The sequence below is a fragment of the Quercus robur genome, chromosome 9 (assembly GCF_932294415.1).
Source record: "Quercus robur chromosome 9, dhQueRobu3.1, whole genome shotgun sequence".
NCBI lineage: Eukaryota > Viridiplantae > Streptophyta > Magnoliopsida > Fagales > Fagaceae > Quercus > Quercus robur.
In genome coordinates this window covers 2,962,940-3,035,028 of record NC_065542.1, presented here as the reverse complement: position 1 = coordinate 3,035,028, position 72,089 = coordinate 2,962,940, and the positions used below count along the sequence as shown (strand labels likewise).

Sequence of the window (72,089 nt, the reverse complement as noted above, 5' to 3'; positions counted from 1 at the left end):
ATTAAACACAAATATGTTAAATTAGTTACAAACAAAGAAATACCCATTACTAGTTTTGAATAATGGAATAATAAAGTATGAATAGATTAAAGTTTTAAATGGAATTAAGCTTACCCAAGATGCAATCCAATGAAAGCTCCATCTATTTGGTTTTTTTAAGACAAGCCAAATGATACAAGGGGTCTGCATTGAGAAGTTACAAAAGTTACTATCAGTATATAATTTTGGTTTCAATTTTTTTTTTTTTCCTTTTTTCAAAGTTGAAAAAGGATATATAGTGTATTATAAACTTACAAAGTATGAGGTTGAGGCAAACACTAGTCCTCCAAAGAACCCCAACAATCCTCCAAAGAATGGAATACACAATGCAATGAAGCCTGTTATGGCTGTTATAAAATTCACAATATGAATCAGTCATCAATAGTGATATATAAAGAAAGAAAATCTCTACAAAGTTTTTATTCATTTATTTTTTTGGTACCAAAATGCAAAATCATAAAGAACAACATTAATTAACCATACTTACCTACGTATGTGCTACGACCAGCGAGGCGTAGGGCTCGTCCAGGAGTGAAATGTAACTTTTGCACCAAACATGACTCAAGCATGTCGAATACAGGCATAGCAAAAACCTGAAAAAGGTAAGGGAAACAACAATATTTACTACATCTTTGTTTATCATTTTAAAGGGCCATTTTGGTATATGTGTTTAAACATATGTTTTTAGTTTTTAAATAATATTACACGCATTTTCACACACTTTTTTACCTACACGTATTTCCAAAAAATATAAATAACGTTATTAGAACAACGGTACCAAACGGCCCCTAAATCATTCTTAACCACCTTTTTTTAGCTTTTCCTTTTCTTTCTATAATGGGAAAAGTAATAGCATTTGGGCAGATACAAAATTTATGATAACCCTCCCCCCCCCCCTTTTTTTTTGGTTGAGATGATATGTTTTGATTGAAACAATTTCACTTTTAGATAAACATATTATTGGTACTGCTTTTATATAATATATATATATATATATATATATATATCAATTGTTAAAAAAAAAAAAAAATTGTCGAGTTTTATTATTTTGGAAAAATACTAAAACCAATACCAATTTTAGAGTACCACTTTATCAACATAATAAATATAAATGTTTTATAATTATTAATTAGTAACACATCAATTTATAAGACATACCTGATAGCTTCCTATAACATGTAAAAACACCATAAAGTTTGCAATGGCAATAAGCCAACGGGGTTGTTCAAGTGAAATGAGAATATCATCTTCAACAACGTTGCCAAAAGCCCAGAACCCAGAGATAGAGACTGCTAAATAGCAAAGGGCTACAATGATATAAGCCACCACGCAACCTTTCCACATGGGCTTCTTGGATGTGTTCTTTTGAGTTGAAGGGATTGTAGCCTGAATCTCTAAAACCACACTGTGACCAGCATATGCAAATGCTATGGTTCCAATACCATTTAGAACATCAAAGATTTGGCCAGCAGTTGTGTGAGATCGAACTCCATATGTTGCTGGATGGTGATGACTACCCCTAATGGTTGATGCTATAAAAGCCACCATTGAATAACTGCAACAATTTACACAATCTCTTTTAAAACTTTTGTTTTGTGTAAGTAAACACAATCTGATTTACATTTTGTTTAGTAAGTTAAATACAAAAAGAAAATTAATCATTCAATTAAGTATTAAGCTATAAATTATATTGTACATGTGCACATGCCTTGTCAAAAAGCTATTTCAAATAGATCTATTCTGTAATTTATATTAAATATTATAAATCTGATGTGTATCTAATGTCGTATTATTCAAAATTTTAAATAATATAAAACTATGTATATTATTAAATACAAAATATAAAATATAAAATGAAATCCTAATCTTAAAATAGACTCTTTCCACATGATCATATTCTTTTCACATGGCTATACTTGTGTGGCCATTGGCAAGTAGATATTCATCTTTGTGTTGTGCATATGAGTAGATTTGTGTGAAAGCTTTTCATTCACGTAAGGTTTTTACCAAGAGGAACCCACCAACGTGGTTCATCATCCACTAGATATATACCAAAAAAAAAATGTAGCATGCATATTGATTTAACATATAAAAAAAAAATTACTATTTTATATATCTAATATATACATCATTTCTCTCACATTTTGTGACTTCCACTACTGTATGAAATCTACACATTGTGAGATGATTAATACATATGTCAAATACATGAGTTATCTTATACAAAAGAGGAGGACGAAAAGTACCAGAATGACATCACTGCAGCAAGTAGGGAAATTCCTTTCAAGGAATTAAAATTAGGGGTTTGGGAGATGAAGACTTGCAGGAACGAAAAGAAGAGGATGAAATATGTTAGTCTAACATCAGCCACGCTTGGAATCAGCAGATCAAAGAACTTCTTCAATGACTTCCCACCCGTGACCGAATACACTATGGTTGAAGCCACTTGAACACACGTTTGCTGAGGCATAACAATCCAGTACCCTAATTTAGGACCAAAAGCATGCTCTCCCAATTCAGGGTACCTATCAAACCTCTTTCCAGGCACCGCTTCATGCAGTTCAACAAGTTGCCACAACGTATAAAAAGTGATCAACCATGAACCAAGAATCGCTACAATTCCAGGGATCCTACAAATTAATTAACCAAAGAACATATAAGTTCAAGTAAATGTAACACAATACAACAATAACGACAATAACAACCAAGTCTTACTCTTAAAATTTTGAGATCGGACTAATCAAGATCAATCACATATATAAAAATAACACAATATTCAATTAGGTTTTGTTTTGTAAATGCTAATAAGTACGTACCAGCCAAGTTGGGATAGTGCAAAGGGTAAGCCAAGAACCCCAGCACCCACCATAGCCGTAACATTGTGGAAAGCTGAGTACCACCACTTTGCTTTTCTAGATGCAGTTACAGGCAGCCAACTATTAAGGTCTACCACTTGCTCGGTTCCCCTAGACTGAGGAGCCATTTGATCGCTTGCATTCCCATTGTTTTCCTGAAATTAGATTGTATAGCATTACATGAACGTAACAATATATGCTTTAAGGAAGAGACAAAGTTTAGTTACAAAATTGGTTATAGCTCAATACTATAATTTTACTTAATAAAATAAATATTATTACATATTTTGAAAATCTAACAATTGAATTGCATGTTTTTTACACTCTTAATACACATATCAAATTTTATGTCAATCGGATATTATTTACTATATGATCTATAAGTTTATATTTTATGTATAATTTTAAACTGCAAAAATTTACAATTTAAACAATTTATTGATGATATAACTTTTAATCTTTAATTTTTTAGAAATTTTACAAATATAGAGGATATATGAAAAAAATGTTATCTAATGGTGGATTTGTTAAAATTCACCTTCGTAAAATGATATTGAGTAAAATTGTAACCTTACACTACAACTAATTTTGTAACAACAAAACCAAATATTCATAGTACCTAGTTTGTGTATGTGTTTTTAGTGCATGGATATTAAGACATACCATTGAAGTCTCGTGGTTGCACATTCTCCTTTTGCACTTACTCTTTGCTGAGAGAGTAATAAGTTGAGTGTTTCTGAAACTATGATCTGCAGTGGTTTTAAAAACGAAAAGTTTGAGTTAATTAGATCTTAGGGGTATCCAATTAATAGATCCTAATGTTGTGGGTCTTGAATCAGTCATGGAATCTCAACCACAATAAAAAGACAAATCAGATAAGCTTATCCTTCCTGCAAAAGTGTACCGAAAAAAGCTCAGTCGGAGCAAAGATTTAGAGTAAGGTGAGAAAAAAAATATTTGTCACGTGTAAGTTTCAATATCAGAAAGTTTAAGAACTCGACAAAATCTCACAATATTTTCATAATATTCTTGTTTTGAGTTGTGATAAGTCCAAATATAATTTTATTTTGCCTTCTAATGATATAGCAACTCAACTTGTGAAAAAATTAGGAGATTTTGTAGAAGAGCTCAACATCCAAGATATCCTAAAGACATGGGCTTACTCTATAAATTAACAGGTGGCTCTTGATGAAGAACTTGAACTAGTCGTGGATACTCAGCAATAACTAAACTAATAGTTAAAAAAAATTATTTCTCTTTTCTTTCTAATTTCTTTTCTTGATAAATTGATTTATCGATCCATATGTATAATATCATTATGTACTACGGCATAAAAAATAAATAAAATTGACTCGTAGAATGTACCTCTTCTACTTCCTCTTCTTTCAGAGAGTCTATACGATATTCACAGCCTCTTCTTCTTCTTTCAGAGAGTCTATATTCACAGCCAAAAGCTTCTTCTTCTTTCGTAGAGTCTATACTCACAGCCAAAAGCTAGGAGAAAGTAATCACGAGCAATCCTAGCTCGTGAATGTAAAGGGTCTTTTATAAGAATCTTAAACGTCTCACTCCATTAAATAAATATAAAAGAGGAAGATGAATATTAAGGTATATATAAACACGGATTGGTTATTTATATAGTTTTATTCGGAATATAACACTAATTAGTGTTATATATATTCACCAGCAGTATCCTATTCCTATCCAAAATCTTTTATTGGGTTTATGACCTTTTTTATTTGTTTTAATTTATTTTAAGGGAGAATTTCAATTTATGGGGTCTACTCCTGATGATACCAAGACAATACTCAGTTTTTGGTGTAAATAAGGATTGAACCCCAGATCTCTTATTCAACTGTAAGAAACTTTATCAATTGAGTTAGTTAAAACCCATGGTTTATTACCTTTTATATATATAGGATCACTGTACATCTAATTTGTTACTAGAAAATTAAATAACATCTTTCCTCACTTCCCATAAATAAATAAATAACCATCTTTTCTCACCAGGATTATATCATCTTGACTTTTTTTGTTCATTTTTCGTGTTTTTCTGTTTTTGGTAATATAAAAAAAATAGGTGAAAATTATCATTTAATTTCCCTTATCTATTCTATATTATATATAAAATCAAAACCTTTGGAACTCTTACAATTTTCCATGTTAGCATAATATTTAAATAAAATTATTTTTATTTAGTCCAAACATAATAAGAAGTGAAACTCTATCTCTCTAACAAGTTCAACTTAAACTCAAACTCATCATTATTTTTTTTAAACAAAATTATTTTTATTTAATCCAAACTTAGCAAGGAATGAAACTTTATCTCTTTAACATGTCCAACTTAAACTCAAACTCAAACATTGATAATTTATATCCAAATTTGCGAGGTTAATTATGAACATTATAAAAACAAAGCAAACCCCAATATTTTTTTTAAAAGCCAAATAGAGGTATGAGCTCCTCTTATGTTATTTTCTTCTCCTCTACTTTATTAAAAATATATATATATATATATATATATATATATATATATATATATTATGGTTTTTAATGTATTTTTTTAAAAATAATTTTCGTACATGAACCACCAAACTCTCTTTAGCCGTTTTTTACAACATAAAAAAGCTTACAATAATTGAAATTATTCTTTCGAATATAACTCATCTTTTTCTTATATTTCTCTATCATTTAGTTATATATATATATATATATATTTTGTTTTATCTCAATAATTTCTAAGTAATCAGTCATCTGATTCTTTAATATTTTTTGGTCTTTCAGAAGTTTTAATATCTGAATTTTTGAGTTTTTTTTTTTTGCAGTATCTAAGTCTGTCTGACAAATTTTTTGTAAGCCATTGCATGTTCAAGCAACGGTATGTTCAAGCAACGGCATCTTCATCAAATTGTAACAAAAATTAAAATCATACAAGAACAAATCATGCAATGATGTAGTTTCTTAAATTTTTCATAAAATTATTTTAGTCTACCTCACAAATAAGAATAAGTAAGTTTCTGTGCATAGCATGGGTTAGTAGCTAGTTTAACTTAGCATGAAACATAATTTTTTTTTTTTACAAATTTTTTTTAGAAAATAACTTTATTTCATGTCAAACTAAATGGTGAAAGTCAAAAGATAGTTATCAAATCCATTTTTAAGATTGCTATCAAACATGAAAAAATAAAATAATTATCTAGAAAATACTTTTTGAAAAATAATTTATTAATTTTTCAGAAAATGTTATAATGTCGAAATAAACGGACTCTTAGCCAATTGTTTTTAAAATTTGCATTTTGATGTATTATTTAATGGCGACGTTGCCGATTTCAAATATCATTTATGTAATGACTTTAAAATATTTGTTATGATCTGCCTTTGTTGAAGCGAACAAAATCATTGTAATGGCCACCTCAACAAGTTTCAAAATAATTTTAGAAACAATTTATTTTTCCCTCGCAGAATTTGTATATATTTTCCTTCTTGGATTATTGAAATGAATTATATTACACGACTGTTGAACTACATGATATATTTATATTTCTAACCATCTAAAAAAAAAAAAAAAAAAATTTGTAATTTAATTGGTTGGTACCTTCTAACATTTTTAAAAACATCTAAGTTTCAAATTGTCTTACTCCATTATAACTTTCAACTTATTCACACAAAAAAAAAAAATGGTATCTAATTCATAAATTCAAAGGAAGAAAAAAAAAATTCAAATGCTTAAATTAAAACAATGCTGCTTGTGGGGCCAGAGAACTTATGATCCGGCCCACGCTCTACTGGGGCCCAGGGCCCGTGCCGAGGAGGGTATTTGCCGAGGACGAATAGGGAAAGGTCGAATAGCCTGGGGGCACAGCCGAGGATGACCCTGTCCTCGACATTCCAAGACTTCAAAGGGAAGAGCGACATCTCGTTGAAGGCTGCCCCCAAAAAACCCCCTGAAGAAGAGGCGAGTAGAATGGACCCACGTGGGGGTACGGTGTGGAGCTGGTTCAAAGTAAATACGTCCCCTCCGCATTAAATGCGCCCGCAAACGTCCTAACCATATTAATGAGAAAAGACGCCTGAACAGGGTGGCTTCGGTTATCGCAACTAACAAAAAGCAAGGGGAGGCAGTCGATGGGACGGGTACTTAAGTAGGCACCTGCCTGATCAACAAGTGGAGGGCTAGGATCAACCAAGAAGGGTTATATAATGTGAAGGTTGATGCGCCAAAGAGGAGGCTGGGAAAAAAGGCCAAAAACCAGAGCCTCCCAGACCGTTTCGAGGAGAAAGACTCCTCGAGGCGAACATGGCTCACTTTTGTATAAACACCTTGGTTATCCACCGACCAGTGACTAAGGCCTAGCCTTTCAAACCCACGCTCTACAAATGATATTGTTTGGGCCCTCTCTACGTACAAGCCCAGTATCATCTTGGAGTCGTCACGAATTGAGTCCTTACACTGCTAATTAAAGCTTTTGTTGTTTTGGCTAAGTTATTATTATTATTATTATTATTATTATTATAGCTAAAAATTGTTGAGATAAGTAATGTTAAGAACATAAATATTTTCACATCCTTTTTTTAAAACTTGTTAAAAGGTATTAAACAATGTCACAGCTTTCATTATACACCAATAACAAATCGTCATACCAACAATTAAAAAAAATTGTAAATATATCTTGTGCAATAACATATATATAAAATAGGGCATTGTACGTTCATTAAGGTACATTATTTGTACGTGTCATATATTTCATGTGTTAAGTATGAACATATTTCAAAAATATGAACAACACATGTAAATTATGAACACTGTGTCCATAGTATGCATAGTGTACTTTTTTAGGGAGTATGTGAGAATATTTTCCCCTGAATTCTTTTTTTATTTTTCTAAACAAAAAAAAAAAAAAAAAAATGTAAACAGCCCAGTAGTACACCATCTAATTTGTCCATATGTGTACAATAATTGGGCCACCATTTCATTAAATGTGAGCGAATTATATCATCTTATGACTATTCATTCAATTGCAACTGGACGCATTATGTTTTGCGATATAAGCGACAAATTCAATTTTTTTTTCATGCTTAATTAGATGATTGGTAGTATGATTCTCTTAAAAACAATTATGTAAAAAAAAAAATTATTATCTAATAATAAGTGTATATTATATGTATTTATCAGGCTGATTTGGCCAATATTTCATTATTAATCAAAAGTTTCTTCTTCTCAAATTTTTTTTTTTTCAAATAATAGGTTGGTCTTTATTTTTTTACTTTTTATTTATAAAGTTTGTTTCTATCTTTTAATCAATAATAATTATAGGTTGCGGTTTCATATTGATCATTAAGCAAGCTCAATACCACCCACACCCCACCCCCCTCCCCCCCCCCCCCCCCCCCCCCCCCACACACACATATTATATGTTCCCTATTTAATTTCACTTTGAAGAGAAACAGATTCCCACGAATATTAACAACCATTATTTTTTTCATTAGACACGAGCTCATTTTTGTCTTTTATTTTTTTTTATTTTTATTTTAAAGAGTAGGTGTTGAGTATTGACCAACACGTAAAAATAAACGATTTATAATTCTTACGTGTTCATCTATATAACCGTAAAAGTCAAGGCATGATTTTATTTTATTTAAAAAAAAAAAATCCTCAAGGCATCACTCTTCTCTCTAGAACCTTTAAACACTCATGTTTTAAGTTATTGTTTTAAAAAATGAAGTAAATCACTAATGAGTTTCTTAGTATATGGTAAATCTATTAAATTTCAAATAAGAATGGTTTCTGTAAGGACTCAATTTGTAACGATCCCGAATTGAGTATTAGGTTCGAACGTTAAAGGCCTAAACAATAAATTTGTAGAGAGTGGCTAAAAGGCTAGGTCTTGGTGAACAGACAGTCATTGGTCATCGTGTTTCAGATGCTTACACAGAAGTGAGCTAAATTTATTCAAGAAGACTTTCTCTTTAACACGGCCTGCGTAGCTCCGTTTGTTGGCCACCTCTTCCTCCCTCCAAGGAGAGATTCTTACATTATATAGCCCTTCTCATTTGATCCTGACTTTCCATCTGTTGGTCAGGCAGGTAACTACTTGAGTGCGTGTCCCATCAGCCGCCTTCCCCCACCTTCTGTTAGTTGCAGTAATCGAAACCATACTATTCAGGGGTCCTTTCCCCATTAATACAGCCAGGACGTTTGTTGGCGCATTCAATGCGAAAGTGACAGCTTTTCCTTGAACCGATCCTACACTGTACTCCCGTGCACGTTCTACTGTACTCGCCCTTTCTTCTGGGAAGGCTTTGGGGGCTATTTTTGATGACGTGCCGTTCTTCCCTTCTAGGTTTTGGGATGCCGAGGACGATTACATTTCTAGGCCATTTGGACTTTCGTTGCATGTCCTCGGCAACATTTCTCCTCGGCGCGGGCCTTGGGCCCTAATGTAAAGTGGGCCAGGGTCACAAATTCTCTGGCCCCACAATTTCTTTTTTAATAAAATTTCAATCTATGACAGATATTTTTGATGATTGCGCTTTTTATAATCTGAGCAATACATCAATTGGTTTTTGTGTAAGCGGTGATTGAATCCATATCCTTTATTCCACGTTCATACCCATCATTAAGAAAAGTACAGAAGTTAAAAAAAAAAAAAAATTATGGAAACATCTCTATATGTGTTGCTATCGTTTTCAGCCTTATCCAATTTTATAATTTAAACTTACATTTTAAAATGGTTATTGGTGTGGCCAATCTGTTAAATTTTAAAATGTAGTATAATACCCAATACCACTTTGTTTTTATATTCTTATTTAAAAAATGAAAAATAACCAAAGACATAATTTTAGTATTTTTTTTTAAACAAGATAGAAATTATATTTTAACCCAATTTAAGTGTATATGTATATGAAACTTTCTCTTGGAGACTTAAACTCCAATCCTTACCTCCCACACCTCACAAATACTTATACTGGTGGAGTGACTATCGCGTCAAAAGTGCACGGTGGTTTTTGGTGCATTTTTATTCACACTTGTAGGATACAATAATTATAGGCTATTTAATTGTTCAAGGGTGATTATATATATATATATATATATATATATATATATATATATATATATATTTATTCAAAGTAATAAAGAGATTAGGAGGATTCAACCCAAACTTTATGGGAGGAAGAGGTTCCAAGTGACCTACAAATTAATAGCAATTACAAATTTTGGAAAAAAGGCAAAGTTATTATTATTATTATTTTTTTTTGGCAAAAGTTTTACAAACTAAAGTGATATTGATAATACACATGATTAGTGACACATCAACATAATAAATAATTTTTTGAATTTTTTTTGTGTGTTTAAAATTTGACACATCAATCTTTTAGGCTTATATGTAAATTTTGTTGTTACATCACTCACAAATTCTTATGTTTAAAACAACCCGAATTATTACAACGAGATTAGTTGAGCAATAAATAATTTAGCCATAAAACTAAGAATTTGAAACTAGAAATAATTACAACTAGTCTCAAAATTAAAAAGAGTTGATTATAAATATCAAAAAACTAGTTAGGATTAAATGTATATATTCTTTTTAGTTGTTCCATACTACATGAAGCAAGGAAGTCAATACCGTACTGGAAGCTGTATCGGTTTGACCACCGGTACTATATATTTCGAGTACTGGTCAATACCGGTGTACCGTTTCAAGTTTACCGTTATTATATATATATACACACACACCAATATTAAGTGACTCCACCAATATTCAATATTATGGGACTCCACCAACATATATATATATATATATATATATATATATATTAAATAATTTTGGAGCATATATTAAGTGACTCCACCAACATAGATTCTAATTGCAACATGGAAAGAGAAATTTCAAACACTCGGGCAGCAAACTTATATTTTGATTAAAACAAAGGTAGCAAACTTATATACATGAATGTGTGAATGAAGTAATGGCGTGAGAGTACTGATGAGAGAGCTGAGATTTTTTGTTGCAAAACAGAGAGAGTGAGGGAGAAGAGAGAATGAGGGCTGCTGCTTGGGTAGTGTTTAGGGTTAGAATTAGGATTTAAAAATTACCATGTTGCCCTTAAAAAACTACCACAATTACCAAAAAAAAATACACACACAGCATTTCGTGTTTCGGCCCAATATCTATTTACCGGCCAAAACAGCCAGAATTCGCCGATACGGTCGAGATTTTTTCTAGTACAAAATAGGGGGTGTACCTGTATTGGTGCACTAGCTGGTACGGTACGGTATCGGTAACACTGACATAAAGTCATACTCATTAGTCATTATCACTTAATCGGTATGTCCTTTTTTCACTACTATTTTTTGTCTTCCATTATCTTTTTTATTTTTTCCATCAATTTAAACCAACTCACTTTTTTTCATTGGTGTATTAATATTTATTCTTTAAACATGGCCAAACAATCTAAAATACTATTTTATCATTTTTTGCAACAATAAATGTTACCCTTATCTTCAAACAAATTCTCTCAATGGAGGGTAGTGGAGTTTATAGAAGAATATAAGGAGGCGCAATAGCACCTGGCTGTCTAATCGACGGCCGCAAGAGGTGCTACCTAGAGTCCACCACCAAAGAATTGCTTCAAACTCAACTTCGATGCAGCTATCCTCAATGACATAAACGCCTCGGGCTTCTGCGCAGTAATTCGCAATGAGTTGGGGGAAGTGATGGTTGCCATGACGACGAAGGGTCCATCGGTTTCTAACAGCGAGGGGGCTGAGGTGCTAGCGTGCCGCAAAGAATTGGAGTTTGGCATAGACTCGGGTTTTGTGGAGTTGATTATGGAGGGTGATAATGCAATAGTTATGCAGACAATAACATGTTCACGGGCTACTATATCACGTTTGGGTCACTTGTATGGAGATATCCAATGTATCAGTTCAGGCTTACGAGCTGTGTCAGTAAGTTGTGTGTGTCATTTTGCCAATTCTGTGGCTCACTCTTTGGCTAAATTTACTAGAGGAATTGTGGATGAGATTGTTTGGTTGTAGGAATCCCCCCTACCTGCGTTAGAAGCATTGTATCTTGATTCATTTTAATTGAATGAAGTTGGTTCTACTTTCCAAAAAAAATAACAAATTCCCTTATTCGAATCCCATCTTTCTTTGTATGTTCACTCATGTGTCTTAACATTCTCCTTTACCTACACTCTTTTTTATGAATATGTTGTTTTTTTAACAACCTAACATTCAATATCATAGAGCATAATTGATCTTATAGTCGTCTTTATAAAAAAAAAAAAAAAAATCGTTTAACTTAACAGGTATTCTATAATATACAATACTCATGTTGTGCTTCTCCTCTTTATCCACCATACTCTTATCCTATGATTTACATCATCTCTGTTATCTCAATCTCTTTGAATTATTGATCCAATATATCAAAAACTCCTATTGTTTGATATCTCTTAATCATAAAGTCTTAGAGCCCTTTAATCCTTGTTAGTACCTTGACTAAACTTACATTTCATCTACTATGTTTTGGTCTTTCTTAAAAAAAACCCCTTCACATTCTTCTCAAATCAATGTAATGAGCTTATTTATCACTGTCATAGTTCCAAACAAATATATATATATATATATATATATATATATATATATATATATGAACTTAATGTTGATCCTTGATTCAAACTTATAGTTATATATAGGAAACTTGTATTGTCTTAAATTGTTCTCACACTAATTACAACTCCACCAGACCACCATACCTATTTTAATCAATTGAATAATAAATATATTTCGGAGTTTTTTTTTCTTACAAAATCCATTCACATAACCTCTTTAAGGACCCTATAAATTGAAAAGGGTACTATTAACATGATAATTATTCAAGAAAATCTATAGACACAAAATTTGACACTCACTAGTGCCGTAGATTGTTAGTAATAAGTAAAAAATAATGTCTATATTGACCCGAAATAAAAACCAATACATGCTTGTCAACTCAACTGTTGTCAATTTTTTATATATGTACCATTATTCTAATCATTCATATCTCTCGCAGAAACACGACATCTCTAGAAACCCTATTAACATACTTGGTTTTTAGTCAAAGTAACGTTGCATACACACAAAAAAATTGAAAACTTTTTTCATGAGTTGACAAAATTTTTATTTCAATTCACACATATATCACTTCTTAACTTATCAATGATAAATTTTTTTTTTTTAGAATTTATCAATGATAATTTTGACACATCAACAGTGTCAATTTTTTTGGCGTACTTAGATTTTCTCTTTTAGCCATGAGAGAGAGAGAGAGAGAGAGAGACCAATGATAGTTGTAAAGTGGGGCCTTAAATTACCCGCCGGCGCACATTAATGCAAGATGCACTCAAAGTAGCACTAACGTGAGCTTACAATGCGCACAACAAACAAAATCCTCCACACTCATCACCAGTGCCAACCCATGAACCATGACCCATCCACACACACAAACACAGTCACTCTCTCTCTCTCTCTCTCAAATACACAATTCGGTTATAATAAGGCATATTCTCTTTCTCTATTTCGCTTTCAATTTCTTTCTCTCTCTCTCTTTCTCTGTTTTTTTTTTTTTTTTTTTTTTAGTATAAAAAAAAATATATTTTTTATATATATCCGTTACTGATTATCTCTCCCTTCCTTTACTTTCTCATCGTTTCCAACGTCATACAGTGAAAGAGAAAAAGAAACATACACACAGAGATTGAGATAAAATCGGAATTTGGTTTTCAGGGAAAACAAAATCTTTTGGTGGTAGTGGTGGAGGAAGAAGAGGGATGGATCTGTGGGCTGTGCATCATGTAAAGAACACGACCCGGACCCCTGTCTTTCTCAGGAACTCGTTTTCTGAGAAACCCAATTCCTGGCACTTGGGAAAACCCAATTCTTGTAGCGGAGCTGACTGTAAAGGCAAGGTCTTTGAGATCAGGGTTTTGAGGAGACGCAGGATTTCCACTTCTTCTTCTTCGTCCTTTGCTGTTAGAGCTATGGCAAAGAAGAATCATGAAAATTCCGGTATTGGGTTTTCTTCTTCTTCTTCTTTTTCTTTTTTACTTTGCTTGAAATTTTGTTGGATTTTTGGTTCCTGGGATTCTTCGAATTGGTTTCGTTTCTGGGTTTGTTTTGGTTTGATTGATGTATGTGTTTTTTTATTGGGTCTTATGGTGTTTGATTTTTGTTTAAGGTTGACTTTTTTAGTTCTGTTTGCTAGCTGACATGTTGGAGGGTTTTTGAAAGGAATGGTTTTTATGTTCAAAAACTCATAAACTAAAGGACTTGAAAAAAAAAAATGAAAGTTAGAATTTTTATGTTCGAAAATGCCCATCAACAAAAACTAGAAACTTTATTTTTATTTTTAGTTTTAAGGCTTTTTGGGTGTCAGAGAGTGTGTCAATTAAGATTATTAGCTAGAAGCAAATGGGACTGGAATTGTTTGAACATGTGAGAGTATTCACAGAAGGTTCAATTTTTATTAGAGGCCGTGGGAAGAGATGGTAAACAGAATTGTTATTGTGGGTTGTTAAATATGTTGGTGCTTGATGTGAGAGAGTGACTGTTGGTTTGAGACCGTTTAGATATTGGGCAGGCAAGTTAGTTGGTTAATTACTGAGATATTACGTTATTATATTAGGTATCTATATAGCATTGAGGACTGATTTGAAAGATTTCTGATTACATAAAAAAAAAAAAAAAAAAATCTCCTTAAGGTCTGTAAAGTTAGTTAATCTATAGCGGAAAAATAAGGGCTGGATCTACTAGAGGTTTCAAATTGCTTGGAATAAACTTGCTCAGGTTGGTTTTTTAGCTAAATGGACTAGTTTAATCTGAGATTTTAATATTTTGTTACATGGTTGAGGCGGCCAAAAATGGTAGTGCTGTTGAATTATAGGCCTTAAGAGTCGTCTATTTAAAAGGAAAAAAGAAAAAAGAAAGAGGCTATAGAGTCTTAGACATGGTAATTCAATAATCACACACTTCTTGTCCTTTCTTCTTTTTTTATATTTGTTTCTATTTAGTTGATTTAGTAGCATCAATGTGGAGACATGATGTTTTCTATGGGAAAAAATGAATTGAGTGGTGATGTTCTGTTGTCTGGAAGCAGAATGGGTAGCTGTTGATGTTTGGCTGAATCACTGAAAGAACCTGACCCGATAGCATTAGGACATTTGAAAGCTATGGATTTTATTTTGCCCCATGTGGATGATATGAGTTGCAGAACCAAAGCTCATTCAGGGTTGTTTTTATGTGATTAATATATATTGTTTGATCTTTAAATCTGTAGAGGATCACATTCTGGGAGTTCTTATATTTTGAAGCTTGTCTATCTGGTTGTTAGAGATTTCTTCAATCTCATACCCAAATGTCTAGAAGACTAGAGTTAAGAGTTTCTATACTTTGAAGAGCAAACTCATATTCTATGTGTGATCTCTCAATGCACAAGGTTTTGCCTTTGTAGCTTGTTGATCTATACAAAAGCACATTTCGTGGCATCTGACCAGTGCCACTTTCTTGCACCGGATTCTAGATAGTTAGCTGATCATACTTCATACGGCTTATAACTTGGCTCTACCTAAATTTTTTTTGTCTCCTAGATCTAGTTTAATAAAGCAATAGTTAATGCTTCCATATCCTAGAATTCTCTTCATCCCTAATATGGTAGGTGATTCACCAGATTGTAAAAGCTGGTCTCTAAAGGCGTTCTGGATTACAAAAGAATGCATGGGCAAATTTAATCAATCCCATTCAGGAGATGCAGCTAGTGATTTTTTATTAAGATTTTGAGTGATGATTTGGAATGAGGGACCAGAAACTACCTCTTTTGCTTGAGAAGAAAGGATTTAGAAATGAAATGAGGAAAAATGTTATGCCTCTTTATTTTTAGCTTACTTGACGATACTCTGTAAAACAAAACTAATAGTTTTTATAGTTTGGTGCTACGAATCTTTTAAGCAGGGACAATTATGAAAGCATCTTTGATATACTTGACATTGAAAATACGTTGTTTATATATATATATATATATATACATACAAATTGTGGGAACATGTGCATGTGGATAATGCCGACATGAAAGAAAAGATGTTTGCGCGTTATCAAAACATGTAGTTGTCATAATTGATGCCTTGCCTTCCAAAAATTCTGCAAGGTGATGTTGTGTGTGCGCATGTGTACACGTGCATTTATGTGCATGCATGTGTGCTTGTAGCTTTGTTAAACTAATGCCGTAAAATAAGTATACATATGGCCGTATGGATTGCCAGTTTACTGTCTTGCATAATATTTTATTCTATTGCACATCTTTACTTACCACTGCATCCTTTGTTTTTAGGGTCTTCTTCTTGCCTCTGGCACCTTGTTTGTGAATCATATTACAAGTAATAGTTTTGATTCTAGCATATGACTAAACAATCTAAGCCATCTTTCTCAGAGCTTTGCTTTTAAGCTGATGCTACTTCTCTTCTTGTCAATGCGTTCATATTTTAAAATCCTCTTCTTAAAATCTTTTTACCCGAGTTGCACTTATCGATCTTTCTTTTCCCATTGACTTTGGTTAATATTATTAATCATAAAGCATGTTCTGCTTTACAGATTCTTTTTTTTCTTCTTTCAATTTCTTTTAATAGGTATAATGCAATCACACTATTTAGACACACTTCTCTGCCTGCTTTGGTGGGATTCTGACCATATCCCCTTCTCATGAATAGTTTATTCAAGCTCGCCGTCATCTTTTATTACTATTCCCTTGTTTTTTCTCCCAGTTTTGTGATGTTTTTTTTAGTCTTGTTACAAGTTTAGCTTAAAATTTAACAGTAATTTAGACAATTAAAATATTGTATGACTGTATGATCAGCAAACAGATAGGGCCTTGGTGTAATCTTTGGCATAAGCTTATTTTGATTAGAAATTTATCTTCTCTCTTCTATTTCTTCACATGTTAGTAATAGTCTATTATACTTGTCTCTGATTATATTGATATATTTGGCTGATACTTCTTTAAGGCTTTATATCATTGTTCCCTTAAATGTTTCTCTTTCCCCCATAAAAAGAATCGTTGGCTTCTTATAAATTCCACCATTACTTATTTTTGTTGTGAAAATGTTAAATGATCAACTGACGCATGTGCAAATGATTTTTTCATGAAATTTTTTGAGTCTTTAATTTCATTTTTAATATTTTTCTTAATTAAATATACACTTGCTTCCTGAAAGATAATGTGTTCCACCACTTTGGATAGAAGACATGTTTTGGTCACCATGTCAGAATCTGACATGTTGGTGCGTAGTTGCTGTCTATGTATGCTAGGTAACAACTCCACTAGAATTGTATGCCTAGACCTTGCTTAAGTTATTGTCTACTCTTTGGGAAAAATAGCGTCCTACCATTATAAAGACAATACATCCAGTTTTGTGGGTAGAATTTAGGGTAGCACTGGAGGATTTATGATGTTTTCTCATTAGTCACAAATTCCATGCGCAAAGATGATTGAGGGACCTTGAATATTGATCGAGGATTATGATTCATGAAAGTGTGGATTTTTTTTTCTAGTCATTCTTACGAATTGGTTCTAGGTGTATCAACTATGGAAATCAGAATGTGTTCTTCTTCAATGCAAAATGGAATGTTATTGCAAAATAGTTGATGTAGGACAACCTAGGCTTCCCACCTAGATTAGTCCTACCATAGAACCTTAGGCTTCCCACCTAAGGTGTTTGGAATCACCACCAAACAAATACTATGCAATCTCTACAAATAATCTCAATAATAATAATAGTCTATAAAATACAAAAGGAACCATCTAGAGCTTTATATACAGCTTCCAGGAATTACAATGATAAAAATAAACTCTCTTAAACAAATCCTTAACCATCTCAAATACTAATACGATTATCCTAACAATCTCAAATACTAATCCAATACTAAAGATAAACCTAAATAAAGATAACATAAATGATAAAGATAATCTCCACAGATGTGTTATCATGTGGTGTCCGCACCAATAGTGCAGATGTTAACGTTCATATGGTACTAATTCTCATTGAGCATGGAGTAGGATCTGATCTATTTTTGTCATTTTATAACTTAAAAATTGAATACTTAAATGTGACCGAATAAGAAATATTTTGTTGTTAATGAAATACAGGAAATGGTGATCGTTCTATTCCAGAAGGAGATGGGAAGAAAAAGAACAATTCTTCTGATGGAAACAAATCCAATGACACTGCTTCCAATAAATCTGAGCGTACAAGCTTGGACTGGAGAGAGTTCAGAGCGAACCTATTTGCTCGGGAGCAGGTGATATATTTCTCTCTTAGCATAGCTGTTATCTTCCTGAAATTGAACGGTACTATTTGTAAAGTCCCAAATGTATCATGTGTTTCACTCAATGTGATGTACAACATTAAGGCACTGAGATAAGAGCTTTTTAGAAGTGCTAATGTTTGTATTAGATTGACCCCATCCGTTATGGGCTTGTCTGGTTTGTTGTTTTTAATTATCTAGCCTTCCATGGGAGGGTAAGGCTATTAATTTGGATAGTTTGTGAAAAATTTCCTTACATGCCTTAAGAGCTGGCACAGTGCTGGTTTGTTGGGTCAAATAGTCACCTGCTTATAATCTGATTCCTCTGGGGTTCATTAGGTTTTGATGCCTGGCACAAATCTACCAGTTTGCAATTGTGGTGGATATTGGTTTGAGAGTTAAATTAGATGAGATTAACCTCCATCTATAAGGTTTTTGGAAATTTAGGCCCCCCTTTTTGGTTATGCGAACCACTTGTAAATGTTGAATGCTTGTGTGATTTAACAAAGTAGACAAGATGGTTCAAAATCATGCTTCATAAACTGTAAAAATCACTTTTATTCTTTTGTAGAATTAAAATTCATACTCAAAAATGATTATTTTGCAGGCGGAAAAGGTTGAGACTGATACTCACAACCAGGATGTGAAGCCCCATGAGTCCAAACCTCTTGGCCTTAAATGGGCCCATCCCATTCCAGTACCTGAGACTGGCTGTGTCCTTGTTGCCACAGAAAAACTTGATGGAGTGCGAACTTTCGAGAGAACTGTTGTTCTCCTTCTTAGATCTGGAACCAGACACCCACAAGAAGGCCCGTTTGGGATTGTCATCAACCGTCCACTTCACAAAAAGATCAAACACATGAAACCCACTAATCTTGATCTAGCAACCACCTTTTCTGATTGTTCCTTGCATTTTGGGGGACCTCTTGAGGCAAGCATGTTTTTGTTAAAAACTGGGGAAAAATCAAAGCTTCCTGGATTTGAAGAGGTGATCCCAGGCCTGTGCTTTGGTGCTCGAAACAGTTTGGATGAAGCTGCAGTGTTGGTAAAGAAGGGTATTCTTAAGCCTCAGGATTTCAGATTCTTTGTTGGTTATGCTGGGTGGCAGCTGGACCAATTGAGAGAGGAGATTGAATCTGATTATTGGTATGTGGCTGCTTGCAGCTCAAATTTGATTTGTGGGGCTTCATCAGATTCATCATCAGAAGGTTTGTGGGAGGAGATATTGCAACTAATGGGTGGTCACTATTCAGAATTGAGCCGGAAGCCTAAGCAAGATATGTAGTTATTGGATGAGCCTATGCTTGTTTACTAAATAAAAACCAATCGAAGAGTTGAAGGGAGACATGTAATCAAATTATTAGTAAAGCCAATTGTACAGAAAGTTCTCTGGCTTTTCAAATCAGTAGATCTTCTTTCTGTTTCTTAAGCCTTTTGTTTTCCTTTTTCCCCCGGTTCTATTTTATTTTATTTATAATTAGAGAACCTTATATGTTTTTGTATGTAATGATACTCTTTAGGTTACCTCATTGATAAGAAGTTAAGCAATTACAAATAGCTTTGTAACAGTGATGCAGTTTATTTCTGTAATTGGCTAATTGATCTAGTGGTACAAGCTTTAGACATCATCAGAAATACTTGTGGGGAAGTTTGAGTCTAATGATGATAGTGATTTCCTTTGTTTTGAAATAAACTTCCACAGAGAGTAGTCATGATTCAATAGGTTAGGTGCAAGGGATACCCAAATGGATCCAGCACCTCTTGTGGTTCCTGGGCACTGAGGTTTGAATTCCACCAGCTTCTCTCCCTATTTTATTGGCAATACACACACACACACACACACACACACACACACGCACAATGTTAGAATATTTGCAAGAGGATTTATTGCTGTCTTTCCAAGGATCAGACTGAAATAAGGAAAATAGTTGTCCTCCACTAAACTTGAACAATTTGAGCACCTCTTAGCTGGATCATGTACGTATGCACTTTAGTTATTCATGAAGGAGGTGAGAATGTTTCTAATGCTATCAACATTATTTTAGCAAGAGTTGACACCATCAGAGAGAACAGGTCAGTAGGATGCAGGAGATGCCAAAAATATTAAATCCCTGAATCCAAATGACAATGATTATGTACACTGATCAAACTGCATTAGCATTCACTAATTTCTGCAGCCATTTGATGATCCATCAACAGAAGCAGTGCAGGTTTATACTTGTGGTAACATTTTTGTGGAAAATATGACCAGGCTAGGAAAGTATCTAGCTCCTCTCCCAAGACTCAGCAAGACCAGAACTGAGTAATTGTCAGATTCTGTATTTCTTTTTCCCAGCTTCCCTGTAAGATGTCTTTACATTGTTTGCAAAATTTGTGTAGGCTACTACAGAAAATGTAACAAATCATTTCAGAATCTATTAAGAAATTGGGGCTCCCAAAAAGTGCTTTTCTCAATGTTCCCCCCCACCACCCCCTCTCCTCTTTATCCCTCATTCTTTTAACCAGTAATTAGTAATTAGTAATTAATGTTGATCAAAAAATAAAATTTAAGATCTAAGATTTATTACTCATCAAAAGCTGGTAACTAATGCCCAAAACTGTTAACAGATTAGCACACGTGACTAAAATTCTGTATATTCCTTTCTCGTAAGTACAAGTAAAATACATGAAAAGAAAATGAATATTTATACATTGCATGTATATAGTGGCTTCAATTGAACAAACCCTTTCTACTATACAAAGCAAAAACCTGCACATAATGTCTAAGCAACCAAAGAAATAATCACAGATCCTTCTAACTTGACAATTTCAAAGCAACCCCGCAGCACATACAACCGTCTGAATGCCTTGTTTTCTTCTCGTCTTTTTCTTTTCTTCTTTAGGGGAGGAAGGGGGGGCAGAACTATAATCACCTTATTCTTGGTTTAAACCTTAGTGGCATATTATCTCTATTCAGTATGTGGTGATCACGAAAGAAGCTTCCGGCTGGCATGCACGATAAATTCACTGGTCAGAACAGCCAGGTCATAGAAAATCCATTCCTACCAAGGAAGAGAAGTTTCAAATTTTGAGAATCATGAAACATTTCTTTAATGGTAACCATCGTAGTTTTTATTGGTTCTGGTCTTGTCAAGTCGTGCTTTACGAACAGCTTGTTGGATTTGTCTCTCATGCTCTTTGAGCATATCTTCAATGTTTCCTCCTGGTGGCATCAACGGTCCAGAGTAGTGGATTCTGTTCTTCTTTGGTACATATCCCTGTAATCAAACGAGAAGAGTCAGTAATCTTAAATACTTGGTGATAACTCAATATCAGGAAATAAATGTACAAAAAGTGTATATTTTGCATTGGAAAACATTGTAAAAATTCTTGGCTAAATAAAAAGTAAACTTACAAATTCGTCAAAATATTATTATATAAATTGAGTGCTGTCACAAGTAGCTTATGTTATGACAGCCCAAAAGTTCATGTATTAGTTTTCAGGTCCACAGTTTTGACTTGTGAAAGAAAAGTACATAGTTAAGGAAGGATTATGAGCAGAAAAAGTTAGTTATTACCATTCCAGGTTCTTTTCTAGCTACTCTTTCATCTTTATGCGGAGAATTGGACGGGTCTGCAGCTGCCGGAGGCATGTGAGACTTCTGTGCCTTTGACTCACCATTGTATCTTGCAGGGGCTCCCGGCCTGTTCAATGATGATCCTACTAAACTAGTGTGTGCCACTGAACTAGAATGAGTGTAGCCATTCTTCCTAGCTCCTCTAGGTGGCTCCATCCGGAAACCAGACCCACTTTCCTCCGTGGGATCGTACTTGTGACTGGAGGTTTTGGGATTAGTCTGCCCCTGTCATGTTTAAGTTAGCCAGATGAGTGAAATGAAAATTACACTAATAATAATTATTAGTTGTCATTCAAGCCTTAAAATACCTTCAAAGAAACATCTCCCTGGGCGTTGAATTCTGGTGTTGGCACTGCCTTGGCATCTCTTAAACCCCTTCTGACAGAATCAGCACCACGTCCTTTTACATTTTCAGCTTTTCTCCTGAAATAAAAAAGACTGCGTTTATTGCAACATCCCAATAAAATTTCAAGGCATCACCACCTAGAAATTTCAACAAAATCTAAAAAAAAAAGGGACTCTAATTTCAAGCTCTGCAAAATGTTACATTTGAGGCTTCCACACAAATCAATCAATATCAATATATACATAAAAGTAGAGATCTCATGTTGGACAACATGGGATTGTGCCAAGTGGCACATTCTTTGAAGTTCTTTTTATTTAGGCTTCTTCTTCACAGAGTTTGCATTTATATTAAATTAGTAGTTCATTGAATCAGCTAATAGAGTAAATGTATATACTAATTATCTATAGTTGTGCATTAGTTATTTATATTAAATGAATTTATAAGATTATTTTAATAAACTTTATTTAAGAAATAATTTTTAGTTGGAATAATAATATTAGATTTACAATATGACATTATTCCTTATGTTTAGTTGCCTTGACAAAAATTGACACAAAAACTAAAAAAAAAAAAAATTGTGAATTCACTAAAAATTAATCTTAACCCTTTAAATTTCCTGATTCCTTTTAGTGACATGTGATATATATATATATATATATATATATGTATGTATGTATGTATGTGGAACTAACATTGTGTTATTTATTTTAGGGTAAAATATTATTTTGGTCCCTAAACTTTACCAAAAATTTGTTTTTCATCCCTAAACTTTAAGAAGTTAATTTTTCGTTTCTAAACTATTGAAAAGTTCATATTTCGTCCATAAACTATTGAAAATATTTTATTTATGTCCTTAAATTTTACTAAAAGTTTGTTTTTCGTCCCTAAACTATTGAAAGAACTTTTTAAAGTTTAGAGACGAAAAACAAACTTTTAGTAAAGTTTAGAGATCAAAATAGTATTTTACCCTTTATTTTATGTAATTAGAAAGATAACTAATAGAATGAATATATTTATTTTGTTATATTAATTATTTTAAGTATAATGAAATTTTAATATCATTTTTTTAAGATTTATATGAGAAACAATTGATATATTTTTTTTTAATGTGAGGAACAATTGATTTGAAATATGGTATTCTTACTAAAATTTTAGTTGTCTTTGCAACTATTGAAACAATGTCCAACAAAGCATACCTTCTTTCTTCCTCATCTCGAAGCTTGGCATCAATCTCCTTGCTTGGAGGATATTTTGGTAAACTTGATGGCTCACAAGGTAGGGGCTTTGTTGTGAAGAACTGAAATGGAAAAGTCCAAATTATAAATCCAATAATTGAAACACACATAAATGAGGTTAATTACCTCAAGTTAGGCGTAAGGTCCAAAGGATACAAAGGAAAACTCAAAGTTACCTCACTTCTAAGTGCAGATGCTGCTGATCCTCGTTTCTCTGGTTCTATTGAAAGGAGTTTATCAACAAGAGCCAAAGCAGAAGAGGGAAAGTCTTTGAATGTGTCAGCAACAAAACGCCTGTATCGATGTTGAGGTTTGAAACTAGTTGCATGAGGCAATTTTGATTTTTGCCAGTAGTCCTCAGAGGGTGACCCACAAAGCTTAAAAATCTTATGCATTTGTTCCACCTAGTAATAGTTGGGATGTTATTGACCACCATTAAAAAATATTTGAAGGAGTAAATGATATGTTTTTATGTTACTACTATATTAAAATAAATTCAAAACCAGGATCAGCTCTGAGTTCTCAGTGCTGATTAGCATAGATGATGATGTTCCTTACACCTTACAAAGTATGCATACAATCCAAGCAATTTAATCCTATAAGGGGATTACCTCTGTTCTTCCAGGCATAATAGGCTTCCCAGCAAACAGTTCTGCTAGGATGCAACCCGAGCTCCACATATCAATAGCAGCCCCATACTCTGTAGCCCCAAGCAAGAGCTCAGGTGCTCTATACCACAGAGTTACAACACGGCTTGTCAACGGCTGCTCTTGATCAGGCTCATAAAAGGTGGCCAAACCAAAGTCTCCAATCTTAAGAACTCCATTATTGTCAATCAGAAGATTTGAACCCTTGATGTCTCGGTGAAGAATACCACGACTATGGCAGTGCTCAAGGCCACAAAACAACTGTTGCATGTAACATTTAATCTGCAAGCACATCGTATAAATATCAATTTTAGACTAGCATCATTTCGAGCAAAGAAATCTGTTAAATGGAACAAGTAAAAAAGGAAAATTTCATGTCAATCTTTTCCCCATATGAAAATTACAGAACATGAAGAATGTGGGCACTGGGCAGAAGAGATGCCAAGTGCATATAAAATTCAAACTTCTGGTATTTGTTGAAAAAGTGAATCCCCTCATTTCTTTTGGCTGCCAAATTGCCAGAAATGATTTATTTCCATGAATTATAAAAAGAAGAAATTAATGAACAAGAAAAAAAGACAAGGCAGAAGCTTAGTATCTTGATCATAGTGAAAAAATGCCCAAGGCAAAATAAATTTAATCAAAACCTCCATATAGCTTTGAATATTCTTCTTTTTGTCTATTTCAACTGGCTAGGTGTATCTCTCTTTTTAAAATAAAATAAATTAAATTCATCAAAATATTTGTAATTGTTGAAAAAGAGATTAGGAAAGCTCTTAATGAACCATGAAATGTCTACCATTAACTGCTTAGTATATTACAGTCCAAATATAAATCTGGTAGGTCCACCATGTACTTTTTCTTTTTGGGCCTGAACACCCTTTGCATTAAGAAACCATGCTCAAAATCAAAATGGATACCTTCAAATTTTTAAGAGTAAGTGATAGAAGAGAAGGTACCTGTGGTTCGGTAAACTTGATACTACGTGTTGCTGCAAGCCCAGCAAGGTCATGGTCCATGTACTCAAAGACAAGGTACAAGCTGCTTGACATCCTTGATGTAACTATTCCCTCAAGCTTCATAACATTTGGATGGTCAAGTTTACGCAGAATATGGATTTCCCTAGCCATAAATCGTACACTTTCTGGATCCATATTTAGAAATCGAACTTTCTTCAATGCAACAATTTTGCCAGTGTCAAGGTCACGAGCCTTATATACACTGCTGTAAGTTCCTTGTCCAATCTGCATTAATAGCATCCCATCTGGACATCAATATATAAGATATTGAACGAGCCTATAACTACAAATCAAAATCCTATACCACAAGAAGAAAAACGATACCTCTATCTAGTAAAGAGAATAATTTTAGTTCCTGATAACACTGCCATGCTCAAATTTCACTTAGAACTTAAAAAAGGAAGAAAAAACTTCAAAGTTTTTGAATATTTATCACTATGTTGAGATATCTTACTTTGATTGAAACTACAATTGCTAACCCCTCATTTTTTTTTTCTCCCCCAAACTACTCAATTTTCACTTAAGCAACGTGTAAGCAACATATGTATATTGAACTTAGCATTTTCAAGGAAATAACAATTAAAGTCAATATATTCTAACTATAAATCTTAAGGAGTTGCAATACTTTCACATCCTGTTTTGTATTAATAAATTTTGATATGTTATTTTAGTTATTAAAATGGGATGAACCTCATATTTCTATCAAGTTAAGATATATAAGCTTGTCCCACTCCACCAATTTTGTTTCCTTTCATCAGTATCTCATTTTAAGAAATATTTATTCCTGAAAAGAAAAAAAAATCTCATGCAGTTTAAAGAAAATGATATAGAAATATCATTTATACGTAGGATTTTTGTTGGTTCCTAGTTTATGGTTCATATGATTCTCATGCTAAAATCCATGTACTTATCAGTATCACAAGATCGCATACAAGTCTCAAACATGATGACAAAACTATTCTTTCAAAACGGCCACTGACATCAACAAACAAGGACAGTGTTTCAATAGTAGAGGCCTATCTCAAAAAGAGATACAATCAAAACATTATCAACATGATAAAACAAGGCATGCATTGCACTCAGTAAGAGACATTGAAAGAAGTGATCAATTAGAAAACTAACTTTGTCTAACTTCTCAAACGATTCTGCCCGTCGAGGCACCCAACCTTTGATGGCTTCTCCTGCAACTGCAGTTAACCAAGACGGCCACCCAGCCGCACTTTGCTCCCCTTTACCACCTTGGGGCGTGCTAATTATCTTAGACACCTCAGAATGTCTTCCACTTGATCCTAAATCCATTGTTGCCCATCTTTGGTGATGGCCATTGGTTGGTCTTTCCACAATCCTTTTTTTCTTCTCTTCAGTGTCCTTTGCTGACGTGATAGACCCCGAATTCACTGTTGAGGATGCCTTAGATTTCGGACGAAATGAACCATCAACTCCTCCACCACCTATTACCTCTACTACCACCTCCTGTCTCTTAGAGGGAGCTGGAGCTATCACTTGAACTGACTTACTAAGCTCCTGCGCTCTCTCCCAATCAGCAATCTTTTCAGCGTCTGAGGCTCCTTTGGAGCAAATGCACCCCATATTCTCACCTCAGAATGTTCTAAACATATACAGCAGCAACAACAACAACAACAACAATCCCTTTTGCAATGTTATAACCAATAATCAAATGGGTAGACCTGCATTTTTTTTCCTCAAAAGCCAAAGCTTCCAGTGTCAGCAAATCATATTTCCTCAAATTCTCAATCTGGGTGCTCTCAAATTCAATTTGAAACCAGTAAAAGAATCAAGATTCTGATTCTTTTTGAACAAAGAAAGCCTACCCCTATTTATAATTGCAATGCAATATGATTGGCCTTAGGTTCCCAGACCCTTCAGAATAAAGAAGTTGCAGCCTCAGAATTTTCTTCCAGCAGATCAATGCTCCAAAACTTTAGAGAACCCAATTGTAAGGTTTCAATCTTTAATCACAATGAGGGTGGGAAGGAAATCAATGAATCCAAGAATTGTAGAACAAAAGAAAAAGAAATGTGACAAAGAATGTTATATACTGTAAAATTTCAAAAGTTAAATTGTACAATAAAAATCAACAAACAACAATACAATTTCAAAGGTTCAAAATTGATCTTGAAAAACCCAGACCAGAAAATCCTGCTTTGAACATAAAAGAAATTAAAATGTGAAAAAAAAAAAATGAAAAAGAAGAACAAAAAACAAATATGTTCTTGATGCAGGAGTTTCTGGGTTGCAGGCTTTTTCTGCTTTTGTTTTCAATTAAAGAAACAATCAAAAGAGTTCAAATTAATGTATTTTTCCTTTAGTATATGCAAAGATTAGAGATTGAAGAAATGCAGAGGACATTAATGGAAAATCTCAAAAAAAAATTGTATAAAAGTGAAAAAAGAATTGAAAAAAAAATTAAGGGTCTTGTAGATTGCCCTGAGTTGGAATGTGGGTCATGTGTGAGAGAGAGAGAGAGAGAGAGAGATTTGCGGAAGTGGGTTAGTCCTAGAAATGCGAAAAACCAAAGGTTTTTGGGACATGACAGAGTGGTGCTTGTTTGAGCTGACCTAGCTTAACTCTCTCTATCTCTCTTGAGAGAGAGAGAATCTCCAAGGAAAATGAACATGTATCTAGATAGATAGATACATGTATAATGTATGAAACAGAAATGGGAATGTTAGGAATCTGTGTCCTTCTGGCAGAGACACGTAGAGATTGTAACTTGTAAGAGCGAGAGAGAGAGTTTGTGACTGTTTGCAAAAAAAGAAAAGAAAACAATGCAGACGTGCACTGCAGTATGTAGTAGAGAATCCACGTGTATCCATGTCAACTTAGGACTACTTGGCTCCACCTCACAAAATCTTTTCCTTTAATTTGTTTTTAATTTTATCCAAAGAAGATCATTTTTTTTTCCACTCATCTTAATGATTATGTCCAATTGTTAGGTTTATATTTTTGTCACGTGGCTTTTGAGGCAAATCACCTCATATTTCTAGTGATGGCAGGCCCTCTTCTTCTCAATAAGGAAATCCATCACCTAAAAATATCATCTCCAAAACACTTGTTTTTTTGTTTTTGTTTTTGTTTTTTTTAGTATTATAGTCACTTTTCCTTTGTTAATACGGCTAATGTGTTTAAAATTTGGGTATTATTTTATTACTTTCTTTCTACTCTATTTATAAAGAAATAATTAAAAAAATAAGGGTAAATTATGTATTTGGTCTCTATCCTATACATCATATTTCAATTTGGTCCATAACTTTTCAATTGTGACAATTTGCTCCGTAACATCTCAGAACTGTGTCAACTTAGTTTCTACAATTATTTTTTGTATGAAAATTGATAACGCGTTTAATGGCTAAAATAAAAAATTAGCTTTCATTGATTTGAAAACACACTAAAATTTTATTTTAGCCATTTACTATGTCATCAACTTTCATCCAAAAGATAACGACATGAACTAAATTGACACGATACTAAAATGTTAGAGATCAAATTGAAATATGGTGTATAAAATAGGAACCAAATATATAGTTTACCCAAAAATAAAAATAAAAAAATATTTAAATAAGGTGATGAAAGAATAGAAGATATGACATAAGGTATATTATTAAATGATGTGTTAAAATAGATAAAGTAATTTTTTGATGTGTCAAAATAGCATTTTTTTTAACACAATTGATAATAATGCTCTTAGAGTCATTTCATTAAAGATGGCAAAATACATTCCTTGAGAGAAGAAAATGATATATATATATATATAGGAAAATTTTATAATATTACTATGTTTTTTTAGGGTATGACCATTATAGGTAAGTATTATGATCTTAATAATGTGTATTAAAGTATTTTAATGTCTATCATTCCCTCATGAGTATAAATAAAATGATACGATTAATACGGTTGAAAACTTGAAATAAACCATTTTCATCACAGTGGATATCATATCCTAGGTATACCATATAAGACAAATAATTTGGTTCACTTTACCCTTTGGGAATAGGTGAAAGAAATATCTTTCCATCAATGATAAGTGGGAAAAAAAAACAATTTAGTCATAGTTTTGTAGTCATGGTTTTGGTTGTAAATTAGTTGTTATGGAAAAGCTGGAAAATATGAGTAAAATGGAAGTTTTCTTCTTTTTTTTCGAAATATATAAGTTTTAAAAGTTGTTACCCCAAATAAGAGATAGTTATTGTTTTCAACCAAAAAAAAAAAAAGGTTATTACAATCATTTTAGATAGAAATAGATTAATTATTTTTTTAACAAATTTTGCAAATTATTTTATAACAAATTAACCAATTTGAAAGCGAGGAATAAATTTTGATTTTAAATTTAATGAAAAAAAAAATTCTTAAGGAAATATCTTATTCAGAAAATAAATTTCAAAATTAAATTTTTTTAAAGAGATTAAAACTATTGAATATTGATGAATCATGAATCTAAATTCCCAAATGGGCCTGTTTTAACCCATATTAGATTTATTGTCAGGCGCATAAGGTTGGGGTCACATAGCCCATACGATTATTACAAAAAAGAAAGAGGAGAAAGAGGAGAATACGGCCCATAATGCTGGGAACTATTTTTTTTTTTTACAGTACTTGATTTCAAGGATATAAAGTCTCCGTCTAAAACTATCACAACCTCGTTTCGCTTATTCATCACTCTCATCAGTCTCTCGTCTCTCTCACTCTCACACTAGATTCATTTTTATTTGGGAAAAATGATGATTATTTTCTGGTTTTACATAAATTTTTTGAAAGTCTGAGGATAATCATAGCAGCAAGCTCCATCATAAGCAGGGGTGCTTTTGCTCGTGTATTTCATATTTGTTACTTTGTTTTACCCAAGTTTTGAGTTATGTCCATATCAGAACTGCTACTTTCTTTTTCTTTTTCTTTTTTGTGGTGACAGTGTTTCTTAATGGATGCAGGCAAATCCTTATTTTTGACTATGTAATTGTGATTGACTCTGATGAAGAATTGGACCTGGCATCAACGGTAACTACTCCGGAAGGTTCATAATCACTAGTTGCTGCATATGAAATACATTATTCTGAATTGTGCATGTATTTTCTCCATGGTTTTGTTTGCTATTCATGTAAGAGGTTTCTTTCCCTTGCTAGCTGCGCTTTTCAAATCTCAAATTATGTCTTGAGCTCGGACGGAGTAGTTTTGGTAGAAGAAGAGAGCGAAATTCCTTTTTGTTGTTGTTGTTGTTGTGGAAAAGCTAGGGAGAAATACTTGCTTTTAAGATAATAATTGTCCCTATTTTTTTCCCTCTTGATACATGTTTTGTTTTCGGCCAACCCCAAAATTGTGCATGCATTTTTAAACTGTACTTGATATCGTGTAAACAAAACCAACATCATATCACTTCTATTTATAATTTATTCAAACATTACTGGAGAATCAATCTCATATGTCTCTTTTATCAAGTTATTGGGATTGAAACAACTCCATTAGAGTTTAATTATCATTGCATAATATGCTTATTCATTGAGCTAACTAATTTGTGCTCTCAGCCTACGCAATTTATTTTCGACATATTGCTGATGTTGTGAGCTGAATTTAGTGCTCTTAGCCTATATATATATATATATATATATATATATATATATATATAAATTTTTTTTTTTAATTTTTTCAATGACTGGTTTTGTGAGCTCAAGTGTGAACTCCTAGCCTTGGTCTTTTTTTATTTTTTTTTGGTAATTGATGGTTGTTTTTGTGAATCTTAGACATGTATTCCCAACCACAGCTATTTTGTTAAGGACAAAACTTAGGTACAGTACCTTAGGTGTTGTTCCTTAAGTTTTCCTCTTAAGATTCAGTCTTGTGGCTATTTAACTAAAAAATACACTTTTATTCAATGAGCAAAAATCCACATGGCATAATCTTAAAAGGAAAAACTAAGGAACAACACTTAAGTACTATACCTAAGTCTTACATTTTTTATGGTTTGGGGTGAAATTTTGTAGAAATACCGCTTATATAGTTAAATGCCCAATTGAGTAGCATAACACAACTGTGAAATGAACCTTTTTTATGGTTTGGGGTGAAATTTTTTAGAAATACCTCTTATATAGTTAAATGCCCAATAGAGAAGCATAACACAATTGTGAAATGAACCCTTACCCCTAGTATCATGAGTAAAATAGATGTTTTCATTTCTTTGAAATATATAAATTCCAAAAGTTGTTATACCCAACAAGGGATAGCTATTGTTTTCAACTTTAAAAAAAAAAAAAAAGAAAAAAAAAAAGAGGAGGAATATTTTTTATAAAATTACAACCATTTTACATAGTAATAGATTAATTATTTCTTGTAACAAAATTTGTCAATTATTTTATAACAAATTAACCCATTTGAAAGAGGGGAATAAAGGTTGATTTTAAGTTTAGTGAATAAAATATTCTTGAGTAAGATCTTATTAAGAAAATAATTTTTTTTTTTTTTTTTTTTTTTTTTTTTTTAAGATTAAAAATTATCTAATTAAACTATTGATGAATCATGAATCTAAATGCTAAATTCCTAAACTAGTTTATTTCATTTGTTTGTAATTAGGTTGGTTCAATCCATATTAAATTTATTGTGAGGCCCATAAAGTTGGGTTCCGTAGCCTATATGATCAATACAAAAAAGAAAGTGAAAAAAAAAAAAAAATACAAAAAAGAAAGAGGAGAATTCGGCCCATAACAAATGGAACCATTTTTTAAATGACACTTGATATGTAGGAAGTAAAGTACAGTCCAAAACAGTGTATATACTGTTTTAAAGAGTGGGTTTTAAAGGATTAACAATTGCATTAATAATAATAAAAAATAATGATGATCATGATGTTGTTGAAATTCATAGAGAGAAGTTTCTCAAAGAAAAAAAAATCATAAGAAGAAAGACATTAAGATGATTAGAAAAATAAATATATTAAAATGTTTATTAACCACAATATCAATACTTTGACCTGTCAATTATAACAATAAAATAAAATAAAATAAAATAAAAAAGCTCTTAACCAAAACATTAAAATTTGTCCAAAATAGAAATAACAAAAATATTGTATACAACCCATAATGGACCAAGCTAGATTTTATCTCCTCATCATGTATATTCTCAACGTTTGCCTGACTGCTACTACATTCTTCACTAATATTACTTCCTGAATTGTCCAAGTTATGCTCACCCCATTCAAATTCCTCATCCTCCTTATCATGTTTTCTAATAAAATTATGCAAAACACAAGTAGTAACTATAATGTTTCTTTGGTCCTTAATGTCGTAAGATGTCATTTGTTTCAAAATTTTCCATCTATTCTTCCACGCTCCAAAAGTTCTCTCAATTGCACTTCTAAGTGATGAGTGAACATAGCTAAACCTTTCTTCTAGGTGATTTCCACGACCAGCTTGTCGAAAATCTAGAAGATGGTACCTCTGTCCCTTATAAGGTGTCAAATATCATTTCCTTACGGGGTATCTAGCATCAAGTAAATAATATTTTCCTAGTAAAAGAAAAAAAAAACACACATAAGATGTGCATAAATAATATCCTTCATATATATTTAATATAAAAAAAATTATATACTTGGTGATGGTTTTGAAAAGTTGATAGATTGTTGACGAATAACATCTAAGAAAATACGTGTATCATGTGCTGCACCTTCCCATCAAACTATAACAAATGTGAAAAGTAAATTAAATTCACATGCCACCATCACATTAAAAGTTAGCACACCCTTTTTATTATAATATGGAGTTTTCTTGTCCTCTGCAACAACAACTTGGATATATGTATCGTTAATGACGCCAATACAATCCTAAAATAAAATACAAATTTTAGTAATTTAGTAAATAATCCTAGCAATGATTAGAAGCAAATTATAATGATTGAAATGCATACCTGAAAATGTGGCATGTACAATGTATTCTTTTGTATATGTCTTGGAACTACACTAAATGTAAGGTTAGAAGGCTTGAAGATATCCATTAACATTATATTAAGGCGTTTCAAAACTCTATGAAAATGTTTATGTATAGTCTTACCAGAATGTTAGGATCTTTCTTGGACTAACTTGTTACATGCTCCTTGTCCAAGTATCATCAAACACATACCTACTGACTCTACAAGCCTAACATGCCTTGTGTGCCGAAGTCCATATGTATGTTGTAAAACATTACACAATTGAAGGAAAATATGTGGCTTCATTCTAAACATTTGGTGACATTTTGCTTCATTATTAGACAGACAATCCATCAACCACCTATAGCTAGTTTGTTCAGAATCTCTACAAGGTCCTTTATCAATCTATTTCATATAATATGTCATTGCCAACAACAACAAGATTATATAATTCATCATCATCTTCCACATCATAAGAATGATCATCATCACTATTATCAATATAATCATTGTAATCCATATGAATGACACCTATAAAATGATAACACAAAATTAGATAAATCACAATAAGTAAATTGTTTAAACGATTAAAGAAATAATATCCATTAAAAATGTTGTTAAAACATCCCAACAAGTTCAAACACACCCTAACAATCACATTATTCAGATGACAAAATAATAAACCACGAAAAAACCTCACAAAAAACACATTTTAAAGCAATTGTCTTCCTAATTAATTAGTGCCAAAGTTGTGTCCCTATAACAATCTTGCTTCCTCTTTCAGAACTGAAGTTGCAAATGTGGTTCTCCCATCCACAGCTATTTTGTAATTGATGTTTGGTTTTGTGAATCTTAGACATGTACTCCCAAACATAGCTATTTTGTTATTAGGTTTTATTTTATTTATTTTTATTTATAGTTTGGAGTGAAATTTTGTAGAAATACCGCTTAAATAGTTAAATGCCCAATAGAAAAGCATAACACAACTGCGAAATGAACCGTTAACCCCTGGTATCATGAGTAAAATGGAAGTTTTCATTTTTTTTGAAATCTATAAATTCCAAAAGTTGTTATACCTAACAAGGGATAACTATTGTTGTCAACTAAAAAAGAGAAGAGGAATATGTATTATAAATTTACAACCATTCCACATAGTAATAGATTAATTATTTCTTGTAACAAAATTTGTCAATTATTTTATAATAAATTAACCCATTGGAAAGTGAGAAATAAAGTCTGATTTTAAGTTTAATGAATAAAATATTATTGAGTAAGATCTTATTAAGAAAATAATTTTTTTTTTTTTTTGCAAATTAAAAATTAGCTAATTAAACAATTGATAAATCATGAATCTAAATGATAAATTCCTAAACTAGCTTGTTTCATTTGTTTGTAATCAGGTTATTGGATTTGTCAGATATTGTGAGGCCCATAAAGTTGGGTTCCAAAGCCCATATGATTAATATAAAAAAGAAAGAAGAGACTTCGGCCCGGACCATTTTTTAAAGGACACTCGATATCTCAGAAGTAAAGTAAGTACCGCCTAATCCTGCGTTTCCCTCATTCATCACTCTCGCAGTGGAATCTGCTTGATTTGTTCTGATTGCAGCAAATAGCTTTTCAAAGGAGTATTGGAAGCTCAGGTTTGATATGGGTAATACGAGGAAAAAAAAGGCCTTTGATTTTAATGACATTTGTGACCTATTGCTTTTATGTGACAAGGTTGTGCTAATGGTTTGGTTTACTGTGTATTCTTCTTCAAAGGTTTGCAAAGTTGCTCCTATTCCTGGTGAGACTAAAGTGGCGGTATATCATCCTCACAAGTCACAAAGAGGAGCAATTTGATTGACAGCCCTAGAGTTGTTTATAAGAGCAGTGACTCTGAAATAGATGTTGTACTGACTGAAGGGTGTGGTATGTTCTAATTATGTGCTTCCATGATTAAGTTTAACCAATTTTGAAACAAATTTTTTTTTTTTTCTGATGCTGTTGTTATAATTATCCTATTTTTTCTTAACTGTGCCTTTGGTTTCTAAACTGTGGAATACAGTAATGAGCCATTGAAGCAATATAATCATGATTGAGTTACATTATGCAGTAAAGTTGTGGTCAAACCTGTATTGTGTGTGCCATATGATTGGGCATCATGTTCAAACTGTCTTGAGCTTGATTTTAAACTGTTTATCTTAGGAATAGAAGCTGATATAAGCTCATGCAACTAGAATAAACATCTTCCCTATATTTATATTGCAATAGTTATTCATCCTATTTATTTGGTATTAGTCTTTTCTAACAATTCGACCAACATTTCTAAAACTGGTTTGCTTTTAGCCATGTTTTGAACCTTTTTGGTTTGGTATTGCAATGGTATTTGAGAATTCTTTGATTTTCTAAAGGAGTTGTAGTGCTTAGAAGATACCTGTTGGCATTGATTTTTGTTAACTGCATATGTGTTTTAGGATATAATACTTTAAAAAAAATCAAACAAAAAGTGGTAAATTATGTTTTCCTTTTCTTTAGAGATGTAATTAAGAGTTGATTTTTGCTCCAACTGACCTTTTGACGATGCCTTTACCTCCATAAAGTAACCAATATTAATTACTTATCCTTCTTTTCATTTCAAATGGTTCACTCTGGCCAAGGTATAGCTAGTTTCAACTTTCAACTACTTGCACTAGTTCTTTCTGCATACATTAGGTCCATGCACCATTAATAGATACACAGGATTACATAGATATTAGATTTTTAAACACTATATTGTGCAGGGTATGTGACTATATTTTATTGTTGCACTTCTAGGAAATGTAATTGCAGCTGATAAACCTACTGCTTGGGTTGATTGGTTGCCTTTAGCTGAATATTAGTTCAATACCAATTTTCACAACTCCAATAAAACAACTCCTTTTGAAGCCCTATATGTTTATCCACCACCAAGATTAATGGATTATGTCCTGGAACAACTAGAGTGGAGGTAGTTGATATGCATCTCAGGTCCAGACATTAGATATTGTCATTACTAAGGCATAATTTGGTTTTAGCTCAAGAAAGAATGAAGCTACAAACTAATAGGCATGGGTCTGAAAGGTCATTTGAAGTGGGGGAGTGGGTGTATTTGAAGCTATAACCTTACAGACAGAAGTCAATTAATCATAAAACTCTTGGCAAGCTAGCTCCTAAGTACTATGGGCCATTCCATGTTCTGCAGAAGATAGGTGCAGTAGCTTACAAGCTTTACCTACCCTCCAATGCCTTAATTCATCCTGTATTTCATGTGTCCTGCCTTAAGGCAAAACTAGGACAACAAGCCATTCCCATTCCTACCTTACCTGATATTACTGCAGAAGGCATTGTTAACCCTGAATCTGTTGCAGTGCTGCAAGAGAGGTCTCACAGGCTTCGAAACAGAACCATCTCTCAGGTATTAGTCCAGTGGCAAGGAAGCAATCAAGATGATGCAACTTGGGAGAACTTATACAGTTTTCAAGAACAATTCCCTCACCTTGTGGGCAAGGTGCTTTAAAAGAGGGGGGGGGGGGGGGGGGTAATGTTAGGATCATTGGCTAAGTGAGTGAGTGTAGGAAATTGTATAGTGAGCTGCTGTGCCATATAACTGCTAAACTATTAGTAGTTAGTTGAGATTCCTATTATGTTTGTTAGTTACAGCTAAGGGATAGACATGTACTAGTATATAGAGGGTACTTGATGTATGAGGGAATTAAGCAATGAAATAATCTCTTTTGTCAGTTACATTCTATTCCTATCTCTCTCTCTCTCTCTTTTCCCCAATTCTTGGAGGCTAGCTGCCCTCGAAGTCAGCTGCTCTATCATAGATTCTGGTTTTGCAGAACCTTATCAGACGGAGCCATCTTCGAAAAAGAAAACAAGTCTGGCCTGGGAGTTGTTATACGCAATCATGAAGAGATTTATTCCCCAGTTGACCACCTCCTCCCATTTATAGGGCATACTAGGAACTAAACTAAGCTCCATTATGGCTTGCCAAATTCTTTTGCTAAAAGGGCACTCAAAGAACAAGTGCTTCCTAGTTTCAATAATCATTCTGCAGTAGGAGCATAGGCTATCCCCAATGTTTCCCCACTGTATCAACCTTACATTAGTTGAGAGTCCGTCTTTCATTGCTAATCACCCTATGAAGCTGTGCTTTGGTATTGCAGCAGAGAACCAAATCAGCCTCCGGCAGGGGACCTTGCTCTTCTTTCTTTGAAGATGATTCCAGGTGTCAGCAATGCCAAATTTCCCTAAAGGAGATGCAGTCCGGATTACTCTATCATTCTCTTTGAGATCTATCGATTGGAGTTTACTTTGAATCTTGACCAAATCTTCAGACCTAGCAGACCTCCAATGCCATTCCTTGTCTTTAAGTACATAGCAGAGCGTTGCCTCAAAAGAACTAGCTGCATCATAGATAACTCTAGGCCCATATGCCAGTTGTCCAGCCATAGGAATATGCTCTTTCCATTACCTACTTCATGCCTTACAAGCTTCTTGGCTTTAGTTCTAAGCTTCAATAGATTCCTCCAATTCCAAGAGCAATTCTGAGGAATACTGACAGCCCAAAACTGCTGCCCTTAAGTAACATAGCATGCACCCCGGCCACCCAAAGAGAACCTGCTTGAGTGAAAAGATTCCAAATATGCTTCATAGCTGTTGCTTCATTCCAATCTTCCACCCTTTTAAGGCCTAGCCCTCCTTCCTTCTTAGGATAACACACCTGCTCCCATTAGACCTTAATATTTCCTTTAGATGCATCAGATTCTTTCCACAAAAACTGTAACCCTCAGCTCATGATGCAAATCCATTTGAGCAGTCATAAATTTTGATGATGGAGTTCTCTTTAAGATTACTCTTTCAATCTTCAGATATTATAAACGATTAAAAGCAGTTAAATCTAAAATCACTAATAATGTCTTCAACTGCCTTTCTAAATCAACACCCCCCGAGCTTTTTTCTGCCAATCCTATCCCAAGTGATTTTTGGGCATTTGCAATGCCTTCTGGATCTGCAATGCGACAAATTATATAAATTATATTAGATGTCAACAATCAGCTTTCATTTTTAGCTAGTTGAGAACCATTTTTTTTCTTTTAAAAGTAAATAAGTATGAGATCTATATGTGCTAGGGGACCAAAATTAACCATACAATAAATCATTGTGCAACACGAAGTCAGTATTGTTAGTGATAGAATTCAATCTTTTCTGTTTCTGCTGTTTTTGTGAATCTTTGTAGGACTCTACCTTGTGTGTAAAGATGAGCACACGCATTTAAATGAAGTCAGTTTGTAAAGATTAGCACACACATATAAACTCTGCACATTGTTTTTTTGTAACTTAAAACCTAGTTCAGGTTTGTAAAAAATTTTCCTTTGTGTTTGCTTTGATGAAGTTTTTGAAAAGCTCTAACAAGTCAAGTTTTGTCTTATCACTGAGGCTGTTACAAATGTGTCTTATTATTCACGTGCATTGGATATAATTGCGTACGATGTTCATTAGTGGTTGTCTGAAATACAATTTATGTGACATATCACTATGGGGACCTTACAATAGTGTGTAATTTTTCACTTGCATTGCATTTAAGTTTTATAATCTTTAGTGGTTGTCTCCTTACAAATTCATTTCATTGCATTTGTGTTAGATATGGATCCTGGGCCTAGTGATGCAAGTGTTTTGACTAGACAAGCCGAGCATCGGTCCACTTGGATTTGGAATGGCCCTGACGAGGGTGAGGTATGTACTTCACTTGATATGATACTTTTAACAAAATATATGAGCCCTAGGTCCTACCAAGTGGCACATTCTTGGTAATTTTTTCACTTAGCCTTCCACCTCATCTAATAATTAATTAGTGCCATGTGTCACTCTTCTTTGAAATAAAAATGAGTACTATTCATTTAAACTTCCGCCTAAACAAAGGTATTGATGAATTAGTTCACGTAACATTCTAGTCAATCTAAGGTTTTAATGTAGTTATGCTTAAATCTAATGTCTTCTTTTTGCGTAAATCTCCATATCTTTATGTAAAAAGTAAGTTATGCTTATTTCAAATTTCTTTTCTTTATTTTAAAAAAAGAGTATATGTCACATTACTAATATTCTAATAAAGTAATGAGTTTTCGTTAGTGGTAACGTATGTGTCAAAAAAAACAAGTAATTGTTCTGTAAATACCATATCTATTTATAATTTAGTTTTTGATGGAAGTAATTATATTGTTATTACTGTAAATGATATTAACACATTGTTATTTCTTTTATAGGATATGCCGGGCGTATTAAAGTGTCGACACCGCTTTGTTGATTTGCTACGACATCAGCAGCTAGATCCACGGATTATTCGTTACATCGACGAGGCCGGTTTATCTGGGTTATATGGTGTCCCATTTATATCACTTGATCATGCATTGATCACTGCATTGGTTGAGCGCTGGCGTCCAGAGACCCACACTTTCCACCTACCCCATGGTGAGATGACCATTACTTTACAGGATATGGAGGTCATGATGGGGTTACCAGTAGAGGGGTTGCCAGTGATAGGGAAGACTAACTTGATTTGGGAGGAAGAATGTGAACGCTTACTTGGTGTTAAGCCTCCAGCCCCAGTACCAAAGCCTAATCAGAACAAGTCGGTGCTAGATGGGACAAGAATTAAATCAAAATGGCTCGCTAACCGCTTTAGAGCCCCCCTACCTGAGAATGCCAGTGAAGATTTGGTGCAACAATATGCTCGGTATTATTTACTTGAGCTGTTGGGTGGTAGCTTGTTTATGGATACCTCGGGAGGACGGATCTCTCTTTTATATCTTCAGTTCTTGGATCCCATTAGTGATGCCAAGAAATACAGTTGGGGTAGTGCAGCCTTGGCATGGTTGTATAGACAGCTATGCAATGCCACCGACCTGAAGGCGAAGCATATTAGTGGTGCACTACTCTTGGTGCAGTTGTGGGTGTTTTCTAGGTTCCCACACATGGTTCCAAAGATGAAGGAACCACTTCAAGGTGCTCTGGACCAGGAATTGCCGCTAGGTCCTCATGCCATTAGGTACATACTATTGTATCCTTATTGTGTCACTATTCTTGTATGGTTTAATTACACCTTAGGCATTATGAGTTTTATGTAAATAACTAATGAGCATATTATGCTGCATGTTGGCTAGATGGCAAGGGGCAAAGTGCACAAAAAACGCTCCCACACACGTACTAGAGGCATATCGTGCCTCATTTTCTACAACCCAGGCCCATCAGGTATCATACCTGTTTTTAGGCATCATTTTTCATTTTATGTTTATGATCATTCATGTAAATATATTGTTAATACTGTTGCTTTTATTATTGGCTATTGTAGATTGTCTGGGAGCCATATAAGGAGGTATTGAGTACCCTGCCCACTTATTGTACTGCAGGCCAACGAGTATGGAGGTCTGTTGTCCCACTGATTTGTTTTTGGATTGTAGAGTTTCATCACCCTGAACGTGTCCTACGTCAGTTCGGCATGCAGCAGGGTGAACCACCTATTGTTAACACTTCAGTTAAGCTTCATGGGATAACCTTGAGGGCGAAGATGGATAAAGACTGGAGGAAAGAACACGCTGTGTATATTCAGGAATGGGATAGTCGTGACCAGCGTGTACATGATGCACCTGTGTTTGATGGGGTTATGCAATATAATCATTCATATATGAAGTGGTATCGCCGTATCACTCGATATCATATCAGTCGCAATAGTGCAAAATGGGACATTATAGTAAGATTATAATGTTGATTGTATTATGAATTGTGTTCGATTGCATGGTTTGTGTTCCATCTACTAACACTACTCTCTTATATGACAGGTTAACACCCAGCTCCGTATGCTAAGTAGGTGCCAACCAAATTCTGAAAACTATAAGGACATCATGGATGTCCTCGACTTAGTGGGTGAGATGAATCGGGTCAATCTAGATAGTGCTTGCACTGTAAGCTCCACGAGGACACCGGCTGCAAGGCATGGCGGGCGAAGTGGAGGGCGTGGCAGGCGACGTGGAGGGCGTGGCGGGCGACGTGGAGGGTGTGGCTTTGGATGTGGCAGCTCACATGATCAGGAACACTCTGATTCTGATGAATACCCTCCATCTGCAGCGGATAGAGACTCTGATTCTGATTATGGCTTGTCCATTGATGACACTGGGATACGCCCATGCATGATCCATGATGATATTGGGCCATCCACTACTCACGACGCCCCACCGTCCCCCCTACCCACCACTCTCCATGATGATATTGGGCCATCCTATACTCATGATGCCTCTTCGTCCCCCCTACCCCTCACCCCCAATGACGATACTGAGCCATCCACTACTCATGGAACCCCTTGGTTTCCCCTACCCTCCACCCCTATGTCTGCCACACTCACCACTAATGTTGCCTCCACGGACCTGGCTGGTGGTTCCTCAAGGATATTTATACCCATCCTTGGCCTACCCACACCACATCACCATTTTCCTACAAGGTCAGCCCAGATACACTCACTCCCTAAACCCCAGCAAGAGGTTGCAAGGGTTGAGCAGCCACACAGTGAAAATGTTGAGCAGCTAGAGCCTCCACCGCCCAAATATTTGAAACGCACTCGAAATGAAGAGAGTAGCTGTGGAACTGGTGAAGGTATTCCAAATGCCTTATTCTGTTGCTCCTCATCTTTTGGGGTTCTATGTGCATGAAACAAATATATTTTTGTTTATAACAATTACAAGTATATGGAATGTGTTATGTATAACATGGATTATTATGGGCACTTCTAGGTAAGATGAGACCATTTAAGAATAAGAGGAATAGTCCAAGTAAGATGAGACCATTTAAGAATAAGAGGAAAAGATGACTTTAAATACTTATTAACAAATGCTGATTGTTTTGACTACCCTATGGGAATTCCAAAATATAATACAAAATTATAAAATAGTAAAAATTGTATGACAATGATCATCAAAGTGTAGCATCTTTCCACCATTTAAAATGTAAATTCTAGATGTTGGAATTTGAAAAGCTTGACTTAGGTATACACTGATTTTTTTTTTCCTATTATTTTGTATAAGCAATTTCTCTATTTAGAGCTTTTTTGAATTTGTTTATGTATATTTTTTTGAAAAACCTGGTGAACTTACATTTGCGGAGGAAGAAATTGCATTGGAAACCACAACCATGGATGATTGTGCAGCTTCTCTAGCTTCTCTTTCTAGTGCTTCCACAGGAGATACCACTGATTGTGCTCTTGCTTGTCCATCCAACTCATTACCCACACAACTAACAACAACATCGATAGCTGAACAAAATCCTAGTTCATTACTAGTACAACAACAAGTACCCACACTAACATGGCCCAAGAACAGTGAGCTTGATCTCGATTGGATTGAGAATCTGATATCAATCTTTGACTGGTCTTCCAAGAATCTACCACCCTCAGAATTCCCACTAGTACTTCCAGTTCAAGCCTTTGATACTCTGATTCTTACCGCATCGAAGATCCTCCACAAGGAGCCTAATTGTATCACAATTGATCCTGTTGAGTCAAGCTCTGTGGTTGTTGTCGGTGACATTCATGGCCAATTGCATGATCTCATATTTTTATTGAAACATGCTGGGTTTCCTTCTCAAAATCGATTCTTTGTATTCAACGGCGATTATGTTGATCGAGGAGCTTGGGGCCTCGAGAGTTTCGTTCTCTTGTTGGCCTGGAAGGTATTTCATGTTTTTCTTATCAATAAAAAATCCAACTTTACTTCATTACAAATTCAGCAAGTTTTTGACTTTGTTTATTTCAATCATAAATTCTTTTTAGAGATATATGGTTTTAGTTAAAACAAGCTGTTCCCCTCTCAATGGTTTGCTAAATGTCTAAGTTCCATGCCTGATTCTTGTTCATTTTGCAAAGAGTGATGTTATGGATACTACAAACTACCTGAACTTTACAAACTGTGTCACTAGTCATAGAAAAGTAATCCATAAATCATTTCTGATGTTGTTAAAATCCACCAATTACATTCATCAACATGTCAGTTTTTTAGTTTGTAAACCTTATGTAGTAGAATTTATTGTAGCTTTAGCATTTTACTTTCTCAAATAATAGCATCTTCTACAATATTCAGTATACGTATAGCTTGTTTTAGTTAAAGCTATAAATGTCTAATTATTAATTAAATCAGGGTTAAGGATGCCTACCAATCACTTCCCTAGATCCGTAAAAGTGGGAGTTTTGTGCATTTTGACACTTTTTTTTCTTAAATTATTGTCTAGTGATTGATGAATTTATGTCGTTATGGGATGATTTTCTGGCCAGGTCTTTATGCCAGATAATGTATTTCTTCTCCGTGGAAATCATGAGTCCAAGTATTGCACTTCCAATTATGGCTTTGAGAAGGAGGTGCTGACAAAGTATGGAGATAGTGGTAAGCATGTGTATCGGAAATGTTTGGGATGCTTCGAAGAGCTTCCTTTGGCCTCTATTATAGCCGGGTGTGTATATACCGCTCATGGAGGGCTTTTCCGCAGCATACCTTTGGTCCTATCAAAGAGATCAAAACGGAAGAAGAGGCGTAGAGTAAGTTTCAACTCCGAGCCCAAGTCATTATCTCTTGGTTCTTTGGAGGAATTATCTGGAGCTCGAAGGTCGGTTCTTGATCCTCCATGGGAAGGCTTAAATCTGATTCCTGGTGATGTGCTATGGTCAGACCCATCAATGACTCCTGGTCTTTCTCTGAATGAAGAGCGAGGCATTGGACTATTGTGGGGTCCCGACTGCACTGAAGACTTCCTCAAAAAGTTCAATCTAAAGGTATATTAAAAGACCATTTTAATTTTAAAGCTGATACAGATATCTTGTGATTTCTGTCATCATAGGCATGGTTTATTTTGACTGGTAATCTCTAATTGCTTAATGGAAAATTTCAGCATAACAAATTTTTATTTATTTAAAAATTGATCAATTGCACGTAAGATTAAATTTTGAAAAATGTGGTCATCTTTTGTGTCAATTTGATATTCAACATCTATGAGAATATATTTTTCATGTTTGTGTTCATAAATGTTATTTAATAAAAATATTATAAACATCTTATTATCATTAATGTTCCTCTTCCATATAAATGTAATTTAGTGGCTGACAGTTATGCTATTCTTGACTCATACTTTCCCTTTTTATAAAGTACCTAGTTTTAAATATGTGTTTATTTTTTTACTTCTATTTTTTGTTATCGCTCAAGATCTACTGAAGTGATTTACCATCTTAACTGATACTTTTTTCAACTTCTGACTTGATGCAAAAAGACAACATAACTTTTTTTTTTCTTTTTCTGGACAATACAATATAACTCTTTAATGGCTTTCTTTTGATAGGTAAATAAAACTCCCACCAATATGGAATTGAATGCTAATCTCATTTGGTCTGTAGTCCATTGGCAGCTCCCTTAATAGCACTCAATGGTTTTGGTTTCTATTTGAAGGTTAAAATTTATATGCAAAATATAGTTTTGCAGTCTGCCTTTCTTTACATGAATGAAACTGTCTGTTGCTGTTGAAAATGAAGCAACATACAACATTTGGTAATTGTTTGTTGTAACTCCATAGTAAAACCATTTATACGGGTTCTTTGTACTTGTTTGTGTTTATTTGTTGGTGTTTGTAATCTTTTATGGAAGCATGCTGGCATTTAATTTTCAAACTAATATCGTGGTTATCATTTGTTGATTTTGTCCCAGTTAATCATCAGATCACATGAAGGCCCTGATGCGAGGGAAAAGAGGACTGGTTTTGGAGGAATGGATGAAGGATATACCATTGATCATGTTGTGGAGTCAGGGAAGCTGATCACTGTGTTTAGTGCTCCAGACTACCCCCAGTTTCAGGTTTCTATAGGCTCTTCTTTTTTAAGATTTGTTGCTGCCAAGATGTTTTTTCATGCTTATATCTATATGAATTTCTTGTATGCTTTTACCTAAAGAAAAATTTGAATGCATTTGTTTTATAACATTTAGAATGAGTCTTTGTTTCTTATTGTATTGGAAAATAGTTAATACTATAAGTTCCTAAATAAGTGGAAATTATTTAGAAATGGCAATAAAAACTTTTCATGTACAGTCAATCTTCATCAATATATAGTATTAATGAGGGATTAGGGTTCAAGTGATAACCTAGTGGTTATGACATTCTTTGTAGTGCCCCATGTCTCTGGGTCAAACTCCCCTGCACTCTCCCCTCCCCCACTATCTACTTATAAAAAAAGGTATTCATGAGTTGGTGCTCAAGGATTTCCAACTCTTTCCATTTTTACATTTGGCTTGACTGGAAATCTAAATAGGAAGAATGGATTTATGCCACTGTTGAAGGATGTTCTCTGTTTTTTTTTTTAATTAACCTTGTATGTTTTAATTACTGAATTTAAATCTTTTCATATTGTTTGCTACATCATCTGTAATCTGTCCCAATGAAATGTCTTGTATGCCATGCAGGCAGGAGAGGAGAGATACAAAAATAAAGGGGCGTATGTTGTTCTGGAACCCCCTAATTTTGATAATCCAAAATTTTACAGCTTTGAAGCAGTTGCTCCAAGACCACAGGTATTTAATAACACTCATTTTTTAATTGGGAAAAATTATGATTATTTTCGGGTTTTACATAATTTTTTTGATAGTCTGAGGATAATCATAGCAACAAGCTCCATCATAAGCGGGGGTGCTTTTGCTGATGTATTTCATATTTTTTAGTTTTTTTTTTTTTTTTTTGGGTGACAATGTTTCTTAATGGATGCAGGTGAATCCCTATTATGACTATGTAGATGTGATTGACTCTGATGAAGAATTGGACCTGGCATCAATGGTAACTACTTCTGAAGGTTCATAATCACTTGCTGCAAATGAAATTCATTGTTTTGAATTGTGCATGTATTGTCTCCATTATTTTTCTATTTATGTAAGAGGTTTCTTACACTTGGTTTCACTCACCATATTTGTGTTGTATTAGGCCACATCGGCTTATCAGTAACTCCACATCTCGAGACAGGGATAGCCAAAATTTGAGCAGCCACTTCTGGAGAGTACAGCTCTCTAGCCGTCCTGTTTTCAAGTCAAATTGTAAAGATAACATTAAATACCAATTAACAGATGTAGGCATGTAGCTTGTTTTGATTTCTGTAAGGATTCCTAATTGCGTAACCTAGGTCCTTTCCAATTGAAAAATATTGATACACGCACCTGAATGGTTATAACAATGTAGCTTCTTTCCACTATGATCATACACGAGGCAGAAGCAACGAAAAGAAGGGGAGGAATATGACCCAACTTAAATTTGGACATAACACTTCGGATCTTTCCACTACAAAATATAATACAGCAGGCTAAAACAACAAAACTAAGGGGAAAAGTATGAAAAAACATATATTCTGGACGTAACTCATCAAAACCACGATAACAACAAGAGCAGGACTTACCAATCAAAGCAGGACACCTTCTTTTGTTTTCAACGTTGTCTGCATGGTTGCTTACCTGCTTGAGCTTGACTACTTTGACGAAAAATATGCGCCAGAGGATTATGTTAGTAATTCATGGCTTAGTATGTTGTATGCTCGGATTTAACTTCTGTAATCCTTTAATTCTAATTCTATTTGAGTTGCTTTGATAGGGTAGCCAACTAAGTCTTCAGGTTTGTTTTATCATGTGAAATGAGCATGAACAATTCGGCCCTGGACATGCTCCAATATACAATTTTCAGTCAATAATTTCATTCAGAGTTAAAAATATAAAAGTAAGAAAATTTCAAGAACATCAAGAGGCAATTGCACAAGAGTCAAATGGTAAAAGCTTACATAATTAAAGCGCAATATTATTACTAAGTATTAAAAGAGTTTTAGACTATTAATATTACACATGAACAGGGTGATTACGTGGGTAGTGCTTGTGGACTTCTAAAATTATGACAGGGTAGGCAGTGAGGAGGGTGGGGAGAGATTCAGATTTTGATCCCGCTGCCCAAAGTATGAGCCCAAGTCAAGAATGGGGACAAGAGTACAGAGTGGCCTCCACCTGCTTGACAGAACGCTTGTTGAGACAGCACCTTGGATTGGTAGAAACGAGAGGTTGTGGCAGTGTTGAGTAAAGGATAGGGAACTCTCACATTTCTCTGCCTCTCTCTCTTCTCTGCCCTTTTGATTCCAAGCTGTGATTCAGGGTGTGTGTTTCTTTTTTGAGTTTCCACTCTTTAATGAGAATGTGGGGGAGTGAGAGGCATAATTTTAAACGGAAGATATTGACATGGAGATATAACGGTAAACAACAAGAAGCTTTTTGTTGCAATTCATTGTTTGTCCTATTCAAATTGCTAGGAGTCTCACTGAAAACTCTAATCAAACATATGGTGGCAATCCATTAATAAATGTACACAAGAAAAAGATAACGTAGCAACCAATAGAACTTGAATTAAGAAGAAAGACAGTGACTTACAGGGAAAAAAGTTGATTAACCTCACTTTCACTTAGCTCTTCACGACATTCTTTGTACTCACTTGACTCCTCACAGTCTGAGTTACTGTGGGCCATAATTTCTGGCAGTCTTTCAATCCTTTTTGGGTGAGGTTCGTTATTAGAGCTTCCAACCTCATCATAGTCATCATGGGTTTGCTTAGCTTTGTAACCTTCCACTGCTGCCATTGAATTTTTGAAAATATGATAGGGAACATCCAAGCCCTTATAAGGAGTGATGCTGTTTGGTTAAAATATTCGATGGAATACTAAACAACCCAGCTGAAACAACCAGCCGTGACCACGCACCTATCTGGTTATCAATATTTTAAAATAAAACTGAATCCTTTCATTTCTTTCTCCTACCCTTGCAGCTCTTCTCCAACAGGATTGGTTGCCAGTTTGAACACTTTCTAAAGGTCTGTACTTGCTTATCCTGTTGCTGGGTCTTTTCTTTGTTTATTATCTATTAGTTACCCTACTCATAGAAATTGAACTTTTACAATACATGACCACATTAATGGCAAAGAGAGGCTCTTACTTCACGGTTGCCTTGTTCTTGTAAGTTAAAAAGGACCAAAAATTAGAGACAAAAGACAATGAGAAGTACATAAGTTCTCTAAATTGCTGCCAATTCCCTTCATCCAGCTCTTCATCCATGCCTGAATCAAGTAAGGCTATATAAAATTAGTTCTAACGGAAAGATCAATCCAAAAAAGATTTCTCCAGATATGAATAGGACAAAAAAAATATGGTCTAAGGTTTCAGTTTCCTTGACACAAATAACATAAGTACTCATATCAGATGTCTTCTCAATTCTTCCCTCGCAAGAAGAAAATTCAATAACATCCTCCAACGAACAACAATAATTTTAGACAGTAATTGTATCCTACATAAATGGTTTCAATGCTCAAGGTCTTCATTTAAAGTTGGCCAAGTAAGATCATAAAAGACTAGCCAGCTTGGTTTCTACAATTCCTGGTATGCAACAGTCATTATCCTTTTTCTACCAATTAAGCCCGAGATTTGGGATGAGGCCTTATGAGCATGTCAGCAACACCAACAAGAATTGTAAAATTCTCTCAGCATCATTTTGGCTATGGAGTTTTAAACTAATTCATGACTCCACCCGAGAGTATCTTTGTCTAGCACATCCAACTCAACTTTTGGAGAACTAAGCATTTTTATTGGATGTCCTTTGGGGACATCCAATAAAGTTGGAACCATATGTATATACTTGGATGTTTATAATAGGTATATTATCAATTCGCTTTGAAATGCAATGCATCAAGCTACAATGACAAAACAATGAAGAAAATGTGACAACACCTAAATTCTAGACATGATGCATCAAAAAAACAATAACAAGTACAACAAGGCTTACAATTCTAACAAGACGACCTTCTCCCATTTATCAACCTTGTCTACAAAGTTGGTTGTATGCATAAATCTAGTTTATATATATCTAAAAGCTGAGAAGTAAAATTTAATGATGTTGTACCTCTGTTGAGCCATCTCATCAGCCATGTCATACCTTTTTTTTTTTTTTTTCATTTCCTTTATGATTTTTCTATTTTATTTTATATAAAATAATTAAATATAATTAATGGAAAAACCTGTTAATGCACTCTATTACTAATTACTTGTTTTAAATGCAAATATTTGACTATTTAGCTACCTCTTTTTTTTTTTTTTCATTTCCTTTATGATTTTTATATTTTATTTTATATAAAATAATTAAATATAATTAATGGACAAAATTTTAATGCACTCTATTACTATTCAACATGTTACTATTCACTTGTTTTAAATGCAAATATTTGATTATTCAGCTATCCATTTTTTTTTCATTTCCTTTATGATTTTTTATATTTTATTTTATATAAAATAATTAAATATAATTAATGGACAAACCTGTTAATGCACTCCATTACTATTCAACATGTTACTATGTACTTGTTTTAAATGCAAATATTTGACTATGCAGCTACCCAAATTGATTTCAACTTTTCATTTTCTTCTTTCTAATTTCAAGTAATTGAATATTTAAACTTTTCATCTTTCTATTCTAAAGAAAAAAAAAAAAGCTCTTCTTCTCTTCCTCCAACCTTTCCCCTCCCTCTTTGCCTTTTTATCTCCCTCCTATTCTTTACTTTACTGTTAAACTTTCTTCATCATTTCTTCTTTCTTATATTTTAACTCTTTTTCTCACCATCTTATTTTGTATAAATTTGATATCATTTATTCGATTCAATCCATATTTTTTTTCCACACAAAAACTGTGAGTACTCTCTCTCTCTCTCTCTCTTTATTGCTTGATTTTTGTTCTTTCTTATAACTCTAATTTAGGTTGATGGTTTTTTTATTTAATTTTTTTTGTTGTATTTTTTAAATTACCTATCACAAATCATTCTTATAGCTTTGGTTGAATTTTGGTTTGGGTTAGTATGTAGTTTTTTTTTTTTTTTTTTTTTTTTTTAAATAGAAATTTGAGTTTATATCAAAACAAAATATACATGGCTAAAAATTCAAATGTGCCTACCAATGGACTTTCACTGAACAGAGATGTATTCACAATGTTTTTAGCTTCATATACTTCTTTGGTAATGTGAATTTGAGAAAGAGAAAAGGGTAGGCAAGGGATGTATGATCTTTTATAATCCCCTATGTCTTAAAGAAAGTGGAGGGCCTATTAGTCTCCCTTCTATTGGAATTTTGTATAGAAAGCCTTTTTCTTTGACTTTTTGTTATTTTGTAATCGCTCTATAGTTTATACTATGACAAAAAGTGAATAATTTTTTTTAATGGTAAAAGTAAACAAATACTCCCTCCGTCCCACTTTATTTGTCCTGTTTGAAAAGTCAAACTTTTTAAGGGAACATCATTTATTGTCTTGTCTACCTTTTAAAAATGTATAAGTTTCCAAAATTACCTTTAAATAAATTTATCAAAAATTTGAATTATTAATAAAATAGGGGTATAATAGGAACATTAGTAAATTAATGACTTTTATTTTTAGAAACAGGACAATATTTTGGGACATCCTAAAATGGAATAGAGGACAAACAAAGTGGGACGGAGGGAGTAGTACTTTAGTGGAGGAGTAAATTAAGGTAAATTAAGGTAACTGTTTCAATTGTCATCAAATTTCCACTAAAGTACTTATCCTGAAAAAATAAAATAATTTCCTCTAGACTAAAACAAGAAAAAAAGTGGATAAAAAAGCAAAATAAAGTGTAAACAAAACTTTATACTAGTTACTAGGAACTTACTTATTCTTCTCTTTTTTTTAATGGAATTAACTCTGAAGTCCTGCAATTGAAATAGTTGATTCTATTATCTGAGTGCTAATTAAACTTAATTAACTCCTAGAGCTTGACTTTTCTTCTTTTAATGTTAGAAAACCCATAAAAATATAGTGTATTTATTATATTGTATTTATTTACTATTTTTTTTTTTAATATCTGAATAAGTTTTATTGTATTTTTTTCATAGTCAAAATTCCACTTATAATTCTCAGTAAATGTTTTTAATAATTTGATAAGCCTCAAGGTGACAATGCCCTCTTGATCCATGCCCTTTTTAATTTTTTCCCTCATCTCTAAAGGTGACAATACTCTTTTGTTTTATAGCAGAATATAGATGATCTATAAAACTATTGCGGGTATCCTCTAAAGCCATGAAAGACATCATAGTTCCATTGTGGCGTTAGTGGCGACGCCACGTGCAACTCAAGGTGTTCCCAAGAACAACCTGACCTGAAAAAAAAATTGATTTTTTTTTAAAATTTTTTATATTTTCTCTGTATTAGGAGAAACCTCAATCACAAAATTAGGAACACCCTCAAATTAAAAAAAAAAAAAAAAGCCCAAAAAAAAAAAAAATTGTAATAGAGCCAAGCCCATGGCAAGCCCAATAGATTACAAAGGTAGCAAACCCATGGATTCTCAAAAAAAGAAAAAAAGAAAAAAAAAAAGAGAGCAACGCCTCAGTCCCTAAAGGTCTAAATCATAAATTACTAAAGGCTTTATCAAAAAAAAAAAAAAAAAACCACTAAAGGGCCTAAAGCAAACCTAAAGACAGCAACTCCCCAGTCCCTCACTCTCAGAGCAACGCTGCTTGAGCCTCCAGCCAATAGACGGAGATCGGATCGGTCACGTCATTGGAGAGTCTCCAGATCGGATCAGATTGGCCTAGTCCAGATTGTCGTCGTCGCTTGCTCGCCCTTATGCATTGCTCGTTGCTAACCCTCATCAGAGGACGGAGATTAGCAGATTACTCGTCGCCTCGTCACTGCCTCAGCCTTCAGGCCTCCCTTCTCGGCTGCTCCGGTGCTCCCTCCCTCAAGGTATTTCATTTTACTAAGCTAACTTGAAACTTCTCTCTCTTTTTCTCTCTGACTCTCTCTCAGTCTCTCACACACTCTCTCTCTCTATCTGAATTGAAATGAATGAAACTCTCTCTATCTGTGATTGGCCGAACTTTAGCTTTATTAATTTTTTTGTCTATTTTTGACTTTTTGAATTTGGCTTTATCAGTTTATCTTATCCGTTGGTGTTGGTGTGTGTAGTGTGTTGGTGTTGGTGAGATATTAATTGTCTTTTAGTGTAATGTGTGATTGTGAAATTTTCTGATTGGCAGGGGGTAACAGGCATAAGGCGTGCTTGTGTGTTGAGTGGGGTGGGGGTAGATGGGCACATGGGGCTGGGCTACACATTACACTGCTTTAGTGCTTTAATTATTGTGCTGCACATGGGATGTGTAATGTGCACATCAGTGGCTCTTTTAGTGTAATTTGCACATGGAGCTAAACAATATAATAAATTAAAGCAGTATAATTAATGACAAACAAATTAAAGCAATATAGTTTATTGTTAGGCTAAACAACAATAATTAAAGCTGTATAACTAATTAATCAATACATTATAAAAGACAAACAAATTAAATTATGTTAAGCTAAACAACAATTAATAATTTAATAATTAATGAAACAACAATACAACAAATTATAGTTTATAAAATACTATAAAAGACAAACAAATTTATGAAACAACTAAACAATAAACTATAAGTTCATTTGAAATATTATTTAGCAAAAAAACTAAACAATAATAATTAATAATTTTATTAATATTTCAAATGAACTTAAAGTTTATTGTTAGGTATCTTTGTTCATTTCATTTCTTTTCATTTTTTTTTCCTTTTGAGGTTTTTCGGTGTACAGAATGCAAATTTGTTTTGGTTTTAAGAACTTTTTTTTTTTTTTTTTTTTTTTTTTTTAAAGCACAAACTTCATACTAGCCAAATCTTGAATTTTGGCCGGTATTTACCGAAATGTCCCGAAACATCCGAAATAGACCGAAATGACCTGAAATTTTTTCAAAGTAAAATAGGAACACCCTGGACAAAATTCCTAGAATCGCCACTGTGTGGTGTTGAAGAAGAAAATGATGATGAAGATGCGACTTTTTGAGTGGTAATGTAAGCCCTTAGAAATATTTTTGACAAATCTAGATCTACAATCAAGATAACATACACACACACATTCAACTAAAATTGAAAGAAAAATTAATGAAGAAGAGAATGATTTGACGTGGATTTTTCATTTCAAGGAGGGAGTGAAAGGAGAGAAATAAAAGAGATGGAACTGAAATTGTGGAAGTGATTGAAAAACTCAAAAAATATAGGAAAAGAAATGCTGGATTCAGATCCTATTACATAATTGCCTTTTTAATAAAGGAATGGCCACTATTATTTATGTGTTTGTGAAAGATAGAAGAGAGGGGGATTCACATTCTCTGTTTTCAGTCAACAACACTCATTTATTTAAATGGCCCTTTCTTTCCAGGAATTTTCCTGGCAAGACAGCGACTGAAACTTATTTTTTAACTCTAATGATAAACTCTTCCCCATGTATTGTTTGGTTGTTTAGAGGGCTGAACATTTACATGCTCTCCTTCTAGGCATCTTCTAGTCAAAACTCTAAAGGCGGACTCGAAGTTATCAAATCCATAAGGAAAAAAGAAAACAAAATGAAAAAAAATAAAAGCCGGATTCAGTTTATCTTTATGTAATTTGCATGTTAAAAAAGAAAGAGAAAAAAAGACTCTATTTGCATGTATTTTGTGTAAACGATACCATTCTACTAATAAATTTAAGAATGGGCATTGGGTATTGGAATCAAAGAGACATAGACAACAATTAATTTTTTTTTTTTAATTTTTGAGAAGGATTCAACAAATTAATTGTTTAAACAAAGAGAGCGTGAAAGTGAGAAAACAAAGACAAATAATTATTCAACTGTGTTAAACGAAATGGAAGATAATTATGAGAGACTAAAATAACAGCTTGACTGTTTGTCGTCATCAACATATATAATAAGGAATTTTTCTCTAAATAGCAAATGTAATCTTAAAATTTTACAGGTTTCTATTTCTTTCTAAATTCTTTTTAATGTATGTTTTGTATGTATATAATAAAGTTATATTTATTTTTTGAATCATATTTTAAAGTTATGTTAAATTTTCTATAATAACTTTTTTTTGGAGCATAAAATTTCCTATAATATCTTAAGATTTCTAATAGCAGTTTCTCAAAAAAAAAAAAAGAAAAAAAAAGTTTTCTAATAGCAAGTTTTTAGGGGCAATAGGCTTAAAAAAGAAAAAGAAAAAAGAAATCGTGGGACAATAAATTTAGCTTCATACTTATCCGCTGTAAAGTTTGTTAATATTACTTTCTTCAATTTAGACGTTGTCGTATCGTGGAGGGCATAAATACTCTAGTGGAAATTTATTTATTTATTTATAAATACCAGGTTTAGTGTAAAGTTGAAAAGCTTAGTGGAAAATTATGTCATGGAGCGAGGTAAATTGTATGGGCTTTTAGTGCTCTTTTTAATTATTGTGTTGACCTTGCATTGACCCATTTTTCAGTAAGATTATCTAATGGGATAAAACTATTTTCAAACATGTGAGAGAATGAGACACGAGATTAGGTAAGGGAAATAAACACAAGATTTTGATTCCTAACACATACCAATCTTCAAACCCCCCATCAAGTCTAAATCACAAAATCTACTGGCAAGACCAATGGCTTCCAACTCCACCATCATTCAAGGTGGTAACTCCGTGCTCCTCAATGTCAACAATGGCCACAATGGATAACCTCATTGATCCAACTACAAGATCGTGGCGAGTATCCATGATTGATCATGTATTCCTCCCACATGAAGCTGAGGTTATTAAATCCATCTCTTTAAGTAATAGAGCGGTGCAAGACATCCAAATTTGGGCATACAAAAGCACAGGTGAATATTCGGTAAAAAGTGCATATAGGATGATCCAAACGCAACATCTGAGATCTTCTCATGGCCAATCATCCAATCACTCATAAAGCAATAAAGTTTGGAAAGGAATTTGGGCGGCCAAGGTATGTAACAAAATCAAAACTTTCATTTGGAGAGCATGTAGAGATATATTGCCAACTAAAGCTAATCTAGCTAGAAGGAAAATTTTGTTTGATGCTGGATGTGATTGTTGTGAGGATGGGGTGGAGTCAACAGACCATGTCCTACTAAGCTGTACATATTTTGATATGGTTTGGAAGTCCACATGCTTGAGGGAGATCATGACTCATTGCACAAATCTCTCATTTGTGGATGTGGCAGATCAAATAATGCAAAGAAAAAATGACCCAGAGATTGCAATATTTTTCACAATCAGTTGGATGATTTGGAATAAGTGGAATGAGGCTTGCTACGGTACTCCACGTCTGGATCCCCTTGTTCTAGCTAGGTCTACTATTGCCCATGCTTTAGAATACTAGGAAGCTAATTTTGGAGTTTTGTCTTGAGTTTTAGTAAAATAGTCTTGTTTTTTCTTGGGCATTTTTTGATGTAACTTTGATTACAGTTGCTGTTTTTGTTAGGTGGTGAGAAAGCTATGTGGCTATTTCAAATTTAGTATGGTTGTTCTATGCTGCCTTGCTTTTTTATAAACTTATTATTTCTTTGAATAAAATTCTGGCGTTTACTCTCAAAAAAAAAAAAAAAAAAAGTTCTTCCACATGTACTTAAAAATGAGTTTATTTGGCAAAGTCTAGTGTTAGATGAGACTTTATTTCTTAGTGTGGGTTTGGATACAAGTCCACGTCCATGTTTGGCACTGTAGCGTGTTTTCAACTTTTTTTTTTTTTTTTAAATCAAAATTTATTCCTCTCTTTCAAATTGGTTAAATTGTTATAAAATAATTGATGGATTATGTTACAAAAAATAATTAATCCATTTCTATGTAAAATGGTTGTTAACTTTTTTTTTTTTTTTTTTTGAAAACAATAACTATCCCTTATTAGGTGTAACAAGTTTGGTATTTATATATGGACTACTATATATCATGTAGATAAAAACCTTTATCATGGATATATTATCATTGTTTTTGCCACAAATTTAAATCATGCAAACTTAATAATTTTATATTATGTGTTAGCATCTTTTTTGCTTTTTCTTCTTCTTCTCCTCAAAAATATTATGTATCATCTTTAAAAGGATGCCAACAATATTGATCTTGCCAATTCCCCCCATCCCCCAAACTCCTATAATGCGAACATTGTTAAACTCTATGGCCAAATATGTCTTCAATTCCTTCACTTGAGATTCTATCCCTACAAGGTCTTCGATATCTTCTAACAATGCATAACTCAATTTATGCCATAACTCTCCCACAATGTTTTGGATAAATTTTGACCCGAACGTGCAATAGAGAGATACGAACGTGCAATAGAGAGATATCTGGTGAGTTTAAGAAAGAAATTTAAAGTTCTATTGTATTGGGTAAAACCAGAAAAATGTAAATATCTTTGCTTAAGACATAATTGAAAGAAATATGAAAATATAAATTAGTTGGATCAAGTGAAAATGAAAGAACCATGAACGTGTATGTAGGTATGCCAAAGGATCAAAACAAGAATAATGATAAGAAGTGTATTTTTTTGAACATTTAAAAGTAAAAAAATATTTTCAGATTGGATTAACTATTTTGGAAATGCCACCCTTTAAGATTGGCCACTTCTTTCAGAGTAGCTCTTCAGGTTTGCACCTTCTCTATGTGATCCTTGAAATTCTTCTCATGTGTAGCAAAGGCTTGGGCAAAACTTCCCATTTGTTTCTGCACATTAGATGGACCCACATCATAAAAAATTGGCAAAACTGTTATTCCTATCTCTTTCATGCATTGAATGATTTTTGCAAGTTCATCCAAGCACCATGTAGAAGATGCATAATTTTTTGAGAGAATGAAAATTGCAAACCAAGATTCTTCTATTACTTTCAAGAGATCTGGTGAAATGGACGTACATCTCTCAAGTTTTTCCTCATCTCTACATGTGACAATGCCCATCTGTTTCAAGGCAGCATATAGATAGTCTATAAAACCATAGCAAGCATCCTCACCTCTAAAACTGAGAAAGATATCATATTTCCATCGTGGTGTTAAAGAATAAGATGATGATGAAAATGAAGCTTTTTCAATGTTTATGGAAGCCATTTGAAAAATACTGGATAACATGTAAAAATCCTAAGTGGAAGGTTGTTATAGGTTATTATTAGTGGTCAAAAAAGAAATTTCAGTAGTGGTTTCAAATTAGAATTAATAACAACTAACACTTGTGAAAAAGTTGTGAAAGGTAGTACTTCTCAACAAAAAGAAAAAGAGCAATACACAAAAAATTTTACAACATTTTTTACAGCTTTGAGTTGACAAACTTTTACTAATTCTTATATATGTCAACTACTAACACCACTTTTTTATGTACCACTATCAATCTGCCACATCAACATGTGTGAAAAGTTTTGTCAAATTTTTAATGTTGATAGACTTTAAAAAAAAAATTATGTGGTTCATGTTAATTAGTAATTTTGTATCTAAAATAAGATAAGAGAGTTTAATTAATATTTAATTTTTTATTTATTAAAAAAGTCATATTTAAATATATAAAATGCTTCAATTCAATTTTCACCTTAGGCCTCAAATGCATCAAGCCATCCCTTGTAGAGAAGAGGGAAACAAATTTTTCATGGATATTTTATTTCAAGGAGAGAAATAAAAGACATGGATGTGTGCAAGAAAAGTAAAAAGTTACGTGTTTGAGAATTCCAGCAATTGGTTCTTGTAAAGCTCTAAAACCTCTCTCAAGGTTTTGGGCATGGGCAATGCTTTCAAATATGATCCCAACTTTTTCTTGTATCCTTACACTCCAACTAGTTATTCTCGAATACATTTACTTTTTGTTAGACTGTGAGTTATGCCATTCCACCTCAAAACCAATTGGTGATGAGGAAGATACACTCAAGTTTTTTATGGCATTCGAAATCATGCCCTGCGGGCCTGGTTTTAGGGTGGTTGTAGGGAGTCAAATTGTGATCCTCCCAACAATCCCTCACTCACAATGACACTCCCGCGACTCGAAGCCATGATCTTAGTTCAAGTACCATTTATTGGACCGTGAATCATGCCATTTCACCACAAAACCAACTGATAATGAGGAAGACACACACAAATCTTTTATAACATTTGACGTCATGCCTTGCGAGCCTGTTTTTAGAGTGGTTATAGAGAGTTGAATTGTGGTTCTCCTAATACTCTTGACTTTACTTTTTTGGTTTTTTTAAACGTGTTACATGGGATGAACTTGATTAGTGCAAATTTAGTGCAAAATTAATTATAAATTATTTCATGACTTAAAAAGGACATCAAATTCAATTTTAACAAATGACTGATTAAAAATATATTAGAAAACAAATAAGTTGTATATATTTTAATTAAAATTTTGTAATGCTGATTGGATATTAATTCTATTTTTCATAATATATTTAGTCTTTAATTTAATATATTTAGTCTTTAATTTTACATATTTTTAATTCTTTTAACTCTAAATTTTTTTGGCTTATGCCTTTTGGCCCCCTAAACTAGAATTTTTTTTTTATAGGAACCCTAAACTAGAATTCTGATTTCATCCCTAGTATTAAACGATTTTTATTTTTTATTTTATCTTTTTATTATTTAACGATCACCACAAGAGGAGAAATTCAGACATAAAACAACAGGAAACACAAAAACTCAATAAACAAATTTTCTGTTTCTCACCTTTCCCTCTGCATTCTCATCGATCAAATTAAATTAAACACAAATTATACATATATATATTTATATATATATATATATATATATTTATATTATATATAAAGAGAATTCTGAATTCACATAATGAAAGCATTGCATTAGAGAAGAGAGAGGACATTGAGGATACGGATCAGATGTCAAGAAGAACTTTGTGTGTTCTCTGTTTGAGAAAAGAGAAGATAACGGTGACTAACTTTTAATGAAGTTTGGGTTTTATTCTTGTTAGAAAGTTTAGGAAAGTTCCAGGAAGTGTTCTGATTGACTCTAAAAATATCAAAATTATAATTTTATTTCCTTTCATTCCTAAAATCTCTAAAAAATTACGAAAATAAAATCAAATTAGTGTCTGACTATTAAACTTATATATTGAGAGTTGTGAAGACGAAATTTTAACAAATCCAGCTATTCATGCTTTACAATAAGTTTACTAATTAGTTGGCCACTTTGGTTTGGTGGAGCAACCATTAAACATACGACACAACCCCTTACTACTTAGCTCATTGGTAGTTTGGTACTATCAGTTACACAAGAACAATGATGGCAGGAATTAACTTTGAGGTCCTGCAATAGAAACAACTGGTTCTGTTATAAGTGCTTAAGTTAACCCCCCTAGTGCTTGACTTGTCTTCTTTTAGAGTAGTGGTCTTAAGTTTTCTAATAGCAAGTTTTTGGGGCAATACTCAATAGGCTTAAAAATAAATAAATTTATTTCGTGCGACAATAGGTTTAGCTTCATGGTTCTCCACTGTAATTTTTAATTTTTTTATTTTTTAAGTTGAGATAGAATTCTACTCGAAGCCTAATTCAAGTACATGTGTATAAAGCTTTTTTCAGGAGACTTGAATCTCAACTCTTACCCTCCCTCACATTGTATTTATACTTGTAGAGTGATTATCATGCTAAGGGTGCGTTGAAGTCATCGATGTAATTTAGATGTCATTGTATCATGGACTCCAAAAATGCTCAAGGAAAACTTTATTTATTTATTTTTAAAAACCAGCTTAGTGGAAAGTCAACAGTAGAATCTTAATCACCAATAAATATTAAATGCCAGTACTTTCTAAGAAGAAAATTCTACCCTCTTTGATTTTAAAGTAATGCTATAGACAAACTAATTTATAACATTTTTACAAAGTGTTGATGTGGTTAAACTTTAATTGGTTTTTATCTAAACTCTCCTTTAATATTACTTTTTTATTTATCAATAATCACTTAGCACATTAGCAGTTTGTAAAAAAAAAAATTTGTCAAATAGTTTGTATCTCTAGCATTATTTTTGATTTTATAATGCTTTACTTTGGCTCACTTCCACTTCCTGGGGAAATTATCTCATGGAATGAGGTAAATTCTATGGACTTTAATTTACACCCTCCAATAAAAATATGACACATCATCATATTACTAAAAGATAAATACATATAATCATGCTGGATAACATCTCAATAACCACTGTATTTCAAGTTTTAAATAAAATGTTGATGTGGTGTTATTAGATGTGGTAAGATGTATTAAATTTTAAGTAAAAGTCTGATGAGATAATCTTTTATTGGATGATGTAAAATTAAATGAGATTTATATTATTTTTACCAAATTTTGACTATTGCTAATATTCTAACTCTTTGATTTTAATGCTTTACTCTGGCTCACTTCCGCTTCCAGGGAAAATTATAAGGAGCGAGGTAAATTCACGGTACTTTATCTTTCTGATATAAAGTTTTGTTAAAAAAAAATACACGCTACTTGATCTTTCTGATCTAAAGTTTTGTTAAAAAAATACACGGTACTTTATATTTAGGTATAAAGTTTTGTTAAATATAAAGTTTTCTAAAAAAATACACGGTACTTTATTTTTTATCTAAAGTTTTGTTCAAAAAATTCACACACGGTATTTGATTAAAAAAATACACGGTACTTTTTTTTTTTTGAGAAACAAACACACACACACACAACGGAGAGGGAAAGGGGTTCTAACAAAAAGGCACACCACAACTCCACTCAAAAGCCATGGTAACTTTTAAGGGAGGGTGGGGCAAGTTATATTACACACAACACACTCTCTTAAGTAATGTGGGACAATTACCCATTCTTTTTTTTGAGAAACAAAAAATACACGGTACTTGATCTTCCAGATATAAATTTTTGTTAAATATAAAGTTTTCTAAAAAAATACACGGTACTTTATTTTTCAGATCTAAAGTTTTGTTTAAAAAAATAGCTCAACGGTTTTTACGTTTTTTTGGGGTAATTATCATATCGTATGGGCCGAATCACAGTTGGGGATGGAACAAACTCAACAAAGCACTGATTTTATAATAATGTAACTTACATTCAACACTATTATTTTTTAAAAATAAATTGGTTTCAATTAAAACTTTCATTCAATACTTTTACTGTTTAAAAAATATAAATCATTTAATTTTTAAAGTACATAAAGATTTACATTAATTAAAAAAGATATTAATTTTAAGAATTTTGATAATTTTGTTATAAAAAGTTAATCTCATTTGTATAAGAATTTCGATTAACTACAAAGTTATAGGGTAGCTATTTAACATATAAATATCTATTTTACTATAATAGTTTTTTAGTACTTATTTGCTAAAGTTAATATATCCACTCACTAAAAACTTCTAAGAATGAGAATGAATATCATCATCTTCCAATAATAAATTTGCTAAGAAAAAAAAAAAAAGATAACAAAAGGCATGTATCATCGAATTTTCCATTAGATAAATTATAAGTTTCAAAAATCTAAACTTAAAAAATCAATGTTCTTTAGATAAAAATAAAACACCATATATCATCATTTCAACTTTCCAAGAATTACTATTATCTAAAACTCAAAACATGTGAAGAAATTTTTTGAAATGTTAAAATTTAGTGGGAGTATTTTAGACATTACACAATAAAATATGTTAAGAATCATAAGCTTTCATTAGGGTTTAGTTGAGAGAATAACAATATGATATATTTGCTATTTTTGAAAATATTAAAGAAAAAATTGCTTGAGTTTAAAGTTTAGGAAGAAATTATAAACTACCCCAAACATAAATGATGAAAAGTGTTTTTATGCTAAGTTTTTGTTTTTGTTTTTCTGTGTAAAACTGTGTTGTTTTACTTAAAAATGGTGCGCAAGGAAAAACAATACAAAAAGTCAACCTAAGAAAATTGTATATGAAATAGTAAATTTTGGCTCAACAAACTGACTAAAGAAACAAAAAATTTCTAAAAACACAATATAATGGCACAACATTTTTATAATACCTTTATAATTTTGTTATATTTTATTTTGACTTTTAAAGAATTGACAGCTCAACAGTTTTGAAAATATTGTGACGAAAACAAGATGTCTTAATATTTTCATAAAACAAATGCTATATCCAAGACATTTTCACAACAAATTATAAGTAGTAAGTTGTTACAGATTGTTATTGGTATGCAAAAAAGTTGTTTCATTGGTAAGTTTAAATTAGAACCAAAAAAATTCACCACCTATAGTTTGTTATGAAAGTATTGTGAAAAATATTGTGGATATAGTAGTTCTTTTTTCACAATAACTTTATTTTTAGTTATAGTTGGTTCTAGTATGATATTTTCTCATTTAATTTCTTCCTATAAGGAATTAACACCTCAACAATTGTGGAAATATTATGCCAATCAATTTGAGATGCATAGTATGTGATTTATGTGATTTAGTCACAGAAGATATAAATCATAAGTTCTTTGTAAACTTAGAATTTTAGTTCGTAGTCAATGATGAAATTGGGCATTTTATCTACGAAGACTATAACATATTAACTAAGATGATTTGTCTTGATCATGAAAGTGGAGACTTCTAGTTGATATGTTGATATATTTTTAGTTTCTAAAAAAAAAAATACATATCGAACTGGACCACTGTGAGATTTATTATTCTACTAATGACTGTTAAATGAATAATAAATTTCACGACTTCTATTTACATAAACTCTCAATCCTGAGAGAATAATGAACTTGGTCATGAAGTGTAGGTTGCTTTAATAAATCGGGAGTGAGATTTAAAATCACAATCAAAACCTCAATATGTTGAGCGGCCACATTTAATGTTGAAGGAACATATATTTTCAAGATGAAATTCATAATCTTTTAATGGAGATATAAAATATTTCGTTCAGATAAGTTTAATGGGTTTGATTATTTAGAGTGTTAGGCCTAACCACTTTAATAAGAAGTTACTAAAGTATATATTTATGAAATTGGATTTCATAAATATATGATGAATAACTTAAAGAATTAAAACAGGTACTCAAGGATTAAGATGTAGTAATTTTCAAAGTATCAGTCAATTTTTATGACTTTGTATTATTACGAATATTTTAGTGAAGAGGTTGAACGTATAATAAAGTTTTGGGATATAACTTATTAATAAGGCCTAGAGTACAATTATATTTATATAGTGGTATTAAATATAATTAATGGTAATTTTAGACTTGTCAAGAGTTAATAGAAAAGCCCAAAACCCATTAGAGCTAGTGTCTTATTTGTCCCTTTTGGTCCCACTTCAAGTCACATACTAAAACCTAATTGGAATGGCCCAAAAGGCTAGCCCAATTAGATAATTAGTTATATAAGGAGAGAAACATACAAAATTTTGTAATGAATGAAAATAGTGTGTATGTGAGTGTAAGTCACTCTCTTATTCACCCTTAAACACATATGTATAAATTGATTGAGAGTCCACACTTCTTGGGCATAAGTGGAATTGGAGTGAAGATTAAAAATATTTCCAAGTACTTTTAATCTTTAGTTTTGATTTTCACCACACCAAGGTACACTTTTTTGTTCTTAAATTCTGAAATTTACATAGTATATGTTATCAATTGTGAATGAAGTAGATCCATTAATTTTCTGCTGCGAATGTTTTGTATGCGATACAAACTATGTTTTTCCTACACCAAGAACCTTTGTAGTTCTTTTTTATTGGAAGGAGGTTTAGCCTGCATGATTGCCTTGGCTTTGTTTTGGTCTATCTCAATTCCTCTATTATGCACAAGAAGACCTAGAAAATTTCCTACTTGCACTCCAAAGGCACATTTAAGAGGACTCATTTTCAATTGATGTTTTCTCATCCTCAAAAAGGCTTTTTCTAAGTCTTATAGATGGGTATTTAAGTCTTAAGATTTAACCACCACATCATCTATATAAACTTCCATAAACTTTCCAATCATGTCATGGAAAATTAAATTCATGGGTCGCTGATAAGTCCCATTGGCATTTTTTAAGCCAAATGGCATTACTACCCATTCAAATGTTCCAATAGAACCTGGACATCTGAAGGCAATTTTGTGGACATCCTCTTCTGCAATGAAGATTTGGTTATCACCTGAATGCCCATCCATAAAAGACAACATTTTATGTCCTACTACTCCATTACCAATACATCTGCGATTGGCATAGGATACTCATTTTTGGGTGTTGTTGTATTTAAGTTCCTAAAATTTTTGCACACACATAATTTGCCATTTTTCTTAAGAATTGGAACTATATTAGAAAGCCATTCTACGTACCTGGCTAGCCTTATGAATCCTGCTTGCAATAATCTTTTGATCTTTTTTTTCACTTTCAAAGTAACCTCATTCACCATCTTGCAAGGAGGTTGTTGGTGTGGAAGGTGTTCTTTCTTGATTGGAAGTCTATGCTCTACCAGTGTTCTGTCTAAACCTGGTAATTCAGTGTAATCCCATGCAAAGCAATCCTTAAACTTCTTCACCCTAGCTAGCACTTCATCGAATTGTTCTTGTGTAAGGTGACTACTAATATAAGTCACTTTCTTTTCTTCTTCAATTCCAAGATTCACTTCTATAAAAGGGTCTTGAACTCTTGCTTTTAATACATTTGGGTAGGACCTTTACTAAGAGAATTTAAACCTGGTTTCCTATCTCTCTTTTTTCTTCCGATACGCATTCTGCAAAGAACATACTTTGTCCTATTTTATTCTCAAGAGTATAATTTATTACTTTGTCTTCAGCTAGTTTAATGGCCCTTAATTTCCCTAGAGTAAGTGAACTACTTATCACTAACTGGTTCCTCAACTATTTATGGCATTTGTTGCTCTACGATGTTGTCTTCAACCCATTCCTTGCCAATTTCTTGGCTAATAACATCTTTTCCAGCAAAACATGGTTGTTCTTCAGCCATTTCCACCCTTGTTGGCTTGCCATTATAATTAAACTCTGTCAGTTTCAAAATTCCAACATTTTTTTATATAATTGAGCATCAATTGTATTTTTACATGCATTGAATGGCCTATTATCAGCCTTCACCATCTCAATAGAATTATCATCATTCCAAAAAATTAGAAATTGATGTAGGGAGGAAGGGATCACCCAATTTGAATGTATCCATTCCCTTCCTAACAAGGCATTGTAAGCTACCTTAGTATGAACAACAAAGAAGGCAACATTTGTAATCTTATTCCCCTCCTCTAGTTTTAGTAGATTCACTAGCAAACCACTGACTAAAACATCTAATTGAATTAAATTTGCCTCTATTTTTATTGTTTTTTTTTTTCAACATTCCCTAAGGAAAAATATTAACTGCAGCACCATTATCTACTAAAACTCCATTAATAGGTTTTCCATCCATATGAACTTTAATGAATAGAGGCTTCAAATGTTGTGACATTCTTTTAGATGGTTTCTCAAAAATAATTTTACATGGTGGGAATTCTAGCCCTGCCTTTGCTTTAGGTTCCAAATTCTCCATCTCTTCATCTATTAGTAGGATATGACATGCCCACTGAGCATTTTAGCCTTTAGAATTGAAGTCATCATTTTTAGTAATGTTCTATTTTGCCATAAAATCTATTGGCAGTGTGACCGCATTGCATTCCACATTACTGGAATTTCATTTTCTTTGTTCAAATTTGAGTTCCTCTCCAAACTCATTGAATGCTTCCAAATCATCCAAGTCTTCAATATCTTCAAGGGCTTCTATCATATCTGCATCTCCAAATTCCTCAAAAAACTTGCTTCCTTTAATCTCCTCTGATAGGCCAAAAATGTATTGACCCCTTGTGATGAATTAATTGATTAATTAGCCAAGTTTATTAATTAATCAAATTAACATGCAAACATGTGGTAGCATAAACAAATCACCAATTAAACTAAGTATGTAGCAGAAAATAAATTGACACGGTGATTTGTTTACGAATGGGGAAAACCAACAGGGCAAAAACCTCACCGGGTGATTTTAAGGTCACTACTCCCGAAATTCCACTATCATCACAACAAGCGGTTACAAGTAAAGGAACCCTAGTACCTTATATCAATCTACAGTTGAACCCTTACCCCAATACCCAATTGGACTTGTTCTGTAGTGACAATTTCTCCTTTCAATGCACAGCCCCCAGTACATGACTAACCGATTGCGCGGATTCCAGTACGCGACTTCAATCACCAATTAGAGAAAGTTATTGTCTGCAAAGTTCTTCAATTCATCCCTACGATGAAGATCAAGAAGATGCTTGGTCACAAAACCCTATGGTACACAAACACAACAACTTCTTCACAACAATGATGAACTAGGGCAAATTCTGTCTTCGGTCACAATTTACTTAAACAAACTTTGCTCAATAATTGTGTAACTGATGAACTCTTTGACAGCCCTTAAAATAATCATTTTATATGTCTAGGGTTGTGAGAAAAGAAAGCCCAAACATAAACACGAATTGGAGTCAAAACAGAACTGAAAATTTGTTTTTTATAAACCTCGACAGATACCTTATCTATCAAGCTACTGTCGAGTCACGGGGCTAAACAACTCTTTAAGCTCGATAGATGGCTAGCTGTCAAGCTAGTTGTCGAGCTTTAATGACAAGCACTTTTCAGCTTGAATCTTAGACAGACTTGCATAGCTTCAACACTTGATCTTGAAACAAAGTTTTTTAAAGTATTAAACACATCCTAGATCTACCCAAATACAAGTAAAGTGCGTTTTGTCATAGGATAAGTCAATTACATAAAATAGTAACATATGTTCCTAACAAGTGAATCACATATGTCCTAACATCCTCAACTAGAATGATTGAATTCATTCTACCTTTGCTTTTTTCTTCAGTCTCTAATTCAGCCAATTTCTCCTCTTGCATCTCTTTTTCTTTAAATATTTCTTTTCCTTTTATTTTGTTTTTTGGCCTTCTTGCAATGTATAAAGTGATTGTGTTATCATCCATTCAATCAGACCCCAAATCACTTGTACATCTCTCTAATTTCTTGTGATCTTGTCGCACAAGTTCTTGGTTCCCTTTTTTAGGTAAATCTTGAACCATTTCACTTTGTGTGCGTTGCTTTGGTTCAAACATTCTTTGCTGCATATTATTATCAATTTTGGCTCTTTGCATACAGGTTTTATTTTCTATCAACCGAATAGTACTCGGTGATGTCTTCACATATTTAGAAGTTAATGTGCCTCATTTTTGCTATATTTCAACTTTAATCTCTTCTATCTTGTTAAGTGGTGCATCATCAAAACTTTCAAGAGTTTGTATTAGCTCTTATGACTTATAAATTTGCCATCTAAGCCAACGTCTCCTTTGGGTTCTTGTCATTTGTGGAAAATATGGGTTTTATCCATATTTGAAATGACGCTTTTGTGGTGGTTTATCACTAATAGATTCCGTGGAGTACCATTTATTTGGCTCCCCTATTGGAGGTTTGAAGTTGTGAAGCTGTTTTGGCCTCTCTACTCTTGAAAAAACTGATTCAACTTTTTCAAGTTCAATAATTGGCCCAAAATCAATATCACTTAGAGAAGGGTATATCCTAACAGCCACTTTTCCAAAAACTTGTGCCATCATGCGACAACAACGCTCACATAGGCAATCATCTTCATCATAATCAAAAACTCGATCATCTGAAAAAGAATTATGCCTTTGTAAGGCTTCTTTAAAAGTTGTAGGCCTTTGTTGTTCTACCATTTTAGCCTTTCCCTTGTTTGTTTGAACATTCTTGCCCTAAAAGAAGTTTTCTTTGCCATGCGAGCCATATTTATTTACTCACATAGAAGATCCTTCATTGATTTTCAGTCTCTTCATCCCTTAGGTGAGGTGCAATGATTGTTTACCCTACACGTTAACACATTAATATTTTATATACATTAAATTTTGAGTTCTCATCACTTTTTAAGCCAGTAATCAAAGATTCAAAATCAGTTGAAATCATATTTAAATCATGCAAAGGTGGAAAGGAATCAATATCTGCTTTCATATTCTCGTTAGGCTTTTCAAGGAATTTCAAGATTCCTCTTTCAATTTTATCTTGAATAACATTCCTAAAAGTTACACAATATATATATATATATATATATATATATATATATATATATATATATTTTAATGTGTAAAAGCATTATGACACTTACAGTAATCCCTACCACGTGTTTCTGCCTTTGTTGGGATTTTGTGTCTGCCTACCAACTTTATCAACTTGGCCTCTAACAACCAATCAAAGATTTCACTAGACTTCTCTATGTCAAATGAGTAATCTCTTATAGGTGCTGAGAATTTATTTTTTGACTTAGCCTTAATGTTTTTCTTATCTAGTGCATCACATAATTGGGGATAATGACCTATAAACTCTACAATGTCTACTTCGTAATTAGGGTCATAAAAACAAGTCCCATGTGTAGAATTATTCGTGTTTCTTTCTTCTTTAATGAGACTCTCATATGTAGAAGCCCTATCAGACAATTCATACAGATCAAAGAATGTCACCCCTTTGAATTTTTTCCTAAATTCGAAATTTAAACCCTTTATTGCAAACTTGACATATTCTTTCTCTAGGAGAATAATTTGACAACGAATGCAGGCTCTTTTAAACCACATGATAAATTGTTCTACAGTCTCATCTATCCTTTGTCTTAATCTGGCCAAATCAGCAATTGACAATCTCAAATCTGTGTGAGAGAAATGTGTTTGGAATTTGCCCTCTAGTTTAGCCCATGAATTTGGAGAGTTAGGAGATAAAGATGTCTACTAGGCAAACGCCTGCCTAGTCAAAGAGCTTGGGAATAGCTTCATCTTACAATTTTCATTATTTGAGACCTCTCCACACTGTGTTGTGAATTTGGACATATGTTCTAGTACAATCTTATCATCTTCTCCAGAAAATGTAGAAAATTCTAGGATTCTAAACCCTCTCAAATATGGTTCTCTATCAATCCACTCTGGATATGGCATCCTATAAATTGGCCTATGTCTTTGAAATGCTGGACCATTTGTATGTTCCAAAATTTCTAAGATTTGGACCACTCTATTGTGGACTTCTTCATTATGACCATTATAATTTTGTGCATCCACTTGATTTCATTCTAAATTATTTTGTTTGATCTCAAATCGATCATTATGATGATTATTTCTTCCCATGGCCATTCTATTGTTTTCAACCCTTTGCCTTCATTGCGCAAGTCTAAGTTTATGTTTGGTAATTATTTTTTTCCCTTATTTTTTATTTCCAAAAACAATTTTCTATTTTTAAAATTAAAAAACTTGTTTGGCAACCCAAAATGAATTGAAAACAAAAACTGTTCTCAAAACTTAATTTGTGAAGGAAACTGAAAACATGCAAAAGGCTGTTTTCAATTTCTAATTTTCAAAAGTCAATGAAAATACGCATTTAATTTAATGAATCTGTCTCATTTAATGAGTTTGCATTAGAGTTCAAATCCAAGTAACAACATATTTTAGTATTTTCTATTTTTTTCTTCAAAAAAATTATTTATTTATTTATTTCAACTAATCAAACATGTTCTTTATTTCAAAAATACAAGAAAATTGTTTCTTTCTTTATATTCCCAAAAACAAGTTTTGAAAAATAGAAAACAAAAAGTGTTACCAAACATAACCTAAGATTTGCTCTATTTCTATTAGCATTATCCATTCTTTGAAATTGCTAAAATTGAGTCATTTCATGGCCAAATCCATTTTCTTGAACATTGCCAAACTTGTTATCCATAAATGGTTCTAGGTTTCCATTATTCATGGGGAAATCATTGTAGTCATCTAAAAAAATTTCTACTGGGTTATTATTAACCCTTTGAGGAACTCCATTGCAATGATTGTTTCTCATGCAATGGTGATTTCCTCAAAGAGGGAAATCAATGCAGTGATTACCTTCTCCTCTAAGTTGGATATCCATTTGGATGGGTGTTTCAACCCTCGAAATATCTATTCGGCGACCATTTTATGTTCTCATTGGAACATTCACATGATCATTATTCTCATTTCTGTGAGAATTTTCATTATGAAGGACATTTTTTGTTCTTGGTGGGTTAAATCAAATGAAGGATACTCTCCATTCTTGGGGGATTCTCTGTAAAAGGGTTCCTAATCCTAAAGGAACTTCCATATTTTGGACATTCTCAAATAAAGGATTATTATTCACTCCTAGACCTATTCCACTAACAAAATCATTAGTTGTTCCTATGTCTGGCTGATTTAAGGGTCTATCTCTACCTATTGCATCAATGACTCGATTAACCAAATGTTGGTTTTCTTTAAGTTGTTTCATCTCATCACTCATGTGGTCAAAGCGTGCAACTACATCATCTTTCGTTTTGTTGGGTTATAAATTGACCCCAGTTAATTAATTTAATTACCTAAGTTGATTAATTAGGTCAAATTACATACAAATCATGGAGGAACCAAAAAATCACTAAATAAACTAATATAAAATGGAAATTAAAGAACACGATGATTTATTAATTAATGGGGAAAATCTCTCACAAAGCAAAAACTCTTCTAAGTGAATTTCAGATCACCATTCCTAAGAATCCACTAATCAAGAACAAGATGTTATAAGTATAAAGAATCTCATCACTACCCTGGACTATCCCAAAACACCAACCCACAATTGAACCTTTACTCCAATACCCAATTGGACTTGATCTTGTAGAAAACTTCTTCACATGCACAAATCCTAGTACGTGACTAACTTCGACAACTTGATTGACTATTGTTGGTCGAAGAGTTCTTCACTTCAAAGCACGTTGAAGATCAAGAAGCACTTGGTTACAAAACCCTAAGACGTACAAAATGCAGTAGCTTCTCATAGAGTGTATGAGTACTCTAATTGAGTCTGTGTCTTTGATGACTTTGAAATGAACCTTTTTATGGTCTAGGGTTGTAGAGAGAGCCTTAATCATCCAAGTCATCATGGGCGAAATTTTAGATCTGAGAATTCTGAAATCATAATCCTTGATTGATCGAGCTTATGTGGAGCTTATATCAAGCTTCTTCGTTAATCCTCAATAGATGCTAGTGTCAAGATTTAATGAAACTGCTTTTTTTCACTAGTTTCTTGGATTAATCTTCATGTCTTTAATGATACCACTTGTAAAGTAAACTTCACACACTTGTTGATACATTAAACCTAACTTAGATCTACCCAATTATAAGTAAAGTGTGTTTTGTCAAAAGATAAGCCAATACATACAAAATATGACCCTAACACATCTATATTTTTCTAAAAGCTGAAGCGTAGCATTATGGTTGCTACGCTCTTGTTGAGCCACATTAGCAGCCACATCATTACTTATTTTTATATTTTATTTCCTCTATTTAAACTTTTCTTCCACTATTCTCCAAAAAAAAAAAAAAACTCTTCTTCTCCTTATTAATTCACACCTACAGTTACATTTCTTCCAACCTTTCCCCTTCCTTTTTGTCTCCTTTTTCTCTCCACTACGCTCTACTTTACCATTATACTTCTTTCATCTTTCTTATATTTTCACACTTCTTCTCCGCATCTTATTTTGTATAAATTTGATATCATTTTCCCCATTCAATCCATATTTTTTCCCACACAAAATTGTGAGTCCTCTCTCTCTCTACTTTTTTTTGGTGGATTTTTTTTCTTTCTTATAACTTTACTTAAGGTTGATGGTTCTTTTTTTTTTTTTTCCCCCTTTTTTATGCTAAATTACAAATTAGCCCCTCCAACTTTGTTCAAAATTTATGTAAGTGCTCTAACTATTGTTTTGATCATTTTAGTCTTCTAATGTTAACAATTATTTAATGTAGTCAGTCCATTAAAATTGGCCCGTTTGTCATCCAAAAAATGAGGTCATTTTGGTATTTTTGAGTTTATTAAATTAAAAAATCCAAAAAAAAAAAAAAAACTAATACTATTTTTTTTTTTATATCTAGTGACTTATACCCAGTAAATTAAAAAAGCCACAAAAAAAAAAAACTAATGTTTTGATCATTATTTTTTTTATTATCAAATATTAGGAAGATGTAAATGCGCCTTTGGTCCCTACATTTTGATCATATTTCTTTTTTGATCCCTACATTTTTATTTTACTGCTTTTAATCCCTAGAATCATAGTTGTTAGTATTGTATGATACGCGATATGCATCGCACGACAGGTATCGTATCGTGTATAAAAAT

At 33.0% G+C, this 72,089-nt stretch overlaps 5 protein-coding genes across 7 annotated transcripts in view; 2 read left to right on the top strand and 3 right to left on the bottom strand.

Moving 5' to 3' along the window:
- LOC126699300 (lysine histidine transporter-like 5) overlaps positions 1–3,734 on the bottom strand; it is a 3,903-nt gene extending 169 nt beyond the window's left edge. Inside the window, exons 1-7 of the mRNA XM_050397027.1 lie at positions 3,558–3,734; positions 2,856–3,049; positions 2,286–2,669; positions 1,198–1,594; positions 527–632; positions 295–386; positions 115–183 (exon numbers count right to left, since the gene is read on the bottom strand). Coding sequence (XP_050252984.1) covers positions 115–183; positions 295–386; positions 527–632; positions 1,198–1,594; positions 2,286–2,669; positions 2,856–3,049; positions 3,558–3,581 — 1,266 coding nt within the window. The 5' untranslated portion in view covers positions 3,582–3,734. The remainder of the gene's footprint in view (positions 1–114; positions 184–294; positions 387–526; positions 633–1,197; positions 1,595–2,285; positions 2,670–2,855; positions 3,050–3,557) is intronic.
- Positions 3,735–13,577: 9,843 nt separating this feature from the next.
- LOC126698733 (uncharacterized) lies at positions 13,578–19,796 on the top strand. Its single transcript, XM_050396148.1, has 3 exons — positions 13,578–13,944; positions 18,071–18,222; positions 18,836–19,796. The coding sequence occupies exons 1-3, from the start codon at positions 13,707–13,709 to the stop codon at positions 19,511–19,513; spliced, it is 1,068 nt and encodes a 355-aa protein (XP_050252105.1). The 5' UTR covers positions 13,578–13,706; the 3' UTR covers positions 19,514–19,796.
- Positions 19,797–20,787: 991 nt separating this feature from the next.
- Positions 20,788–27,703, bottom strand: LOC126699873 (probable serine/threonine-protein kinase At1g54610). The gene is made up of 8 exons (XM_050397842.1): positions 26,215–27,703; positions 25,033–25,317; positions 24,038–24,355; positions 23,603–23,830; positions 23,388–23,488; positions 22,154–22,268; positions 21,786–22,070; positions 20,788–21,485 (listed from the first exon to the last, which is right to left on the bottom strand). The coding sequence occupies exons 1-8, from the start codon at positions 26,680–26,682 to the stop codon at positions 21,318–21,320; spliced, it is 1,968 nt and encodes a 655-aa protein (XP_050253799.1). The 5' UTR covers positions 26,683–27,703; the 3' UTR covers positions 20,788–21,317.
- Positions 27,704–34,513: 6,810 nt separating this feature from the next.
- Positions 34,514–46,213, top strand: LOC126699840 (uncharacterized). Of its 3 annotated transcripts, none has more exons than XM_050397816.1 (13): positions 34,514–34,654; positions 34,765–34,914; positions 38,651–38,742; positions 39,270–40,051; positions 40,167–40,254; positions 40,355–40,753; positions 40,842–41,649; positions 42,161–42,720; positions 43,319–43,813; positions 44,736–44,882; positions 45,486–45,593; positions 45,787–45,868; positions 45,997–46,213. In XM_050397816.1, the coding sequence occupies exons 3-13, from the start codon at positions 38,653–38,655 to the stop codon at positions 46,050–46,052; spliced, it is 3,615 nt and encodes a 1,204-aa protein (XP_050253773.1). In that variant the 5' UTR covers positions 34,514–34,654; positions 34,765–34,914; positions 38,651–38,652; the 3' UTR covers positions 46,053–46,213. The 3 variants fall into 3 exon arrangements, with proteins under 3 accessions (XP_050253773.1, XP_050253774.1, XP_050253772.1); XM_050397817.1 differs by having other exon boundaries at positions 34,520–34,643; positions 45,787–45,852; XM_050397815.1 differs by having other exon boundaries at positions 34,520–34,643.
- Positions 46,214–56,568: 10,355 nt separating this feature from the next.
- On the bottom strand, positions 56,569–57,027 carry LOC126699788 (disease resistance protein RPV1-like). The gene has a single exon (XM_050397759.1). It carries the CDS (start codon positions 57,025–57,027, stop codon positions 56,569–56,571), a length of 459 nt encoding a protein of 152 aa, XP_050253716.1.
- Between the last annotated feature and the right edge of the window lie 15,062 nt (positions 57,028–72,089).

What these genes read in the sequence shown, in the direction of transcription:
- LOC126699788 (XM_050397759.1), bottom strand. Translation starts at nt 57,027, where the DNA reads ATGGCTTCCATAAACATTGAAAAAGCTTCATTTTCATCATCATCTTAT.
- LOC126698733 (XM_050396148.1), top strand. Translation starts at nt 13,707, where the DNA reads ATGGATCTGTGGGCTGTGCATCATGTAAAGAACACGACCCGGACCCCT. An exon ending in GAAGAATCATGAAAATTCCG is followed by an intron (nt 13,945 to 18,070) that starts GTATTGGGTTTT and finishes AATGAAATACAG; the next exon opens with GAAATGGTGATCGTTCTATT. An exon ending in ACCTATTTGCTCGGGAGCAG is followed by an intron (nt 18,223 to 18,835) that starts GTGATATATTTC and finishes ATTATTTTGCAG; the next exon opens with GCGGAAAAGGTTGAGACTGA.
- LOC126699840 (XM_050397816.1), top strand. Translation starts at nt 38,653, where the DNA reads ATGGATCCTGGGCCTAGTGATGCAAGTGTTTTGACTAGACAAGCCGAG. An exon ending in CAGACTACCCCCAGTTTCAG is followed by an intron (nt 44,883 to 45,485) that starts GTTTCTATAGGC and finishes TATGCCATGCAG; the next exon opens with GCAGGAGAGGAGAGATACAA. An exon ending in CAGTTGCTCCAAGACCACAG is followed by an intron (nt 45,594 to 45,786) that starts GTATTTAATAAC and finishes TAATGGATGCAG; the next exon opens with GTGAATCCCTATTATGACTA.
- LOC126699873 (XM_050397842.1), bottom strand. Translation starts at nt 26,682, where the DNA reads ATGGGGTGCATTTGCTCCAAAGGAGCCTCAGACGCTGAAAAGATTGCT. An exon ending in CGTTTGAGAAGTTAGACAAA is followed by an intron (nt 25,318 to 26,214) that starts GTTAGTTTTCTA and finishes CTATTAATGCAG; the next exon opens with ATTGGACAAGGAACTTACAG. An exon ending in CATCTGCACTTAGAAGTGAG is followed by an intron (nt 23,489 to 23,602) that starts GTAACTTTGAGT and finishes TTTCCATTTCAG; the next exon opens with TTCTTCACAACAAAGCCCCT.